Source organism: Lepus europaeus, chromosome 1 (assembly GCF_033115175.1).
Source record: "Lepus europaeus isolate LE1 chromosome 1, mLepTim1.pri, whole genome shotgun sequence".
Classification (NCBI taxonomy): Eukaryota; Metazoa; Chordata; class Mammalia; order Lagomorpha; family Leporidae; genus Lepus; species Lepus europaeus.
Genome location: NC_084827.1, coordinates 126,484,184 through 126,556,272, shown reverse-complemented (window position 1 = coordinate 126,556,272; position 72,089 = coordinate 126,484,184). Strand labels below are relative to the sequence as shown.

At 39.7% G+C, this 72,089-nt stretch overlaps 1 protein-coding gene across 1 annotated transcript; it reads right to left on the bottom strand.

Moving 5' to 3' along the window:
- Positions 1 to 12,014: 12,014 nt before the first annotated feature.
- NUP35 (nucleoporin 35) lies at positions 12,015 to 58,122 on the bottom strand. Its single transcript, XM_062201014.1, has 9 exons — positions 58,017 to 58,122; positions 53,754 to 53,924; positions 50,723 to 50,850; positions 47,768 to 47,825; positions 21,088 to 21,229; positions 17,241 to 17,310; positions 15,674 to 15,802; positions 14,532 to 14,696; positions 12,015 to 12,665 (listed from the first exon to the last, which is right to left on the bottom strand). The coding sequence occupies exons 1-9, from the start codon at positions 58,054 to 58,056 to the stop codon at positions 12,588 to 12,590; spliced, it is 981 nt and encodes a 326-aa protein (XP_062056998.1). The 5' UTR covers positions 58,057 to 58,122; the 3' UTR covers positions 12,015 to 12,587.
- Positions 58,123 to 72,089: the final 13,967 nt, after the last annotated feature.

The following is a 72,089-nucleotide window of genomic DNA, read 5'->3' as shown; positions in this document are numbered from 1 at the left end:
CACTATTTTATAATGATGAAAATGAGGCACAAAAAAAGGCTACGTAACTTGCCCAAGGTTAACAGCAGGCAGAGACAGGATTTGAAAATAGTCTGAGTCCAAAACTCATGCTTCCAACATTGAGTTTTCATAAAATTTCTAGTCTACTAACTTTAACCAGCACTTTTTAATTAACCAGTTACTAGTACAGTATGTACTATGTAATATGAACTGTATACATTATTGGACTGTTTATTGAACATTGACTTAACAGTATGAGTTTTATAGTTAGATAACCACTTTGGAAACCCATTCAAAACTATGTCACAGGGATCACATTCATTTCAAATTATTATCTTTTAATGAACTAGCTAAAAAATAGAAGTAGAAATAATTTTTATTCAATTTATTTACATACCTGTAATTAATTTCCAAAACCAGATCTGTTATAGTATCCACATCTTTCCTTCTTTAGCATTCAGAAGTCTTACAAACTCGTTAAGAACTTTAACTACAATTAGTTTTCTACATCAAGTAGAAATTCTGACCTCTCTAGAAGCCTGTCTAGCCTGAAGTGTCTGCAAAACATTTACCTAGTCTACTCTACTTCACCGGTTGCTGTACAGATGGGAAATGTATTGCCAATTACTTGAGGTTTAAAGGGTAATTCAGATTTAAAACTTTCTAATTTATGAGAATGTCTTCACACCCTAAGTCACAGAGCTATTGCCAATCATCTAATAGGAAATGAGAGAAACAGAGACTCACCATTCCCATACTACCAGAACATGAAAGTATCCTGCAGTATTATGAACAGAAGAGAGGAAGAAGTATTCTAAGTGCCTGTCACTTAATTTCCGCTGGATGTTTGAGATACAGATGAGCTAGAAAACACAAAGCTGAAAAACAAAACATGAAAACACAATGTCATCTAGCTCAAGATTTATTCATAACCATGAACTTTCCCTTTAGTTTGAATTAGATTAATGAAGTTATATTTCAAAACATAATAGGTCAGGGGCCAGAGTTGTAGAGCAGTGGGTAAAGCCACAGCTAACGAAGCCAGTATCCCACATCAGAGTACCTGTTCAAATCCCCATTGCACAGCTTCTTATCCAGGTTCCTGCTAATGTGCCTAGGAAGGCAACAGAAGATGGCCCAAGCACTTGAGCCCCGTCACTCATATGGGAGACTACGATACAATTACTGGTTCCTGGCTTCAGAAAGGCCCAGACCTGGCTGATGTGACCATTTGAGGAATGAACCAGTGGCAGAAAGATCTCTTGTGTCTCTTCCTCTCTCTGTTGCTCTTTCAAATAAATAAATCTTTAAAAAAAGTTAAAATGTATCTCTACAAATCACAATGTAATGGAATCTATTCAGCTATTTTTCTTCTTTCCATTGCTCTTTCTTCACAGTATAGAAAACAATGGGAATGAATACTCAAAAGGGTTATGTGACTAAAGGAAGAATATGGTAAACTCTGAGTAAACAGAAGTAAAAACAGTGGGAGAAGATAATAAGTAAATCAATCATCTTGAATCTCAGATAAAAAAATAAAAGCCCCATGTCTATTTCTGCCCATTCTCCAGAACCTAGCATAATGAGCAGGACATAATAAACAAACATTAGGCAAATGAATGATCAAGAATTCTAATCAAGATCAAGCAACAAAGGAAGGCAAGAAGGGTAAGGGCGCTCTAAATAAATTGATAACACATAAACACTTGATTTACCTTTTGGAGGAAAGGCAAAAAACATTTCTGTTTTTTAACTGTATATTTTCAAGTTACAAATTACTATATTTTTAGTCAATAGTGGGTTCTTTGTGGAACCTTAGTTCCTAAATATACTCCTACATTTCTACACACCAATACTAAAAAATACCATTAGGAAGAAACATTATGGTTCCCATATGCAAAAATATATCTGTTCTTGTGTGGCTGCCCACATACACACTCCTATATCTTCTCATGCTGGGCAAGGTCAGTGAATAGGAGGCCCTAAAACCATAGCTTCACTAAATACCTTCCCATTAGGAATCCATTTCGACTTTGTAACATTCCCATATGAATAATTTTCAAATTTCAATGAAAGTCTCGAAAAATAATTTATCATAAGGATGATTGGGTAAAATGGATAAATTTGGCCTACTATCAAACACATATCTGAGTACAAGCTGATGTTACCATTTATATTTGAGTTGAAACTATCTCACATGAATTCAGGTCTGATTAGTGTTGGAAGTGGAAGTGTGTGTGTCTTTATAAAATGAAAGACTAGTTCAAGGCAACAGAATAAAAACGCACTTGTGCTTCACCCACTTCCTGTTAGCCAACCTAATTAATGGCAGGAAAGGAATAAAAGATGAAAGGAGTAACTGGTATCAACAAATTTCAACAAATTGCAAGCTCACAAGCAGATGCAAGTACAGACAGATATTAATAGCAGAACATAACAAACACATGGACCTCAAAGAAACTGGAAGTCATTTTTCAAAGCAGAAATTTGGTGTACACATTACTTATTTCCTCTCAGTTCCAAATCCACTCTTCTTTACCCTACTTTGTGATGATACTGGAACTGGCTTCTGCAAACTGTATTTCTTTTTCATTTAGTTTGGTAACCGAACTCTACCAACAGAGGGCGCAGGTGGAGCAACATAAGGGAAGAAGAAAAAGAACTGTTTGCAATGCAGTTGGACTGAAATCAAAACTGAACAGGATAATGACAATGGATATAAACAAATGAGAAGGTTCATTTAAAAATGGAAGAGTGTAATTAGAGCCAGACAACAGCAAAAAGCAAGCTGCCAAATTAAGAAAATATCAGAAAAGAAACAACTGTAAAGTTTTAAAAACTTCACTGAAACTTGCCGTTCCTAAAAGTTTAGGAAAATTAATTTCACATAAAAATGAGCAAAAGCAAAGTATTGAGGTCAAATACCCTCGAAAAGATGAAAACTGTAACCTTTTACTGGAGCTCAAAGATACCAAGAAAATGACACTAGCATGGAAGAGTAACATAAAACAGAATTATGAAACTAAGAAATGAGAAACAATTAAAAAAAAACAAACACTGATGAAGAAAATCAGTTCAAAATAAAGACTAAAAGGACACAGGATGAACAAATACAAGAAACAAAGCCTTAAAGGGAGTAAAAAGGAATATTGAAAAATTTAGTATGAAAAAGATAAAAATTCTTAGTTTTTCCTACTTTCCATTAATTTTTCTCTTTCCTACTGAAGTGGACAAGATTATATACTCCAAAAATGTCCAGGACATATGGTTTGGATGCGGCTTGTTCTCTAATTCATGTATTAGAAACTTGGTCTCCTGTGTGGTGGTATTATGTAGTGGAAGGACCTTAAAGAGATAATTGGGTAAGAGTGGGCACTGCCCTTGGAAAAAAACTGATGTAGTTCCTGTGGAATCATGGTTAGTTTAAGAAAGCACTGTCATAAAAGAGCAACACACCAGCCCTACCCTGCTGATCCTGCTGATGACATCCACCATGGTGTAATGGAGCCAGAAAGGCATTCTCTAGTGCCAATGCATGTTATTTGCACTTTCAGCCTCCAAAACTGCAAGTTAAATAAATAAAGCTCTTTTCTTTATACATTACCTAGTCTCAGGTATTTCATACACCAATGGAAAACAGGCTAATACAGTGCTTTACGTTTTAAAATTTAAATAATAAAATGCATTTCTTGGATTACCATTCTTTTCTATGCTCCCAAGCACTCCTGTATTGTCCAAACATTAGCAACCAACTAATCAACTTCAAATACTACCTTTTTTTAAAACTTCAAAACACAGGTATTTACCTAGACTTTATTTATTCTTTTGTCAAGAGAACAAATTTATGTAACAAAAATAATTTTTCCTAAAATCAACCCACTACTCTTTATTGTAGTAGAAAATTAATTATATCCCTATGGAAATTAATAACACTAACGAATTATAAAACAATGTGAAGATAAATGTATGCAGCAGTGGTGCAGAGATATATTGGAGTGAATGTGTAGACCATCTTTTTTAAGCATGTATTTAAGAGAAAATGATGGAAGCAATTATTTGCTACAGCAGTTAAGCCAGTGCTTAGGATGTTCACACCCCACATCAAAGTCCCTAGGTTTGAGTTCTAGTTCTGCTTCCAATCTGGTCAATCTAGTTCCTGCTAATGTGTACTTTGGAAGACAAATGCCTCAGGTTCTTGTGTCCCTGCCACCCATAAAGGAGATACCAGGCTCCTGACTTCAGCTTGGTACAGCTCTGTCACACACACTTAGGGGAGTGAACCAGAGGATGGAAGATCTCTCTGTTTCAATGCCTTTCAAATATATATTTAAAAAAATAAGAGAGGGGTCGGCTCCATGGCGCAATAGGTAAATCCTCCACGTGCAGTGCCGGCATCACATATAGGCACTGGTTCTAGTCCCAGCTGCTCCTCTTCCAATCCAGCTCTCTGCTGTGGCCTGGAAAGCAGTAGAAGATGGCCCAAGTCCTTGGGCCCCTGCACCCACGTGGGAGACCAGAAAAAAACTCCTAGCTTCGGATCGGCGCAGTTCCAGCCGTTGCGGCCATTTGGAGAGTGAACCAAAGGAAGGAAGACCTTTCTCTCTGTCTCTTCCTCTCACTGTCTGTAACCCTATCTCTCAAATAAATAAATAAAAATTTTAAAAAATAAAATAAAATGGAGAAAATGATGAATATCAAAGACAGTAAAAAAAAATCCTACATATGAATATGGGTTTCTGAAAAAGAAAATGAAGGCTATAGAACAAGCATAAAAAAAGAAAACAATTTTTTGAAGCTGTATATAAAATCTTCTGGATCAGTATTCTTAGAAACAGTATTAAAGATTCTGGGTCAAAATTCTTATCAACTGCACCGTGTATCTGAGAATACTGACCCAGAATAACAAATACCAAGACACATTCTAGTAAAATTTTTTTAAAATACCTTATGCATAACAAACACCAAGATATATTCCAGTAAAACTACTAAATTTTAAGTTTAAAAATATTTTTTGCATCTAAGGAAAAAAAGACTGACTTATAAGGAAAACTAGATCATCAGATGTTTCGACAGTAAAATTACATGCTACAAGAAAATGAAGCAATGTATTTAACACACTCAAGCATACACAGATCAGAACCTTACATCAAACAACACGATTTTCCAGTATAAAGAACAAAAAATTAAGTCACATGTAATAATTCAGAAAATTCAGATTTCAAGCTTTTGCTAACTCCCTGAAGAATGTAAGACAGATTTCAACCAAAGTGAATGAGGAGCTTACATAAGTAAGCACATTAAATAGTTATTTGCATAATTGACAGAAAAAGTTAAAAGAAAGAATACAGTACTGTAACAGCAAAATGCCCAGATAACATAGATAAACTACAACAATAAAAAAAATGGGTTGGGGGAAACAGGAATGGGAAGAATAGAAGCAAAAAAAAAAAAAAAAGCTTACAACCATTCTCAAAAATCCTATCAATAGATGCAGTTGTTATTCTTATTATAGGGAGAACCTACAGACCTTTGTGAATGAAAAATGAGAATGTGAATTACTAATAATCAAATTCTGTAATTAAGTATGTCATAAAATAGTTAGACTTTCATAAGATAACAAATGCATATACATAAGAACTTCAGTTTGCAAAAAACAACTGGAGTCCCCTGATTTTGATTTCTATCGGTAAAACCAATTTAATCAGAAAGAGCGATTCCAAGCACTCAGATACTGATACTGAGGAATGCTTTTCCCTAAAAGAAGAGGCAGGGCTAAGTGGAGAAATGCTTCATTCTAGGCAGGGACCAGAAAATGTAAATAAGATGTCCATACAGTATGTTGTAATAAAGAAACTGATCAAAAATTACTAAGGTCAAAGCTAAAAGGATAAGGAATTAACTTGTGCCAACAAAGAAGCTCCGAAAGTTGGGATGATTGGACCTTTCATATGTTTGTTTATTATAATGGACTGGAACCATCAAATCTGTTTTATCTCAAGAGTTCATAGGAAACAAAATTATTAGTCACTTGGGAATGAAAAAGCATGAAAGGGAACTCTTAAGCTTAAAAATCAAGTATTCTTTTTCCCCTAGGAATTATATCATTTGATCACAAAATATCAGAGCACTAGTGTCATTTTATAAAAACACTGTAAAATAGAGTATTAACTTTCTGTAAAAATTAAATTATCAAATTAACAGTATCAAATTAACAGTTCATGAAATAACACAATACTACTAAAGACTCCAATAGATCAAATCAGAACTGGATCAAGCCTCTGGATCCAGCTGCCAATGTGTACAATACAGGGGCAGAATAACATGCAGAATTGTGCCAACAGTACACAATCAGCAAATCCTCAGTGTGGGAAACTCTACACTTCAGCTGACATTGCTTTCTCAACAAAATAAGGAAACAAAAAGAATACAGGGAGAACCTATAGAATTAAGAGAAAAGACATGAATTTTTTTTAAGAGAGAAACTATACAGTCTATGAATTTACATTTGGAAAACATAATAAATTCATATTGTTTGTGGGGCAGAACTCTGAGTTTGGAATGGGACACATGGAAAGAACTATTAAAATACTATTTCTTGATTACGTAGTAGATATAAGGTTCATCACCTATAATTTATTAAGCTATGTTTAATTTTGTGTAAGTTTTATCTATTCTGTAATTTGAATGCTTTTCTTAAAATAGAAAGGGGAGAGCAACCAGCAGGTATTGCTTGATTTTGAAAGATCAAGAGTGAATACATAGAAGATTGTCATCACCTGCTACACAGAAAAATCACAATCATTTGCTCAATAAAATGTGTCAATTCTAAGACTAAAATGGGAGCCTTATTTTCAAAGGAAGGAAATTTAAATACAACAACAAGTATACATGGTACAATTCTCTCAAGTCTTCCTCATTTTTTAGATTAACTACACTAAAGAAGACAGGTATTTCAACATCCATGTATTAGATGAGTCTTGGTTGACATTGATAAACCAAAATGTTCATTGTTCTTCTAAGAGTGGGGCCATAAGAAAACCAGGTGATAAATGGAGTCCTGCCCATATCTGTCTCAGAGTAGGCAAATCACAATAAAAGTCAAAGAAATCTTGATTATCTAGATATTCCATAGGATATCATGCTGGTTCACTCCATCATATTCACTGAACCAGTAAGAAATAAGCAGCAAGAAGATTCTGGGAAGACTGTGGAGTAAGAAGTACCAAAAATCTGTCTCTCCACATAAGAAACAACTGTGCTACATGAATTTGACATAGTAATCCCCCTTTAACATGGGAAATACAGATCCCCAGTAGATGCCTAAAACCACAGATAGTACCAAACTCTTTATACACAGTTTTTTTCTATAACATACATATTTATGATAGTTCAATTTATAAGTTTGGCAGAGTAAGAGATTAATAAATTAAATAATATACAATAAAAATTAGTTAAAATTTATGAATATTTCTGGGATTTCCCATTAAGTATTTTTGGACTGTGGCTCACTGCAAGTAAACTGAAATCACAGAGAGTAAAATCACAGATAAGTGGGACTGCTGAACATAAACTATTTTAAAATTCTGCCATCTATTGAAGGCTTAGAAGCTAATTTTGGTCAATTTCAGTCTGAGTCACTAAAATTGCAGGAAATACATTGATGGATTAGTAGGGGTACTATAGTACAAATAACTATTTTGAAACACTGGAGTCTATTGAAAGCTTGCAACTTTTAGGAGAAGGCATGGAAGGCAATTTTGGTCAATTTTAGTTCCTTAGTACAGTAAGAGTTACGCATTCCTCACTACCAGCCTCATGGCAGGCAGCTGTGCCCGTATTTCTCAAACAAATTACATACTCTCTGTAAGAACAAGTGTGCACAAAAAAGAGGCCTTGTCCTCTAATATCAAGGACCTGCATTCGGATCACTAACAACTACTTCTGATCACAGAATTTCAAAGAGGGAGTGGCTACTATTATTGCACCTCCTCCTCTTGCACACAAGCCCCTCCTTTTCCAGATGATGTGACTTCCAGAAGGGGGAATTAAGGGTGAGTACTCCTTCCCCTCAATTTGTTTCTTCTTATCCTTTAGGAAGCCAAACATTAAAGACAGGGACATTCAACTGCAACTGAAAACCCAAGGAAAATTATAAAGTGAACATGTATGCCCAGGAAAGGTACAAACTCAAAAAAGTCCTGAGAAGAACTTTTGGCACTGAGAAAAAAGCAACCAACTTTGGGGAAAGAGAAAAAACTGATTGCCAGAGTGTATACATTATTAGATTCAAATGTCCATGTCTCAACAACAACAAAAAAAAAAATCACAAAGCATACAAAGACTGGAAAGCATGACCCACTAAAAGGAAACATAAATCAACAGAAGCTGTTACTGAAAAACATTAGATGGCAGATCTGCTAGACAAATATTTTAAAACAACTGTCCTAAATATACTCAAAAAAATAATGATGTGGAAGAAATTTTCTAAAAATGAAAGTTTCAGTAAATAGAGATCCTAAAAAGAAACCAAACAGAAACTCAAGATGGAAAGTACAAGTGAAGTGAAAAACCTGCTAGAAAGATCTGAGCAGACAGAGTAATAAATAAGCATGAAGACACAACAATGGGAATGATCAAGTTTGAGAAAGAGAGAAAGATTCAAGCAAATTGAACAGAGCTTAAGAGACCTGTGGCGCATCATCAAGTGAACCAACATACACATTGTTCAAGTCCCATAAAAAGAGAAAGGGGCAGAGAGGATACTAAAGGAATAATGGTTGAAAATTTCCAAAATTTGATAAAAGTAAAAAACAGATGGTCTCTAATGTACAATGATTGGACATATGATTTTTCAACTTTCAAGTTTTTTGATTTGTATTTATTTGAAAGGCAGAGAGAGAGAGAAAAGAGACAGAGACAGAAGATATCTTCCATCTACTGGTTCACTTCTCAAATGCCTAAAAATATCAGAGCTGAACCAGGCCAAAGCCAGGAGTTCAGAACTCAACCCAGTTCACCCATGTGGGTGGCAAGGACTTAAGTTTTTGAGCTATGATCTGCTGTCTTGCAGGGTGCACATTATCAGGAAGCAGGAACTGGATATGGAGTACCTACAACCAGGTACTTCAAAATCAGATACACTCATTCCAAATGCTATGCCAAACAGCTGATCCTGAGTTTTCAACTTTATGATGATGCTAAAGCAATATACATTCAACAGAAATCATATTCCAAATTTTAAAGTTTGATATCTTCCCAAGCTTGTGATATAAACTATGATACTCTCTTGCAATGTTGGGCAATGGCAGAAACTGCAGCTCCCAGTCAGTCACACAATCTCCAAAGTAAATAATTGATATTCAAGTATACCGTGTTGCTAGGTTATGATGTTCAGTTAGATATTTTAAATAAATTTTCAACTTATGATGAGTTTACTAGGACATACATCATTTGTAAGCTGAAGAGAATCTGTATAAACACCAAGAGCCCAACAAATTTCACAAAAGAGAAACTCAAACCCACATCCAGTCACAATAGCATCAACTTTTCAAAGACAAAGAAAAGATCTTGAAAGCAGCAACAGATAACCATTTAATTGTATAGAAGAGATTCTCTATAAAATTATCAGCAGATAGCTCATTAGAAACTGGAGGCAAGAAAGAAACAGACTGATACAGTCAAAGGGCTAAAAAGAAAAAAAAAAACATCAAACGAAAATTCTGTATCTGGCAATATCATCCTTTACAAGTAGGAGGGTAGGACAGGCCTTGGCACAGAGGTTAAGATGCCATTCAGGATGCCCACATACCAAATCAGAATGCCTGGTTCGAGTCCTAGCTCCACCACTTCCAAACCAGCTTGTTCCTGATGCCCTGGGAAGCAAAAGATGATGGCTCAAGTACTTGCGTCCCTCCAATTCATATGGTAGAACTGGGTTGAGTTCTAGGTTCTTGGAGTCAGACTGGCCCAACTGAGCTTTTGTGGGCATTTGAGGAGTAAACTAGGAGATGGGAAATAAATTTCTCTCTCTTTTTCAAGTAAAAGTGAAAATAAATTAAAGAAAAAAAATGAAAGAAAAGTTAAGATGTCTGCAGATAAACAAAAACTGAGTAGTCTGTTACCACTAGAGCTGCCTAGCAAGAAATGTTCAAGAAAGCCACGCAGAATAGAATCAAAGAAACCAAGACAGTAACTCAAAGCAACAAGAATTAAAGATCTTAATAAGGGTTAAATACACAGGCAACTGTAAAAACGGGCATTGTAACAATCATATGTAACTCCACCTTTTCTTTTCCACATGCCTTAAGACACTATGAATACATTTTTTAAATTATGCATCTAAAACCTAGTATTATTTTAATTTTGATTTATAAGCCTATATATTTTGTTTTCTTTATAATTTAAGGCTAATGTATTTAGAAGAATTTAACAAAATCATTATGTTTAGGGCACACAAAGTACAATGACGAATTTAGTAACTCCACAACTGAAACAGGTGGGGATAGTATTAAATGTAATAATCCCAATGATAAACAGAAAGAGCTATATATAGAATAGACACAAATGGAAATGAAAAAGGAATTTAAACATTTCACTATAAAACTCACAAAATACAAGAGTAACGCATGAAATGAACAAAAAAAATTATAAAACAAACAGCAAAATGACAGAAGCAAGTTTTAGGATATGGAATAAATGTTAAACAAGAAGGCCGGCGCCATGGCTCAATAGGTTAATCCTCCACCTTGCGGCGCCGGCACTCTGGGTTCTAGTCCCGGTCGGGGCACCGATTCTGTCCCGGTTGCCCCTCTTCCAGGCCAGCTCTCTGCTATGGCCCGGGAAGGCAGTGGAGGATGGCCCAAGTGCTTGGGTCCTGCACCCCATGGGAGACCATGATAAGCACCTGGCTCCTGCCATCGGATCAGCGTGGTGCACCGGCCGCAGCGCGCCAGCCGCGGCGGCCATTGGAGGGTGAACCAACGGCAAAAAGGAAGACCTTTCTCTCTGTCTCTCTCTCTCACTGTCCACTCTGCCTGTCAATAAATAAATAAATAAATAAATAAATAAATGTTAAACAAGAAAATAACTGTGGTGGCCAGTACTGTGGCATAGTGGGTAAAGCCGCTACCTGCAGTGTGGACATCCCAGACACTGGTTCAAATCCTGGCTGCGCCACTTTCAATCAGACACTCTACTATGGCCTGGGAAAGCAGTAGCTGTTGGCCCAAGTCCTTGGATCCCTGCACCCAAGTGAAAGACTGGGAGGAAGCTGCTCCACTTTCAATCAGGCACTCTACTATGGCCTGCAGTAGCTGATGGCCCAAGTCCTTGGACCCCTGCACCCAAGTGGAAGACTCGGAGGAAGCTCCTGGCTTCTCATCAGCACAGCTCCAGCTGTTGCAGCTATCAGGGAGTGAACCAGCGGATAAAAGACTTCCTCCCTCCTTCCCTCCTTCTCTCTCTCTCTCTCCACCTCTGACTCTCTGCAACTCTTGCCTTTCAAATAAATAAATAAATCTTAAAAAAAAAAAAAAAGAGAGAAAGAAAAAAAGACAACAGCTGTGGACATAAGACATGGACACTCACAGGGTTCCTTCAACAAGTCATGGTGTTTAGATCATGGAGTGGAGCAGAGAGGAAATTAATATAGATTTCAAAACATTTAAGCAACAAAACAACAAAATATATTGTGGAGTCCTAGTTCAGACTAAGATTTGACCAAGTAAATTGGATACTAGATATTAATACATTATTAAATCTGCTAGATGAGATACATTATAATTACATATAGAAATACTTTGATATATTGTCAACTATCTAAAGTAAAATGGTATCACATCTGTGATGTGCCTTAAAATAAAAGAGACAAGCATCAAGTACTACAAAGCTTAACAGAAACAGAAACTAGATTACAAATATATGGAGGTTCATGATGTATTTTCTCTATTTCAACTAACATTTAAAACTTTTTTTAAATAACAAATCACTCCTTCAAAAAAAATGTTCAAAACACATCATTGACAAAGTTTATTATCAAGAAATTTTAGTAGTAGAGTTTTTAAAAGAATGTTACAGCTTCAGAATACTGAAAAATGACAATCCATGACAGGACATATACAAAGATAATTAAAATATTAAATACGATCTAAATTAAAAGACCATAATTCAAATCTCTATTTGTAATCTTTGTGTCTTGGGAGAAGCAGCTGCAGTTTCCCTTCATGAAATTCACTCCACCTTCTCAGAAGACTAAGAGACCTCATGACAAGTTTAATTATTTAATTTTCAGTGATCAATGCAGAGTTTCTTTGCTTAAGCATGCACTATCACAGAAAGCACAAAATCCTATTTATACGGATTTTTAGTTTTCTTCAAAATGTCTCAAGCAGCTTTTAGAGTGTAAGCTACAAATAGCCTTATCCTTTTAAAAAAAAAAAAAAAAAGCTTCTAAAAGAAGTATGAGATAGATATCCAATACTGCCAAGAGTGGTTATATAACTAACCGAAGAAAACTGGCAGTACTCTGCTAACTCTGTTTTAATGTAGCAGCCTCCTCTTCGGTAGCTGATTTCTTAGATCTTATTATACTACCAGCCGAACATGTACTCCATTGCTTTGGATACAAGACTTTCATCTTTTTTTGGCGTCTGTCTGTCAGAAATAACCTATCAAAAAAACACATACACACAAAAAAACTGTTAGTTGATGATTTCTTCAGTGTCTTAGTCAATTCTAGAGTTAATGGCTAAATAAAAAGAGAAATATTAAAATGTATTTATAGCATTCAATTGTCTATTCTTAAAAACAATGTTATACTTTCAAGAATGGCAAAATTAGGGGGTCGACACAGTGGCACAGCTGGTTGGTACCAGTTCAAGTCCCACCTGCTCAACTTCCAATCCAGCTTCTTGCTGATGCATTGGGAAGGCAACAGAAGAGGGCCCAGATACTTGGGTCCATACTACCTATGTGGGAGGACAGGATGGAGCTCCTAACTCCTGACTTTGACCTGGACCAGATCTAGCTGTTGAAGCCATTCAGGGAGCAGAGCAGTAGATGGAATACCTCTCTTCTCTGACTTTCCCTCACTCTCTCTGACACTCTTTCAAACAAATAAATGTTTAAAAAAAAAAAAAAAAGAGAGAGAGAAAGAGCAGTACAAATCATAAATCGTATTCCTTTGACAAAGCATCTGCTACTTAAGTTAGATATCTAACCAATATAACAAAAGCTGTAAGCAAATGGGGACTTTAAAATATCAGTAAAAAATAAGAAAAAAAAAATTTCCAGAACAGTCTCCAAATCACAAGGGAAATAAAAAACTGAACTAATACTACCAGTCATACTTAAAGTACCAGGTGCTTTATGTGCTGTGTTTCAGGATCTGCGTCAGAAACTGGTTAAGTTCTAAACCCTGGGCTAATAATCAGTAAGAGACAATAAATACTGAGTCACATAGTTCTACCATTCTTCAAGGAATATAATAAGCTTCTTTACATTTTTTTAAATTAAAAATTTTTTCTCTCTGAATAACAGGAGCTGATCACTTTCAATAACGAAAGCTACCTTGGCCGGCGCCGTGGCTTAACAGGCTAATCCTCCGCCTTGCGACGACAGCACACTGGGTTCTAGTCCCAGTCGGGGCGCCAGATTCTATCCCGGTTGCCCCTCTTCCAGGCCAGCTCTTTGCTATGGCCCGGGAAGGCAGTGGAGGATGGCCCAAGTCCTTGGGCCCTGCACCCACATGGGAGACCAGGAGAAGCACCTGGCTCCTGGCTTCCGATCAGCAAGATGCGCCGGCCGCAGCAGCCATTGGAGGGTGAACCAACGGCAAAAGGAAGACCTTTCTCTCTGTATCTCTCTCTCTCTCTCTCACTATCCACTCTGCCTGTTAAAAAAAAAAAAAAAAAGCTACCACCACCTATGATGATACCATTAGATTTACCCATCAATTTAATAGTTTTAATGCCTGAGATGTAAACCACAAACATTCTATATATATGAATATACAACTAAGAAAAAACTATAACTTTCAAAATACTTTAAAAAATGATTTTATCACTTCTCGGCCTTTTGGCTAAGATCAAGTGTGTGAAGAAATGATGATTATTTTTAATTCAAGATATCTCTCCAATGGCCAAGATTCTAACTTTAAAATAAGAAATTTGAGAAGTTTAAAGGTTTCATCTAGGCAGCCACTTCCACTGTTAATAGCATACAGACCAATCCACTGAAAAAGTTAAAAATGCTGTATACTCCACATTTAAGATACAACTTTTTCCTTTTTCTTAACTTTTATTTAATAACTATAAATTTCAAAAGTCTAACTTTTGGATTACAGCAGTTTTTCCCCCCCATAACCACCCTCCCATCTGCACACCATCCCATCTCCTACTCCCTCTCCCATCTCATTCCTCATTAAGATTCATTTTTAATTATCTTTATATACAAAAAATCAACTTAGTATATACTAAGTAAAGATTTTAACAGTTTGCATAAGGTACAACTTTTTCACACAATGCTTAAAATACCTGATAGTCACTAGTAGAAGCTTTGTATGCTGTAGCAAGAGGTCTCATGGTAGAAATTCTGGGAGTACTCCCAGGCTGTGTTGGTGTACCTAAGGTTTTGATTGGTGGTGTAAAGGCTAAAGATGGGGATGACAAGGCGTATCTGTCACTGTTTTCCATAACGCTCTGTGGAAACAAACAATTCCTTGCTTATAAGTGTAATACATAATATACAATAATACATCCAACTTAGCAAGAAAATTTTATCCCCTAGCATCTGCAAACATCTGATGTACCATGGATAATAATACAACCAACAGTGACAACAAATTTTAAGTACAGCAACCATCTCTGCTATGTTCATTGGGTATACACCAGTTATCAACATAGAACCAATTCCCATTATTTACATAAAGAATGTTCACAATGATTTTTTACAAGCCACAAAGAAAAGATTAAATTGTACTCATTATGGGGCCGGCGCTGTGACATAGCAGGTAAAGCCGCCACCTGCAGTGCTGGCATCCCATGTGGGAGCCAGGTCCCAGCTGCTCCACTTCTGATCCAGCTCTCTGCTATGGCCTGGGAAAGCAGTAAAAGACGGCCCAAGTCCTTCGGCCCCTGCACTCACGTGGGAGACCTGGAAGAAGTTCCTGGCTCCTGGCTTCAGATCAGCACAGCTCCGGCCATTGCGGCCATCTGAGGAGTGAACCAGTGGATGGAAGACCTCTCTCTCTCTCTCTCTCTGCCTCTCCTTCTCTCTCTGTATAACTCTTTCAAGTAAATAAATAAATCCTTAAAAAAAATTGTACTCATTGTTTATTAAGTATATCTAATTTTCAAACATTTTAAATAAAAATGAATAACTAACAAAAACCCATCTGGGGAGTGAACCAATGGATAGAAGATTCTCTCTCTCTCTCTCTCTCTCTCTCTCTTCTCTTCTCTTCTCTTCTCTTCTCTGTCTCCCTGCCTTTCCAAAAATAAATAAATGTTACATAAATATCTGGCTATCAGAAAGATTACTTTAAATGTCATCACCAACTACAAAGAAAAAAGAAAAGGCACAATGAAGCCAAGTGATATAAACCATCAATGTCAATACTTAGTCTTGTGTTCTTCACATAAATAAAGCTATTTGGCTTACATCACCAGTAACTTACTTTGTCTATACATGGCTTCACACCAATCATGATGGATTCTCCAAAAATTCTCCCATCTTTGCTTAAGGCTTTCCGGGCCTGCAGTTTAGATTGATAATGAATATGCATCCAATTTCCTGTGTTAGACATCTGCAAGAAATGAGGTGGTCTCTTAAAATACAAACATATAAAATGCATACCTACTGAACTCGACTGGAAAATAGAAATGTGAAAATAAAATTACATTTCCATTTTTTATTTGCTGCCCTGTACAAAGTTGTACACTAGGGTTCAGCAAAAATCCTATGGAATAGTTTCAATAATTTCTACGTAGCTCTTAATGCTCTAAAATAAAAAACATATGGCAATATTCTCTGATACCAAAATAACTCTCCAAAGATAATTGTTTCTAATTAAAAGGGTATATCAATACTTCCTATAAATTTTTTAAAATTATATTCACTAATCTGATTTTGTATAGCAGTTAACTAAGTCAATTCCTAGTACTCAAAAAAAATTACTTATAACTTGTACTAAGTAATCTAATTAAGTAATCTAATTTTTTTGAATATAACACGGTCCTAAAAACTCAAACTCAGGCACTTCTTCCTGTTCCTTTATCCCCAATAACATAAGATCAGGGTTGGCAGTTGGTCTAGTGGTCAAGACACCAATTAGGATGTTCACATCCCACATTGGATGCCTGGTTTTGATGTCCATCTCAGGATCCTGACTCAAGCTTCTTGCTAATGCAGACCCCAGAAGGCAGTGGTGATGACTCAAGTGGGTTCCAGTCATCCATGTGGAAACTGTAGGTTGAGTTCTGGCTCCTCGCTTTAGCCTTGGCACAGCCCTGTTGCAGACATCTAGGGAATGAATCATCAAATGGGAGATTTATTTTCCTCCTTCCCTCTCTCCCTCACTCAAGTGATTAATTTTAAAAAACGAGTTCAGATTAAAAACAGTAATATTTGACATAATTCATCATTTTAAAGAATCTATAGGGTCAGGCGCTGTGGCACGGTAGATTAATCCTCTGGCCTCCAATGCCAGTATTCCATATGGGCTCCAGTTCGAGTACTGGCTGTTCGTCTTTCAATCCATGTCTCTGCTGTGGCCTGGAAAAGCAACAGAAGATGGCCCAAGTCCTTGGGCCCCTGCACCCACGTGGGAAACCAGAAGAAGCTTCTGGCTCTGGCTTCAGATCAGCTCAGCTCCAGTTGTTCCAGCCATCTGGGGAGTGAACCAGGGGATGGAAGACCTTTCTCTCTGCCTCTCCTCTCACTATCTGTAACTCTAACTCTCAAATAAATTAGCAAAATCTTAAAAAAAAAAAAAAAAATTAAGAATCCATGAACTATTTAGAAGTGGAGAGTGAATCCCAAAACTCTCAATCTTCTTCCTTATCTTGTCATTATCCCTTATTAATAACCATGATGCAATTTTCAGCCTTCCAGACCAGAAGGACCTATTGTATCAAATCTCTAAAACAAATTTTTTTAAGTTTAGAAAAAACAGACAAAATTCAGAAGCAGTTTCCTTCAATTCATATTGAATTCATCTTGAATTGAAAAAGTGTAAGCCTTACCACATGTTTTAAGATATTTCCATATTGAGCAAACTGTAATAATATATAGGAAGCAGATGCTTGAGGAAATCTGAAAAAGAAAAAAAAGAATTGTCTAAACAAACCAGTCAACTGCCACTGTGAACAGGAATGCAAATTAACATACTAATATGTGTTTAGATAAATTCATCCAACTGTCTAGAAAATTAATGGGAGATTCCTGATTGATTAACCAATTTTCTCCTTGATAGCCAAATGCTACCAATCACTCAAAAGCAATTGTGTTAGTCTTGACTCAAGATGTTCTCCAGGCCCACGCCGCGACTCAATAGGCTAATCCTCCGCCTTGCGGTGCCGGCACACCGGGTTCTAGTCCCAGTTGGGGCACCGGATTCTGTCCCGGTTGCCCCTCTTCCAGGCCAGCTCTCTGCTATGGCCCAGGAGTGCAGTGGAGGATGGCCCAAGTGCTTGGGCCCTGCACCCCATGGGAGACCAGGAGAAGCACCTGGCTCCTGCCTTTGGATCAGCGCGGTGCGCCGGCCGCAGCGCACCAGCTGCGGTGGCCATTGGAGGGTGAACCAACGGCAAAAGGAAGACCTTTCTGTCTGTCTCTCTCTCTCTCACTGTCCACTCTGCCTGTCAAAAAAAAAAAAAAAGATGTTCTCCAGCTCCAGGTTCTACTTTTGAGACCTCTAAAAACTCTCCTCACTACTATTATCATAGTTCTTTCAAAAACAATTTGAAAACGTTCTTCAAATAGTTCTGTACATATTTTACAGCATGTTTACATTTAGGTATTCTATGGTTATTAAAAAGGAATTATAGGTTATAGAGTCATAACATTCTGCATTAAGCAGTATCTAAAAATTCTGAACTTTATCAGAAATTAAATTCAGCACCAATATCAACGGTACAGAATCATTTGAAGGGATGGTTATCAAAATTTTAATAGCCATATATTTGTATGAGAAAATTCTAAGATTTTTTACTTTCTTCCTTATGTTTTCATGACTTGAATATTTCAGAAAATATGATTACTTTTATAGTACAAACAATAAAGTCTGAACAATTTACAAACATTAATAGCTGTCAACAGTCCAGAAAGATGTACCTAGAGGTTCTTTGGCCACTAACTTCAGTTAATCTGGGGCTCAGATTAGAAAACTAAACAAAAAAATCAGTCATAAAAATAAATAACTGGGGCTGGCAATGGTAGCACAGCACATTAAACCACCTCCTGTGATGCCCACATCCAGTATGGGTGTCAGTTTTTTAGTCCTGGCTGCTCCATTTCTGATACAGCTCCTGCTAATGAAACTGGGAACGCAGCAGAGGATGGCCCACAGAGGATAGTCTCGCTTGCACTCACATGGGAGACCCAGATGAAGCTCCTGACTCCTGGCTTTGGCCTGGTCCTGCCCTGGCCATTGCAGCCAATTAGGGGAATGAACTAGTGGATGGAAGGATGGAAGATCAAGTTTTGTCTCCCCTCTCTCTGTAACTCTTTCAAATAAAAAAAATTTTTTTAAAAAAAGCAAACACACTAAACACTAAATACAATCTATATGGATAAGATATTTGTTGCATTCAGAACAAGAATTTAATTATGCTTATGTAACTACAAATATGTTATTTTTCTGAATAATAATGTAAATGAGGCAAAATGCCTAGAAAGCAGAGGTTTTAAAAAAAAAAAAAAACAACGGAGGTGCCGGTGCTGTGGCATAACAGGTAGAACCGCAGATTCAGTGCAGGAATCCCATGTGGGCGCCAGTTTGAGTTCTGGCTGCTCCACTTCCAGTCCAGCTCTCTGCTATGGCCCGGGAAAGCAGAAGATGGCCCAAGTCCTTGGGCCCCTGCACCCACGTGAGAAGACCCCAAGGAAGTTCCTGACTCCTGGCTTCAGATCAGCGCAGCTCCAGCCGTTGCAGCCAATTAGGGACTGAACTAGCAAATAGAAGACCTCTCTCTCTCTCTGTAACTCTGACTTTAAAATAAATAAATAAATAAAAAAAAAAAAGGAGAAATGACGGTTTCAAGCAAAAGCAAAAGAGGTACTAAGGAAATAAAACAAATTCTAGGAATCAAGGGATTACTTTGATAAAAAATAATATTTTCATCTCTATAAGAATCACCAAAATGATATTTCATGATGTTGAGTCACCAGGAAAATCTTGAACTGTTTAAAAGCAATGTATATAATGTATTTATATAAGTATTTCCCTACAAATAAAATGAAATGTTTCATTCTTAAAGAATGCTTCAGTTCTCAAAATTAAGCTCACATAAAGGTTTACTAAAACATGAAAATAGCCAAAAAAAGAAAAAAAAAAAAAAAGGAAGTGGCAGAATGTATGTATTACATATTAAAACAGGGGCTGGCATTCTGGTACAGCAGATTAGACTTCTGCCTGAAACATCAGTATCCCATACGGGCTCCAAGACAAAAAATACACAAAAAACAAGTGGCAATCATGCCCTAAAGAAAAAAAATATAGCTGAGGACTAAAGTAGAGTAGAATATTTTTTTCCACAGTTTTTACGTATACATTTGAATTTTTACATTTTGAATACATAAAATGCACAAAATATTAACTGTATTATTCTTCCTTCAATGACTCTAAGTGTTCTTTTTATATTTTTATTCCAAAAATAAATATACCACACCAGTATTAGTTTGAAAAATCAGAAGACCTGAGTTTTTAACTGAAGTTTTGTTATTAACTAAATATAAACTTCTGAACAAATAACTTGTTTATACCTCAGTTTCCTCATCTGTAAAATAAAAAGATTACATAATATTGTCTCCATAGTGTTTTAAAATACTTTTTTGGCCACAAAAAGCTATTCAAAATGCATCTGGAACTATAATCCTTTGTTTCTAATAATACATGATATCTGGTTAGAAAGTTTCTTTCCCGAGGCCGGCGCTGTGGCGCAGGGAGTTAAAGCCTGAGGCACTGGCATCCCATAGGGGCGCCGGTTCTAGTCCCAGCTGCTCCTCTTCTGATCCAGCTTTCTGCTGTGGCCTGGGATAGCAGTAGAAGATGGCCCAAATCCTTGGGCCCCTGGGTGACTCTGAAGAAGCTCCTGGCTCCTGGTTTCAGAACAGCGCAGCTCCAGCCGTTGCAGCCAATTGGGCAGTTGCTGTTGTTATTTTTTATTTTTTTTTTTGACAAATAGAGTTAGACAATGAGAGAGAGACAGAGAGAAAGGTCTTCCTTCCATTGGTTCACCCGCCAAGTGGCCGCTACAGCTGGCACTACGCCAATCTGAAGCCAGGAGCCAGGTGCTTCCTCCTGGTCTCCCACGCGGGTGCAGGGGCCCAAGCACTTGGGCCATCCTCCACTGCCTTCCCGGGCCACAGCAGGGAGCTGGACTGGAAGAGGAGCAACCGGGACTAGAACCCATATGGGATGCCGACGCCACAGGCAGAGGATTAACCAAGTGAGCCACGGCGCCAGACCCACCAACTGGGGAGTGAACCATCAGATGGAAGACCTCTCTCTCTGTTTCTATGTCTCTTTGTAACTCTGTCTTTCAAATAAATAAAATAAATCTTTAAAAAAAATAAAATAAAATAAATACTACACACAAATAGCAAACCCTGGGTAATAATACACATGTTGAAGTATCAGGGTGTTATGTACTCATACCTACAACATACTATGAAATCCATTAACAGAAAGTTGGATTGATGGACAGATAACACAAAAAGCAAATGCACCAAACTATTCACATCTGTACAATATAAATGGTAGGTTTTTGCTGTGTAAATTCCTTGAATTTTTCTAAATGATAATATTTATTCTCAAATATTGGGGTGGAGGTATGTTTTGAAAAAAGGTAAATGATTCAAGAACCTTACCCAAACACAGTCACCCAAGTGTCATCGAGGTGATCTTCTGAAGTCAGAGAATCTCCTTGAGTATAAAAAGGATCCAACTGGGCAGGAGACAATGTTGTCTTTCGTGGCTGACCAATATTTGCTGGACTAAACATACTCTGTCCTATATTAGTATATTTAGTAAGTTAATTACCAATATAAATACTTGGTTTAAGTCAAAGATCTTAGTTTTAAATTAAAAAGTGTATTAAAAGTTGACAATTAAATAGCTCAAAATATACAACTGTGATTAAATGGTAATTTCATAACCAAATAATGAGTCATAAAAATTGGGAAGAGTTTATGATTTTATAAATGTTGATTTTATTTTACATTATAAATTTGTTAAATACTTTGTTAATTTCTGACTAACTGTATCAGAAGGACTCTCCCAATTAACCTCCAGAATTTGTTGGTTTCAACTTCCAAACCCACCACTTTCATCACAGCACCTCTGCCTTAAAAATATTCAGAAACTCCTCATTATATACAGACCAAAACTCAAATGCCTTAGCTACCTTAATATGGTTCCAACCTCATTGTTCCAGTACACCCTAAGCAACACATACTGCTTCCTGAAATGTGAATGCAGCTTTCTTTTATTCAAATCATTCTATCTAAAATGTCTTATACTATTGCTTTTTATCCTTCAGTGGCACTACCAAGTCGTGAGTATTCTTTGTGTAAAATGTGCTATGCTAAACAGTTTACATGTTTGTGTTTTTCTCACAGGTGCTATTCAATTAAGACCATTTATTTCTGAGGAATAGAGACTATTTTTCTTTCTTTTTTTGTGGCAGTAATGATTCATTTGTTCAATTATTCATTTATTCAGCACTAGTATGTACCAACCACCATTCTAGGTATTGAAGACTTAATAGGATATTATAAAAAAAAAGGATATAATAGTAAAAAAAGTCAGTCAAAATGAAACACGCATGCTTAATAAGCCTAATTTCTGGAGCAGGAGAGATAAATAAGTAAATAACTAGTGTAGAGGAAAGCAAAGTCCTATTGAGAAAATAATAATAATAATAATAATAATAATAATGTAGAAGGGTTAATAAAAATTCACAAAAAGTGCCTTTATTGGGAAAGACTGAAAGAGATGGGGAACAAAACATGTTGGTGACTCCAAAACTAAATATGAGATGGAGATAACAAAGTGCCAAGGTCTTAAAAAGGAAATGACCGGTGCTGGATGAATACCAAGAAGGCCACTCTTCACACAGTGAGAGAGATCTCAAGTAAGAGCAAACATGAGAGTAAAGATCAGGAGGACTAATCTTGTAAGCCACTGTAAAGGATTTGGCTTCTCCTCAAGTGAGGTTCCCAACCAACAGAAAATTCTGAGCAACAGTGACCTAACAGCACTAAAATTCTGAAATGATAAGAGGTAGTAGCATTTTACTATGTGCTGATTATTATACTATTCTTTACATTTGTATTTTTATTTCTAACAAAGCTATAAGGTAGGTTCCATTTAACAAATTAGGAAGCAGGAATATATTAAAAATCAACCAGAATGGAAGCTGGAATTCCAGCCCAGATCATAAGAATCCAAAGCCTGAGCTCTTCTTAAACAGCAACCTAGTTAACATTTATATTTACTTTAGCACAAGTACTTAAGTATGGTCCACAAACCTGATTCCCAACACCCACTGATGAACTCAGCCAAATCAAAATTATTTTTATGTGGCCAGTACTGTGGCATAGAAGGTTAAGCCGCCATCACCATGCTAGCATCCTATATGGGCACTGGTTTGAGTCCTGGCTATCCTACTCCCAATCAAGCTCCCTGCTAATGCACCTGAGAAAGCATTACTTGAGCCTCAGACACCAATGTGAGAAACCCAAATGAGATTCCTGGCTCCTGGTTGGCTTAAGTCTGGCCCAGCCCCAGACATTGCAGCCATTTGGCAAGTGAGTCAGCTGATGGAAGATCTCCCTCCCTCCCTCCCTCCCTCCCTCCCTCCCTCTCTCTCTCTGTCTCTCTCTCTCTAACTCTACCTTTCAAGTAAAATTAATAAATCTTAAAAAAATTTCATACTTATGTATAGTCCATTTGTCCTTTTTTAAAGATTTATTTATTGGGGCCGGCAATGTGGTGTAGCTGGTGAACCCGTCACCTGCAATGCCAGCATCCCATATGGGCGCTGGTTTGAATCCCAGCTGCTCTACTTCCCATTCAGCTCTATGCTATGGCCTGGGAAAGCAGTGGAAGATGGCCCAAGTCCTTGGGCCCCCACACCCATGTGGGTGACTCAGAAGAAGCTCCTGGCTCTTGGCTCCTGGCTCCTGGCTCCTGGCTTTAGGTCGGCGCAGTTCTGGCCGTTGTGGCCAATTGAGAAACAAACCAGCGGATAGAAGACCTCACCCTCTCTCTTTCTCTCTGCCTCTCCTTCTCTAATTTTGTGTTTTGTTTTGTTTTGTTTTTTAGGCAGAGTTAGAGAGAGAGACAGAAAGGTCTTCCTTCCATTGGTTCACCCCACAAATGGTCGCCACAGCCGGCGCGCTGCACCGATCCAAAGCCAGGAGCCAGGTGCTTCCTCCTGGTCTCCCACACGGGTGCAGGGGCCCAAGCACTTGGGCCATCCTCCACTGCCTTCCCAGGCCACAGCAGAGAGCTGGACTGGAAGAGGAGCAACCAGGACAGAATCCGGTGCCCATATGGGATGCCGGCGCTGCAGGCGGAAGATTAGCCAAGTGAGCCATGGCACCAGCCCCTAACTCTTTCAAGCAAATAAATAAATAAATCTTAAAAAAAAAATTTATTTATTTGAAAGGCAGAGTTGGCTCACTTGGCTAATCCTCCACCTGCGGCACCAGCACCCCGAGTTCTAGTCCCGGTAGGGGCGCCAGGTACTAGTCCCGGTTGCTCCTCTTCCACATGGGAGACTGGGAGGAAGTACCCAGCTCCCGACTTCAGATCAGCGCAGCAACCGGCCATAACGGCCATCAGAGGAGTAAACCAACGGAAGGAAGACCTTTCTTCTCTGTCCCTCTCTCACTGTCTATAACTCTCTCTCTCTCTCTGTCTCTGTCTCTGTCTCTCTCTCACTGTCTAACTCTGCCTGGCAAAAAAAGAAAAAGAAAAAAAAGAAAGAAAGGCAGAGTTACAGAGAGGGAGGGAGAGAGAGATCTTCCATTCGTTGGTTCACGCCCCAAATGGCCACAACGGCGGGAGCTGGACCAGTCCAAAGCCAGGAGCAAAGAGCTTCATCCAGGTCTCCCATGTGGGTGCAAGGGCCAAGCACTTGAGCCATCTTCCACTGCTTTCCCAGGCCACAGCAAAGAACTGGAAGTGGAGCAGCCAATACTCAAGCTGGCACCCATATGGGAAGCCAGCGCTGCTTTACCTGCTATGCCACAGCATCGGCCCCTCATTTTTCACTCTTGCTCTCTAATGAATGTACAGTGGACTCTTCCTCTGACATGACTAAAAGACTCAGATTGAATGCAGAAGCAGATTCATGAGAACTCAGCTGCTATTTCATCAAGCAGATATTAAACAGATGTGAAAAGCATAAAACATCATTTAGAAAAACCCCTTTTTTACAAATAGTTTTCACTTTATAAAAGTTTTTTTAAATGAATTAAACATTAAAATGAAATGAAATGAAACAAGTTTTTTTAAATGAATTAACACAGACTTTTAGATTTCATTTTAATTTTTCTTTTTGAGGTGATAATATGAGGATCTACCATTATCTTTAAAAAGTTATAGTATGTGCCTGTGTAACAACATACATCTATCTATCTTACCCAATGGTTCAATAACCTCTGGTACCTGGCCATTTCAGCCCACTACCAAACAGTTACATATTCCTCATGCTTAATACTGAAGACGACAAATCTACTGTGAGATACTGACTACACTACAGGCCCAGGAGCAGTCACAGATAGATCCCAAGTTCAAAGCTGAATCCTAATAAATACTAGTCTGAAAAAAACCATCACCACACAACCATGAGTGTGCATACAGCACTTTCACCATAAGAAACCTGTATGTCAGGCCAGTCCACTGCAGTGGCTTTCAAAGTGGTAAGCCTGGGCTTCAGCAGAAGTCAGCTTGTGAAGAGCCCTGGCAGCTCTGCCAAGAGTTGGATCACTGGAAATGGACCTGCCCTGGAGTCGAAGGATGCCCAGGTCAGAGCCACAGATCTTATTGGCTCTAAGCTGAAAAGCCCTTCACTCAGCCCAACTTTCAAAGTGATCACTGCTGCTGAGGGGACGGCCAAGTAGGGCCAGCAACATTGCAGGCAGAACTGTAAATTTCTCGTTAGAGATGCCACCTGCCTTTACCTGGCCAGCTCTCCTCCCAGGCCAGCCAAGTAATGAAAGTCAACAGAGTGCCTTCCCCCAGGAGGTTCACACCTCCCTTAGGATGTACCCCATGTGAAGAGATAGATAGGTCTGGGCCTCTTAACTTACAAGGCCTAAAGCCCAGCAGATTATTATCAAGCCCCTTCTATCAGGTTCTATTTGCCTCTCAATCAGAAAACTTAATTGTAGCTTAGACAGCACCTTTCTTAGCTCCTCTAATAATGACTCTGTGCTTTGTTCTAGACCCTGTCTAGCGCACTTGGCCTCATTTCTTTGTAATCATAACCTCTACTCTACCACCAATGGCTCTACTCCCAACCTGTGTGTACTGATGGTCCTCTTCCCCACTTAATGCTGTATAATTGTTCAAAATTTCTCTACAGACAAACCCCTCTACCTACAAAAGATGAGTGACTTTTCTCCCAGTCTTGGCTGGAATCAGCTTTCCGGTCTGTTGGGTGTTCCCCAATAAATCCTTTCCCTTTTAAAAAAAAAAAAAAAAAAAAAAAAGAGGGAGGTGCCCTTCTCTGAAGGGAGGAGAGAACTTCCACTCTGATTATGACCTTGTCTAAATATGATCAGAGTCGGTAAACTTGGAAGGCTTCCATAGCCTTGGCAACTCATGACGAGAGCCTAGGGTGGTTACTGGCGCCATAAACTAGAGTATCATTTTGTTGGGTCAACAACAGGAGTCACTGTGCACTTGCTCCTCATGTGGGATCTCTGTCCTTAATGTGCTATACATTGTGATTTAATGCTATAACTAGTACTCCAACAGTATGTTTCACTTTGTGTTTCTGTGTGGGTGCAAACTGTTGAAATCTTTACTTAATATATACTAAATTGATCTTCTGTATATAAAGAGAATTGAAAATGAATCTTGATGTGAATGGAAGGGGAGAGGGAGCGGGAAAGAGGAGGGTTGCGGGTGGGAGGGAAGTTATGGGGGGTGGGGAGCCATTGTAATCCATAAGCTGTACTTTGGAAATTTATATTCATTAAATAAAAGTTAAAAAAAAACAAAACCTGTATGTCAAACCAAAAGAAAACAAAATTTCAGTGGTTTCCCTTCTTCAAGGGAGCAAGATGTTCTTGCATACCTGGGAAGAGCTAGTTCAAGGATAAATTCATCAAATTCACAGAAAAAATTTCATAATTTTTTTTGCCAGAATTTTGAGATGGATGATCTTGAAATCCAGTTTCTTTTTTAAGTATCTTTAGTTAAAAAAAAAAAAAAAAAAAAAAAAACTATTTCTCATTTAGTAGCATGGCAATAGTATTATCTTCATTGACATTCATTTACATGTTAGTGAAGAGTGTGAATTCTATAACTGTCAAAATGGCTCAATCAGACGCCAGTGGTGTTACTGGGGACTGAAGCTAGATTCCTCAGAGACTAGCAACTGTCACGGGGACTTTCACAACCTGTGTGCAAGGTGGCCTTGAGTCCCCAGCTTTCATGTGTAATGCAATAAATATTAATAGCTAAAATACACGTAAACAAAAGTTCTTCGGTTTTCAAACTTCAAAGACTGTAAAGAGGGTCATAAAACCCAAGTAGAGAACCACTATTCTCCAGGGTCATGCAGAAGATTCACATTCCACTTTTACTGATTTTCTGCTATCTACTTTCTCAACACATTCTAAATACAGTATACATGTACTGCCTTGTCATTTTTCCTGAATTCCCAACAGACTTGAAAATCACACTAAATCATTCCAAAGTGTTTATGTTAAAATGGATTTCTGAAAGTATGTTCTTAAGAAATAAAAATGATTCTCTACAGATAAAAGGAAAAAGCTACTATGGGAAAGTTTTTATAAAAAGCTGTATACTATATTATCCTAATGGGAGATTTATAATGCATGGAACCATGGCAAAAACTATCATAGATCATCTATCAAGGAAATCTTTATAACCTCATCCAACTCAAAATTTCCCATTTACTACTTAACCACATTTTACCCTCATAAAACACATATGTTGCTAATACTGATCTTATGTCAAAAACCTCCTTTTAAGTGCAGAAGAATTCACAGGAACAAAACCTATTAGGAAATGAATAAAAAAGCCACTATTCAAATCCAAAGCTGAGGTGCAAAAAAGGCTGCCAACTGAGTTTTAATTTCCTATTTATGAATAGAGAATGATTTCCTCGAGCCATAAAGAGGTTTAACAAACAAGTTATACTAAATGGCCAGACACAATGACACATTATTAATCAATCACAAAGAAGAACCAGAAAGTCAAATTACCCAACATGTTCATAATACATAAAAGGTCAAAGTAAATTTTAAAACAAACAGCCAAACAAAACTGTCTCAATGGTCCCCAAAAATCTATTTGGGGAGATTATTTTATTCTATTTCCTTACATTCCAACTGCTACTGAATCACATCTTTAACATAAAACAGGGGGAAATGCAGCATCATATGTTGCTTTTTTGGAAGGTAACAAGTAATTGTGTTAGGAGGCACCCAGAACTGGGTTGATCTGGATGACAGAAGGGTAATATTGCTAGCCCTGAACCATTTACCACCACAGACAGCATCATATAGTAGAAAGAGAATAATCATTTTCTAAGATTTATTTACTGGGGCCAGTGTGATCTGGTGTAGTAGGCTAGGCCTCCACCTGAGGCGCCAGCATCTGATATGAGCACCTGTTAGTGTCCCAGCTGCTGCTCTTCCAAACCAGCTCTCTTGCTTGTGCCCTGGGAAAATAAGTGGAGGATGGCCCAACTGCTTGAGTCCCTGCACCCTCAGGGGAAGCCCAGAGGAAGCTGCTGACTCCTGGCTTCCAATCGGCCCAGCTCCAGGCTGTGATGGCCATTTGGGGAGTGAACCAGCAGATGGAAGGCCTTTCTATCTCTCCATCTGTCTATAACACTACCTCTCAAATACATAAATAATTTTTAAAAGAAAAGACTAATGCTATACACAAATTTTTTTAAAAAAGAATTTAAAATGTTTAAAAAATTTTATTTATTTGAAAGTCAGAATTATAGAGAGAGAGGGAAAGAGAGAGATCATGCATCCACTGGTTCACTCCCCAAATGGTTGCAATGGCCAGGGCTGGGCCAGGCTGAAGCTAGGAGCCAGGAGCTTCATCCAGGTCTCCCATTTGGGTGCAGGGGACATTTGGGCATACTCTGCTGTGTTCCCAGGCACAATAGCAGGAAGCTAGATGGAAGTGGATGGAAAGTGGAACAGCACCATATGGGATCCCGGCACTGCAGACAGCACCTTAACCCACCGTGCCACAGTGCTGCCCCAATAATTTTGTAATTTGTTAATGTTGTAATTCTATTAACTGCTGTCAAAATTAGAGCACATTATTGAGCCTCACTTCCCAAATACAACAACAGAACAATAAAAACAATGATAATATTAATGATGATGACTGCTGGCATGTGTTGAAAACTTATGGTATTACACAAGATGCTAATTTAGGTACTTTACATGTATTTATGTTTAACAGAGCTGTAAATTCTGTAAAATTCAGTAAAACAGACACTACCATTTTCATTTCACGTATGAAGAACGCAAGGCATAATAGTTGGAGATGAAGTGAGAGAGAATGTTTAGAGGATTCAGTGTTACTTCTCCTTAGTTATTATATCTAATTATATCTAATAAATCTTTAACATAAAAACTTACCTGTTACTCTAAGAATCAAATATGAGAGTAGATAAGATAAAAATTCACAAAGGTTGACTGTGTTAACAGTATATAACTTCACAATGATATAAATGAGGACTCCTGATACAATTATATTTGACATCAACAGCACAAATGCAAGCATAGAGGCAAGCCTACAAGATTTCCAGAAATGATGTTCATCTCTTTCCTCCCAACAACATCAAAACAAAGCTAAACAGGATCAAAAGTTAAAATTGCCAAGTAAAAATTACAAAACAACAATGTGATCCTGACTGAAGAGAAAAATATGGTCACCTAAGGATTTCAAAAACTCTTCTTCAAAAAAACTTTTATATATATAAATATATATGTATTTATATTATATAATATAATATATATTATATATTTATTATTTATATTAGATATGAATATATAAATATATATTTATCTTCAGTCATTAGACTTCTCTGTACTCAAAATTAGAAACCAGAGCTAATCTAAATTAACCTACTAACCTAACTGTTCCCTCAGGAAAGATATGTTTTGGATCACCTCAGGTCCACTAGGGTTATTGAAAAACCTAGAGCAGCCCCTCCTTTATCTGTGAAGGATACATTCCAGGACTCCTACTGATTGCCTAAAACCACAGATAGTACGGCACCACAAATTTAGCACTTAAAAACCCACTGTTGAGGGGCTGGGGCTGTGGCAGGTAAAGCCACACCAACAGTGCCGGCATCCCACATGGGCACCAGTTCGAGACCCAGCTGCTCCAACTCTGATCCACCTCCCTTTTAATGTGCCTGGGAAAGCAGCAAAAGATGGCGCAAGTCCTTGGGGCCCTTGGACTCATATGGGAAACTCAGATGAACCTCCTGGCTCCTGCCTTCAGCCTGGCCCACACCAGCCACTGCAGCCATTTGGGGAGTGAACTAGTGGATGGAAGACATCTCTCTTTCTCTCTCTCTCTCTCTCTCTCTCCCTCCCTCTCTCTTTCTTCTTCTGCTTCTCCTTCTCTGTAACTCTGATTCTCAAATAAACAAATAAATCTTTAAAAACAAATGCACTGTGACTGTAACATTTTTTGTGGTTTGAGGTGTGACAACAAAACTAACACAAATTTCTTTTCCCTTCTTCACAATTTAACAGAAGATTCATTCTTGCCCTAGTGTGAATATAGGCAAGCTCAGCATACATTTTATTCTCCCCTTATTAAGTTGAAAAGTTTCATTTTTTCATGTAATGGAAGTACTTTTTCTCCACATCCTTTTAGCATATCCATATTGCCAACAACACTACTCTTGTGCTTTAGGGCCATTGTTAACTATAATAAAGATTACTTGAACACAAGCTACATGAAACCACAACAGTAGACCTATGGCCAAAATGGCTTCTAAGTGCCTAATGGATGGGTAGCACATACAGAGTGAATACAATGGACAAGCAGATAATTGTTGGGAGAGATTCGAGCAGGGACAGTGGGAGACTTCATCACACCGTTCAGAGCAACACAATTTAGAATTTCCAAATTATTTATCTCTGGAATTTTCCATTTAATAATGTTGCACTTTGGTTGACTATGGGTAACTGAAACTGTGGAAAAGTGAAGCCACAGGGAAGGAGAGACAGAAAGTGGTCTACTGTTTTTAAACTAGAACACTGTATGAAAGACCCTGGTGAACAAGACCCCAGCAGAAGGAACAGGCCATCAAGGAGAGAGGCGCCTTTCTCTGAAGGGAGGAAGGAACCTCCACTGTGACAGGGCCTTGACTAAGTTCAGAGTCGGTGAACTCAAGGGACTTCCATAGCCTAGAGAGCTCATAGCAAGAGTCTCGGGTGATTGCTGACGTCATAAATAAGAGTGCCAATTGTTAAACCAACAACGGGAGTCACTGGGTACATGCTCCCCACGTAGGATCTCTGTCCTTAATGTGTTTTACTATGAAACTTAAAAACACTACTAGTCGAACAATACCCTATACCTTGTGCGGTTGTGTGAATGCAGCCTGTTGAAATCCTTGCTTAGTATATAGTAAGTTGATCTTCAGTATATGAAGGTAATTGAAAATGAAACTCGATAAAGGGTGGGATGGGAGAGGGAGAGGGGAGGGCTATAAGAGGGAGGGAGGTTGGGGGGTGGGGGGAAGCCACAACAATACAAAAGTTGCACTTTGTAAATTCACATTTATGAAATAAAAAATAAAAAAATTAAAAAATAAAAATAAAAAAAAGAACACTGTTTAATCTAGAACCCTACTAGAAAACTAATTCTGTTTACATTCAGATAGGAATCAAATAACCAACCTAAAATACAATTTACCAGACAGAAAGCTTGAGAAGCCAATCTTCAAATGTTCCTTACAAAAGCAATCAAGCAAATGAAGATACGCAACAATTACTAACTCTAGAGAAAACAAAAAGGTATACAAAAGAATGGAATCCCAACATATTAAATGACTGTCTTATAGAGTTATCAGACTTTCAAAACTGAGCTTCAGGTTATCACTGATGTCACACAAAAGAGTGTTAGTTGTTAAATTAACAAGAGTCACTGTGCCCTTACTTTCCATGCAGGACCTCTGTCCTCAATGAGTTGTATTATGTGAATTAACTATAAAACTTGTTCTCGGGGGCCGGTGCCATGGCTCACTTGGTTAATCCTCCACCTGCGGCGCCAGCATCCCATATGGGTGCTGGGTTCTAGTCCCCGATGCTCCTCTTCCAGTCCAGCTCTCTGCCGTGGCCCAGGAGGGCAGTGGAGGATGGCCCAAGTGCTTGGGCCACTGCACCCACATGGAAGAGCGGAAAGAAGCACCTGGCTCCTGGCTTCTGATCAGCGCAGCTCCAGCCATAGCGGCCATTTGGGGAGTGAACCAACGGAAGGAAGACCTTTCTCTCTCTCTCACTGTCTATAACTCTACCTGTCAAATAAATAAAACTTGTTCTCAAACAGTTTATGTGTGTGTCTATGCAAATTATTGAAATCTTTACTTAGTATAGAGTTGATCTTCTGTGTATAAAGTTAATTGAAAAGGAATCTTAATGGAGAATGGGACTGGAAATGGGAGAGGGAGGAGTGAGGGAGGAGGAGACAGGGTGGGAGTAGGGTTGGGAGGGAAGGTATGGTGGGAAGAATCACTATATTCCTAAAGTTTTCTTATGAAATTTATACTCCTTAAATAAAAGGTTTCTTTTGGGGAACAAAAAAACTGAGTTCAAGTTTAATTAAAAAAAAAGACAATATAAAGTAATGCTAAACTAAATATACACCAGGAAACAGTTATTCTCTTTGCTCATCAGCACAAATATATTTAATAGGCATAGCATATTTCCAAAATAAAGACAATTTAAAATGAAACACCTATATTGACAAGTGTCATAAGCATGTTTTAAAAATATCTGCCTACTTTTCCACTATCACTTTAGGAAATAAACAAAAATACACACTTACCAAAAAAAAAAGATATCCTTGGGGCCAGCACAATGGCACAGCAGGTAATGCTGCTGCCTGTAATGCTGGCACTCTATATGAGCACTGGTTCAAGTCACAGTTGCTCCATTTCCAATCCAGCTCCCTGCTAATGTGCTTGGGAAAACAATAGAAGGTGGCCCAAGTAGACCTATGTGAGAGACTAGGAAAAATCTCCTGGCTTCGGCCTGGCCCAGCCCTGGCAACTGCAGTCATTTGGGAAGTGAACCAGCAAATGGAAGATCTCTGTCTCCCCCTTTCTGTATCTCTTCCTTTCAAATAAATAAAATAAATTCAAAATAAAGCCCTTAAATAAAGTTTGTTCTTGCTATAAAGACAAGCCAAAGATAGTAAATGGAATCTGAAACCAATTCAAATTTTGGTGTTCCGTGTTATGATTATGAAGGTACAATTTATTTATGCTACATCAAGTAATAACCTTCAAGCAAGAAATTAAATGAAGGTTCAAACTGGGACAACCACTATATAACCTTTAAAAATAAAACGAATCAAAATTAAATCTGGAACGAATAAGCAATTCAACTTTTACCCTGTCAACTACTCTGAAAAACATAATTACTTACACATAATATAAGACTATTTACATAACTTCAGCATAATTGCCCCCTACCTAGTTAATCTTTAATTGCTCTACTGATTTTACTTCCTTTCAATCAGACTTTGGGTACCCACACACTATGCTTTATAAGATGAAAATAAAATGTGCCTATCAAACCACATCAAATTGAACTGTAACGTGTCTCCCTTGGTAAATCACTATTCAAACATTCTTTGTTAGATTAAAGCGGAGGGCAAAGACCTAATTCTCTTTATGAAAATGTCTTCAACTAAAGCACAGATTTAATCAAAACAGACCACTAACTTATATAAAAACAAAAGGAGGTAAAAAAGGGAATAGCACATCTGAAACATATATATGGCAAATGAAACTTGGCAAAAAGAGGTTCTTAACAGTGTTATGTTACCTTCTTACCATAAAATAAAATAGCACACCTAATGATCAAGAATATGGCCTCAGTCCAATATTAGGTATTGGTCTTTGGTTTCTGGAAAGTAACCTCTAAACCCTGGCAATTTCCCCAGCAGTAAGTTATCTTTCATATTCAGGACAGCCCCTCAGAGTAGACTGCACATTTTATGCTAATCAAGTGAGTGATGGTGGAGGTTGAGAATTCCAGAAAAATCAACTTAGTGATAAAAAAGCTGGAGTTTCTGAACGATCATCCAGCCTCTAGGGAAAAGAAGAGGACTACAGATGGAATCCAGTCACACAATCAATAATCCAATCAGATCTGCACAATGAAATTCCAGACACAGAAAAAAACTCCGGACACAGAAGCCCCAGTGAACCTCTCTACCTGGTAATATTCTACATCATCAGGGCCAGCAGTAAAAGCTGCCGCCTGCAATGCCGGCATCCCATATGGGCGCCGGTTCAAGACCCAGCTGCTCCACTTCCGATCTTGCTCTCTGCTGTGGTTTAGGAAAGCAGAAGATGGACCAAGTCCTCTGGCCCCTGCACCCACATGGAAGACCCAGAAGAAGCCCCCGGCTTTGGATCAGCCCAGCTCTAGCTGTTGCAGCCATCTGCAGAGTGAACCAGCAGATAGAAGACCTTTTTCTCTCTTTCTGCCTCTCCTTCTCTCTCTGTGTAACTCTGACTTTCAAATAAATAAATAAATATTTTAAAAACAAAAAAATTGGCGGACGCACGGCTCACTAGGCTAATCCTCTGCCTGCGGCACCGACTCCCCAAGTTCTAGTCCCGGTTGGGACGCCAGATTCTGTCCCGGTTGCTCCTCTTCCAGTCCAGCTCTCAGCTGTGGCCCGGGAATGCAGTGGAGGATGGCCCAAGTGCTTGGGCCCTGCACCCACATGGGAGACCAGGAGGAAGCACCTGGCTCCTGGCTTCACACCGGCTGTGGCGGCCATTTTGGGGGGTGGTGAACCAATGGAAAAAGGAAGACCTTTCTCTCTGTCTCTCTCCCGCTCTCACTGTTTAAATCTGCCTATCCAAAAAAAAAAAAAAAAATCTACATCATCAATACTGGAAACATTTCCTTCAATAATAGAAGAATGAAAGCTTTGTATGTGGACCCCTCTCATACTTTGTCCCATTTGTCTTTTCCTTTGGCCAGTTCTAATATGTATCCTTTTGTTGTTAAAATTGTAATAACTGGGATTGTACTTTCAGTGGGTTCTGTAAGTCTTTCTAGAAAATTATCAAGCCTTATAGTAGTCTTAGAAATCCCCAAATTTACAGTCGGCTAGTCTAAACTGAAGGGTGGGGAACAGCACCATGGAGCAGTAGGTTAATCCTTCACCTGCAGCACTGGCATCCCATATGGGTACCAGTTCTAGTCCCAGCTGCTCCTCTTCCAACCCAGCTCTCTGCTGTGGCCTGGGAAAGCAGTAGAAGATGGCCCAAGTGCCTGGGCCCCTGCACCCGCATGGGAGACCGGGAAGAGACACCTGGCTTTTGGCTTCTGGCTTCAGATAGACGCAGCTCCAGCCGTTGCTGCCATTTGGGGAGTAAACCAACGGAAGGAAGACCTTTCTCTCTGTCTTCCCTCTCACTGTCTGTAACTCTACCTATCAAATAAATAAATTAAAATCTTTAATAAATAAATAAATAAATAAATAAACTGAAGGGTAGCACGGGGGACCCTAAACTTGCAGCTAGTATCCAAAGTTGAGGACAATTTTATGGGAGGTCTTTCTTCAGACTTTGCAACTTGACACACTTAAACAATAAGGAACAATGAATACAACATCCAATAAAGCATAGAAAACTGACTGAAATAAAGAAAAACTAGGGGCCGGCACGGTGGCACAGTGAGCTAAGACTGCCCGTGGCACTGGTATCCCATATGGGCACCGATTCATGTCCCGAATGCTCCTCTTCCAATCTAGCTCTCTATTAATGTGTCTGGGAAAGCAGAAGAAGATGGCCCAAGTCCTTGGGCCCCAACACCCATGTGGGAGACAAGAAGCAGCTCCTGGCTCCTGGCTTTGGATCAGCACAGCTCTGGCCAGTGCAGCTAAATGGGGAGTGAACCAGCTGATGGAAGACTTTTCTGTCTCTCTCTCTAACTCTCTAAAATAAGTAAACAAAAATCTTAAGAATAGAAGAAAAGAAAAGGAAAGGGAAAGGGAAAAGGAAGAGGAAAAGGAAAAGGAAAAGGAAAAGAAAAAAGAAAAGGAAAAGAAAAAGAAAGAGAAAAAGAAAAAGAACAGCTAGTTTTAGGGCCAGCATTGTGGTATGGTGGATAAGCCACCACTTGCAACTCTGGCATCCAATATCAGAGTGCTGACTGGACTCCTAGCTCCTCCACTTCTGATTCAGTTCCTTGCTAATGTACCTCAGAAGGCAGTGGAAGAAGGCCCAAGTTCTTGCATCCCTATCACCCATGTGGGAGACCAAACAGTTTGTGGCTTCTAGCTTCTGCACAGACAAGCCTTGGTTGTTGTGGCCATTTGGAGAATGAAGCAGCAGATGGAAGATCGCTTTCTGTCTCTCCCTCTCTCTCTCTCTGATGCTCTACTTTTCAAATAAATCAATCCTTTAAAAAATAAATAGAAAAAAATTGTTTTTATAAAAGGAAAATAGTTTACAGAGTATATAGTAAGGGATTAGATAGTAGCCCCCTCCTGATTCTCAGGATACAAGTAACTGTCACTCTCCCTTGTCACCTCTAAGGGATCAGGAACTTTGTCTCTTAAGAAAAGGAGAGAACGGCACTGTGGCACAGTGGGTGAGGCCACCGCCTACAGTGCCAGCATCCCATATAGGCGCTGGTTCGAGTCCCAGCTGCACCACTTCCAATCCAGCTTTCTGCTATGGCCTGGGAAGGCAGTGGAGGATGGCCCAAGTGCTTGAGCCCCTGCACACATGTGGGGGACCCAGAAGATAGTGGCTCCTGGCTTCAGATTGGCTCAGCTCCGGACGTTGTGGCCAGTGGGGAAATGAACCGGCAGATGGAGGACCTCCCTCTCTCTCTCTCTCTCTGCCTCTCCTTCTCTCTCTGTATGACACAGACTTCCAAATAATAAATAAATCTTAAAAAAAAAAAGGAAAGGAACCTGGGGCAGGCACTGTGGTGCAGTGGGTTAATCCTCACCTGTGCCGCCAGCATCCTATATGGGCACCAGTTCTAGTCCTGGCTACTCCTCTTCCAATCCAGCTCTCTGCTTGTGGCCCGGGAAAGCAGTAGAAGATGGCCCAAGTGCTTGGGCCCCTGCACCCATGTGGGAGACCTGGAAGAAGCTCCTGGCTTCAGATTGGTCCAGCTCCGGCCATTGTGGTCTTTTGAGGAGTGAACCAGTGGATGAAAGACCTTTCTGTCTCTCCTTCTTTCTGCAACTCTACATCTCACATGAATAAATAAATTTAAAAACCAAAAAAAAAAAAAAAAAAAAAAAAAGGAATCTGAATGGCTCAAGAGTCAATGAATCCAAAAACAGTAGAGAACAAGTATAAGGAAGAAATGAAAATCTGCACACTGAGGAGGCTTCTCCTCGTCTACACTTGAACACCAGCACTTAGTTAAGGCTGAATACTAAAAGATTCTTCCTTGGAAAAACTTAAAAAGAGAGGGCTAGCGCTGTGGCACAGCGGGTTAACGCCCTGGCCTGAAGCGCCAGCATCCCATATGGCCACCAGTTCGAGACCTGGCTGCTCCACTTCCAATCCAGCTCTCTGCTATGGCCTGGGAAAGCAGGAGGATGGCCCAAGTCCTGGGCCCCTGCACCTGTGTAGGAGTCCCGGAAGAAGCTCCTGGCTGCTGGCTTCGGATCGATGCAGCTCATTTTGTTACAGCTAATTCGGGAGTGAACCATCAGATGGAAGACCTCTCTCTCTCTGCCTCTCCTCTCTCTGTGTAACTCTGACTTTCAAATGAATAAATAAATCTTTTATAAAAAAAGCTTAAAAAGGAAAAAGTTACATGTGCTGAAATTAGATTCTCCTGACCAAAAAAAAAAAAAAAAAACTTACTGTCCAATCACCTTACAATGAAGTCCAGTAAAAGATAAAACAGCAGGCCAGTGCCGCGGCTCACTAAGCTAATCCTCCGCCTACAGCACCGGCACCCCGGGTTCTAGTCCCAGTTGGGGCGCCAGATTCTGTCCCGATTGCTCCTCTTCCAGGCCAGCTCTCTGCTGTGGCCCGGGAATGCAGTGCAGGATGGCCCAAGTGCTTGGGCCCTGCACCCCATGGGAGACCAGGAAGAAGCACCTGGCTCCTGGCTTTGGATCGGTGCAGCACCGGCTGTAGCGGCCATTTGAGGAGTGAACCTTTGGAAGGAAGACCTTTCTCTTTGTCTCTCTCTCACTGTCTAACTCTGCCTATCAAAAAAAAAAATTTAACTTCCCATGCAAGTTTTCTAAGAAAGATATTCAAATATTTTTTTCACTAAAATGAAGACATATAAAACTAGGGAGGAAAAAGCACAATATTAGACACTAGCTGAGGCAAATCCTAGGATGACAGTTGTGATAACTGAACAGAAAACAGCCAAGATAGAGTAATTCTCAGCTTAAAACAAAGAAAAACGTGTTTGAAACTGTTTGAGAATTCTAAAATAGATATGTATCATAGCAACAGAATGTTTGCTTGGAATAAAAGCAGCAAATGGCACACAAAAAATTATACTAATAAGAAAAAAATGACAATTATTAACTACTGGAAAATCAAGAGTTTTACAAGGATAAAACACAAAATACTAACTGGTTCGGCATTAAACAGTTTTCACAATCTCATCATACAAATCCTGACAAAAGAATAAAGTTTATATATTATATTATATTTAGATTATGGGTGGAAGAAGGTGATATAGTATCTTTAATTACTTTAAGAGAATATAGAAAAATTGAAAACTTAAAGAATTTACAATATGATCATATATGGTTGGCTAACTTAACAGTCCTCTAAAATGACTACATCCTAATCCCTAAAACCTGTGAACACCACCTTAAATGACAGGTGTGACTACCCAACCTTGAGATGTAGAGATGGTCTAAGTGTGCCCTGAAAATAGCAAATATCTTAGTGAGAGAGAGGCAAAAGTAGTTTTACTACAGAAAGAAGAGAATGTGATGATGGAAACAGAGACTAGAATGACAACATCTTGAAAATAGAGGCATAGTAGAGTCACAAACTAATGGATGAATACAGCTGAAAAAAAATAAGGAACTGATTTCTCCCTCGAGCCTAAAGAAGGAACCAATCCTATCAACACTTTAACTTTAGTCCAGTGAAACTGATTTTAGACTTTTGACTTCTAAAAAAGAGAAGAAATTTGTTTTAAGCCACTAAATGGTAATTTCTCACAATGACAGCAGGGAAATAATACAGCATTATATATATGGAAGCAAATTCCAAAAGGAATAAGGAATATCTTTAACATTTGGATTACTTAGTTCTTGTGAAATAATAAGTATTTAAGTACTGTTTTAAATGATATTAAATATCTACACCATAACTGGCAACCCCTTATGTCCCATGACTAGTCTGGTCACTGATTAAAAATAAAAATATCCCAGATTAACTGAATGAGCCCAAAATATATCATAAGGGTCCTTAAATGAGTGAAATAAAAAGACTGACTGGACATTGCTTGCTCTGAGACAAGGAATGCAGGCAGCCTCTAAAAGTTAGAAAAGGCCATGCACGTGGACACACACATAAAGTAAAAAAGATTCTCCCCTAGAGACTGCAAAATGAATGGGGCCCTGCCAATGCCTACAGTTAAGTCTACTGAGACTCTATAGACTTCTGACCTACAGAAATGTAACAGAAAATTTAAGTTTTAAGTCATTAATTTGTGATAATATAGCTCAGCAGCAATAAGAAATTAATATAACCTAGAAAAAAAAGTGTTTCCCTAATATTATTAAAAAAAAAACGTGCCTTGCCAACTTGGAAACAAATACTCCAATCCTTTTATTCAGTAACAGATATCAGTGTTACGAAGTCATTCTCTCAAAACACTATATATACAAATATTAGTTTCAAACTACCACAATCTGGTTGGCTTAAGAAAGAAAATTTACCCAGGGGCCTACAAGGCAGCACACCAAGTTAAGCCACTGCCTATGACACCTGCATCCCATATGAGCACCAGTTCAAGTCCCAGCTGCTCCACTTCTAATTTAGCTCCCTGCTAATGCACCTGGGAAAACAGCAGAAGATGCACCAAGTTCTTGGACCCCCATGTCCCACATGGGAGTACTGCATGATATTCCAGGGTCCTGACTTCGGCCTGGCCCAGCCCCAGCTTTTGTGGCCACCTAAGGGGTGAACCAGCAGATGCAAGCTCTCTCTACATTCCCCACTTCATCACTCTGCCTTTCAAACAAATAAATAAATCTTTTAAAAAATTTTTCTTGGACAAGAACGTTAATTCTCTTTAATGAGTATTTAATGAAGAACTACCCAGAAGAACTCTGTGGATGGTAAAGTCTCTGATGTTAAAGGTGGGTGACGAAATTGTTAGGGCAGCAATGCCAGCAGGACACCCAGTGACTAATGCCAAGCCCTCGATGATGTTAAGTGGTAATATCCAAGACATACTGGTAGAGGCAGCCATGTCTCAACCAGTAGAGTTTGCCAGTTCTATGACATGATTTCAGGAGCTATTACTAAGATGCATGCATCTGAGCCTGACTCCTCCTTTCCTTTTATATAAACTCCTTTTCTCCTTCAAATGGTCATATCTGTTGCTTGTAGTTAAGTAGCCTGACTGCCACAGATACTAGAATAAAGAGGCACAGGGGCCAGCACTGAGGCTTCAGCCATTGCAGCCATTTGGGGAGTGAACCAGCAGATAGAAGACCTTTCTCTCTCTATTTCTGCCTCTAACTGCCTTTCAGATAAATAAATAAATCTTTAAAAAAAAAAAAAAAAAAAAAAACCTCCTTAGTGGGCACAAAAAACTTAACTATAAAACAGTACTAGGACCTTTATATCCCATAGCATATCTTTATAAAAAGCTGAAACTTACAAATTAACCAAAATTTTAATCTATATAACATGGAATTTAGGAACTAGAAAAGTAGCTCTAACTAAAATCTAAATTTCCTCCTTCAATTTCCCCAATTTCCATGTAGGACAAATCCCCACAACTCTCACATCTTTTCAAAAATATTCTTTTTCATTCATGACCCATTAAAGAATGTCTATATATAAACGCCTTTAGCTCAAACTAGAAGCAGCAGTGACTCCCAGTGGCCAATTTATGATAGATATTTTCCCTACCACAGCTCTTACATTTTCATACATGATTTTTACAAGAACCTCACAGAAGTTACGTCAGAAAAAAACAAATTAGCAAAATTATAATTTACTTAATTTTTTTTTTTTTTTTTTTTTTTTGACAGGCAGAGTGGACAGTGAGAGAGAGACAGAGAGAAAGGTCTTCCTTTTGCCGTTGGTTCACCCTCCAATGGCCGCCGCGGTAGGCGCGCTGCGGCCGGCGCACCGCGCTGATCCGATGGCAGGAGCCAGGTGCTTATCCTGGTCTCCCATGGGGTGCAGGGCCCAAGCACTTGGGCCATCCTCCACTGCACTCCCTGGCCACAGCAGAGAGCTGGCCTGGAAGAGGGGCAACCGGGACAGGATCGGTGCCCCGACCGGGACTAGAACCCGGTGTGCCGGCGCCACAAGGCGGAGGATTAGCCTACTGAGCCGCAGGCGCCGGCTAATTTACTTAATCTTAATCCTGTGATCTTCCACTTGACAACAATAAGAAGTATAATGTATGCTTTTCAGTCAACTAAGACAGTCTTTAAACCGAAATACTTCATTGTGTGTTTCTGCATTTTCCATGTCCCTGTGATCAATTATTGACACAATGCATTGTCATCCACCTGTTTGTTATGGAAGACTGATCAGGTGTGATTGCAAGGCCAGAACTAATTCCACTAGGAATCCTCAATTATTCAGCTGAAAAAAACTGACACTTTTTTTTGAGATAATGTTTTAATTTACATTATAGTCAATGGCTTATTTGCTTGTCTTTGAGGTTTTCCAGTTTTACTATAACACTCTATCTTTGAGCATGGTACAAAGCTTCCCCTCAGTAACCTTGAGAGATTGATTCCAGGATCCCTGGAGGATATCAAAATATGCAGATGCTCAGGGCCGGCACTGTGGCATAGTAGGTTAAGCCTCTGCCTCCAACACAAGCACCCCATCTGGGAACCAGTTTGTGACTGGCTGCTCCACTTTTGATTCTAGCTCCCTGCTAATGTGCCTGGGAAAGCAGCAGAAGACAGTCCACATGCTTGGGCATCTGTCACCCACATAAGAGACCCAAAAGAAGTTCCATTCTCCTGGCTTCAGCCTGGCCCAGCCCTGGCCATTGCAGCCATTTGGGGAAACAGTGGATGGATGATCTTTCCCTTTGTCTCTACCTCTCTAATTCTGTCTTTCAAATAAATAAATATTTTTTTAAAAATAAAAAATAAACTATAATACTTAATAAAATATAAATGTTATGTAAACATTTGCTTTTTGACAGGAAGAGTGGACAGTGAGAGAGAGAGAGAGACAGAGAAAGGTCCTCCAATTTCCATTGGTTCATCCCCCAAATGGCCACTACAGCTGGCGCACTGCGCTGATCCAAAGCCAGGAGCCAGGCGCTTTTCCTGGTCTCCCATGGGGTGCAGGGCCCAAGTACTTGGGCCATCCTCCACTGCCTTCCCGGGTCATAGCAGAGAGCTGGCCTGGAAGAGGAGCAACCAGGACAGAATCCGGTGCCCCAACTGGGATTAGAACCTGGTGTGCCGGTGCTGTAGGCGGAGGATTAGCCTATTGAGCCGCGGCGCCGGCTTAAACATTTATTAAACTGTATCATTTAGGGATTAAGAAAAGGAAAAAGTCTGTACAGGTTCAATATAGGCACAATTCTTTTTTGATCTACAGATGGCTGAATCAGCAGATGCAGAACCAGTGGTTGAGAAGGGCCAACTATATATGGTAGACATACTTTTAAAGATGTCTCCAACACAGAAAGACGAATATATGTGGGAGCTAAAATTAAAATATAGGTGAGAGACTAAAGTTATAAAAGAGAGAAATAGCTGTGTGTTAGTTTTGTTGCAAATACAGTGCTTTGTCAAATTTGTTTTAAATATTTGTCAAACTAACAGTAATTACACACTATTATAATATTAACAAAAAAGATATCACTAAGATTTCCATACCCTGGTTTGATAATTCAAATACTGATCTAGGAATTTCTGTGAAGGGACTTAGCAAACATTATTAAGGTTACTAATCAGCTGACCTTAAAGAATTATCCTAGATTATCCCATGAGCCCAGTGTAATCAAATGAGCCCTGTTAATAGCAGCAGAAGGGACCAGCACTGTGGCATAGCAGGTAAAGCAGTCACCTGCAGTGCCAGCATCCCATACAGGTGCCGGTTTGAGTCCCGGCTGCTCCACTTCCAATCCAGCTCTCTGCTGGTGGCCTGGGAAAGCAGAAGAGGATGGGCCAAGTCCTTGGGCCCCTGAACCCTTGTGGGAGACCTGGAGGAGGCTCCTGGCTCCTGGCTTCCGGCTTCCGATCAACACAGCTCTGGCCATTGAAGCAAATTGGGGAGTGAACCAGTGGATGAAAGACCTCTTCCTCTCTGCTTCTCCTTCTATGTGTAACTCTTACTTTCAAATAAATAAATGAATCTTAAAAAAAAAAAAAACCATCAGCAGAAGGTAGAAAAGACAAGTCAGACAGTATGAAGTACAAGAGGATGTGAATGGCCACTGCTGACGTTGAAGGTGAAGAAAGGGGAACCAGAAAGGCAACCTCTAGAAGTTAAGAACAACCCTGAGGTGATAGCCAACAAAAAAACAGGGACCTCATTCCTGCAACCACATAGAACCAAATTCTGCCATCATCCTGAATTAGTATGGGTAGATTTATCCCCAAACCCACAGAAAAGAACACGGCCCTGTGAGATAATAAATCTGTGTTACTTTAAGTCCCTATGCTTGTGATTTATTACAGCAGTAATAGGAAACTACAACACAGATTTTAGCATGAGTCAGGTGATGCTATGAACAAACACCTAAAAATATGAAAGTAGTTTGGAATTAGGTAGTAGATGGAGGCTAAAAGAAATTTTGAAGAGCATGACAGAAAAAGTCTAAATTGCCTTGAACAAACTATTAGCAGAAATCTAGATTTCAAATACATGTCAATCAGTTCACTGTAAGATCAGAGATTATAAGATCAGAGGATCTAACTCACAGTTGTATGTTGCTTCTGTTATCAGTTCCAACAATCTTTGCTTTACCTGGAGTGTTTGGCATATTTCATGTCGTGAAATTGTTGATTTGGGTAGTTTTAAATGTAAAGTCTTGAATTGTTCCTTACATTCTATCTCCTTTTTGCTCCCTTCCTGCCTTCTTCTCATGTCACTACCACTCTTAACTGGATTACTTACTATAGTAGCCTCTTTTTTTTTTTTTTTTTTTTTTTTGACAGGCAGATTTAGACAGTGAGAGAGAGAAAGGTCTTCCTTCTGTTGGTTCACCCCCGAAATGGCCACTGCGGCCGGTGTGCTGCGCCAATCCGAAGCCAGGAGCCAGGTGCTTCCTCCTGGTCTCCCATGTGGGTGCAGGGCCCAAACACTTGGGCCATCCTCCACTGCCTTCCCGAGCCACAGCAGAGAGCTGGACTGAAAGAGGAGCAACCGGGACAGAATCCAGCACCCCTACCGGGACTAGAACCTGGGGTGCTGGCGCCACAGGTGGAAGATTAGCCTAGTGAGCCACGGCACTGGCCCTACAGTAGCCTCATAATTTGTCTTTTACTCACCTTAGCCCCTGACACTCAAACTATTCTCACTTTAGCATCAGTCTCATCCTATGTTTTTTCTACTTTTTCTGGGTAAAGACAAGTTGTTACAATGGCTTACAATGCTCCATCAGACATCTGCCCCCGTTACCTCTCAGAAATCATTTTTCTACTAATCTCTGTTCACTCCTTCCATTCTAAAAAAGATTAATTTGAAAGGCAGTATGAGGGCCAGCGCTGTGGCTCAATAGGCTAATCCTCTGCCTTGCAGCGCCAGCACACCGGGTTCTAGTCCTGGTCAAGGCACCAGATTCTGTCCCGGTTGCCCCTCTTCCAGGCCAGCTCTCTGCTGTGGCCCGGGAGTGCAGTGGAGGATGGCCCAAGTGTTTGGGCCCTGCACCCACATGGGAGACCAGGAGAAGCACCTGGCTCCAGCCTTCAGATCAGCGTGGTGCACCAGTGGCGGCGGCCATTGGAGGGTGAACCACCAACGGCAAAAGGAAAACCTTTCTCTCTGTCTCTCTCACTGTCCACTCTGCCTGTCAAAAAAAAAAAAAAAAAAAGAAAGAAAGAAAGAAAGAAAAAACGCAGTGTGACAGAAAAAGACAGGGAAACACATAGAGAAATCTATTCACTGACTCACTCCCCAAATGAGCCAGCCCAAAGAGAGGAATCAGGAACTCCATCTGGGTCTCCCACACAAGTGGTAAAGGGGCTAAGTTCTTGGGCCATCTTCCACTGCTTTCCAAAGAACATTAGCGAGGACTGGCAGAAGCAGAGCAGCTAGGTCTCAAAGTCTCAAACTGGTGCTCCAATATGGGATAGTAGTGTTGCAAATAGTGGCTTAATCTACTGCACCACAACACAGACCCCTAGTCATATAGACCTCTTATTCTTCTTTAAAATTCCAAATATCCTCTTACCAACCAATAAGTCTTTAACCTTCTGTTCCCTCTCTTCATACACTTTTTTTTTTAATTTGTTTATTGTGATTTGAATGGCAGGGCAACAGAGAGCGAGCCAGGGAAAGATCTTCTATCTGCTGACTCATTCCCTTAATGACTGCAATAGCTACTGCTAAAGCCAGAAGGCAGGAACTCTATCCTGTCTCCCACATGAGACAAAAGGGTCCAAGTACTTGAGACATGATCCATTGTCTCCTAGGGTAAGTACTGCAGGAACTCAGATTAGAAGCAAAGGCAGGGGCCTGCGCTGTGGAACAGCAGGTTAAAGCAGTGGCCTGCAGGGCCAGCATCCCATGTAGACACTGGTTTGCGTCCTGGCTGCTCCACTTCCGATCCAGCTCTCTGCTATGGCCTGAGAAAGCAGTAGAAGACGGCCCAAGTCCTTGGGCACCTGCACCAGCATGAGAGACCTGGAAGAAGCTCCTGGCTCCTGGCTTTGGATCAGCTCAGCTCTGGGCATTGCAACCATTTGGGGAGTGAACCAGCAGATGGAAGACCCCCCCACCCCTCTCCCTCTCTCTCTCTCAGAATGAACCAGCAGATGGAAGCAGGCTTGCTCACGCGCGTGCTATTTCTCTCTCTCTGGCTCTACCTCGCTCTGTAACTCTGTCTTTCAAATAAATAAAAAAATAAATCTTTTAAAAAAACAAAGAAACAAAGGCAGGGCTGAATCCCAGGCACTCTGATATGAATGTAGAAGTCCCAAGGGAAGGCTTAATCCAGCGCACCACAATGCCTACCCTTCTCAAACACTTTTTCCTACTTCTCTTAGTGTTTCAACAAAATATTACTTCTTCCCTAACAACCCATGGCAGACAGAATATTGGCTCACAGAATATGTTCCTAAATTAATTCCAGAACTTGTGAATTTGATGTATTACATGGCAAAGGGAAATTAAGAGTGAAGGTGAAATTAAGGCTATGTCCAGGGATGGGGAACATACATCCAGCAGGCAATATAAGGCTTGTGAAATCATTTGGTCTGGCCCTGCCAAGGCAACTAAAGGAAAAAAAAAAATTCAATAAATACAGCAGGCTAATTTTTAAATTGATAATTTTGTATGGCCCACAAATGATGTTATAAATATTCACTGGCCCTTGGCACAAAAAACATTCCCCACCTCTACAGTCTATATTGGTGATCTTAATATAGAGATTACCCTGAATGATCCAGAAGGGCACAATGTATTAACAAGAGCCCTTAAAAGACACAGAGATGTGACTACAAAAGAATGGTTGAAGAGGTACAAAATTGCTGACTTTGAAAATGGAAGCAGATTCGCCGGCGCCATGGCTTAACAGGCTAATCCTCCGCCTTGCGGCGCCGGCACACCGGGTTCTAGTCCCGGTTGGGGTTCCGGATTCTATCCCGGTTGCCCCTCTTCCAGGCCAGCTCTCTGCTATGGCCCGGGAAGGCAGTAGAGGATGGCCCAAGTGCTTGGGCCCTGCACCCACATGGGAGACCAGGAAAAGCGCCTGGCTCCTGGCTTTGGATCAGCAAGATGCGCCTGCCGCAGCAGCCATTGGAGGGTGAACCAATGGCAAAAAGGAAGACCTTTCTCTCTGTCTCTCTCTCTCTCACTATCCACTTTGCCTGTCAAAAAAAAAAAGAAAATGGAAGTAGGGTGACACAAACCAAGAAATGTGAGCAACTTCTAGAGATAAAAGGAAAAGCAATAACCAAAACAAAACAAAACAGGGAGAGAGATGATTATCCCCTAGAACCTCCATAAAAGAACACAACCTGACCAAACACTTGATTTTAGCCCACTGAGGCTCACTTCAAACTTTTGACATCCAGAACTTTAAGGTAGTACACGTGAGTCATTTAAAGCATGTTTAAGTTTGTAGCAATCTGTTATGGCCTACAGTATAGTATAAATATAAAATTTTTATGTGCTAGGAAACCAAAACATTTGTGTGACTCACTTTATTGTGATATTTGCTTTACTGTGGTGCTCTAGAACCAAACTCACATCTCCAAAATACACCTGTATATCGCCCTAATTCAAATCATAAGCCTCTGTGCCCTACTACTCCCCAATCCTGCCCAATTTTTTCCTCCATAAAATCGTTACCTTCTAACAAACTTTACAACGTACTTATTTTGTTATAAATGTAAACCCTGTGAATAAATACAAGCTTCATACAGGCAGGGATCATCTGCTGTGCTGTTTCCCAGACTCTGGTACATAGCTGGGTACTCAAACATCTGCTTTTCAAATAAACATAATCTTTTAAAAAAATAAATATTTTAAAAAAATAAATATAATCTTTAAAAAAATTTCCCATGAATTCAGAAAGAATCAAAACACTAAGTATTTCTTTCCTGAATGACGTTTGAGAAAATCTCCAAGTCTGAAATAAAGAAAAATTTTTTTAAATTATATTATTTTCACTCACAGTCTTTGAATAGTCTTTGAAGTTAAAAGCTTACCTGTTCCTGGAGTAGCTGTGGTAACTCCAACAGGACTCTGCATTACCGAAATGTTCAGCTACAGGAAAACAGAAGACAATGTTAAATAAAAACAAAAAGTTCTAATCCTAACAAACACATATAGTGGGTGCTGAAAGGCTTTGTTCAATAGTTAACTGGGCCGGCGCCGTGGCTCAACAGGCTAATCCTCCGCCTTGCGGTGCTGGCACACGGGGTTCTAGCCCGGGTCGGGGCGCCGGATTCTGTCCCGGTTGCCCCTCTTCCAGGCCAGCTTTCTGCTGTGGCCAGGGAGTGCAGTGGAGGATGGCCCAAGTGCTTAGGTCCTGCACCCCATGGGAGAACAGGATAAGCAACTGGCTCCTGCCTTTGAAACAGCACGGTGTGCCAGCCACAGCGAGCCAGCCGTGGCGGCCATTGGAGGGTGAACCAACAGCAAAAGGAAGACCTTTCTCTCTGTCTCTCTCACTGTCCACTCTGCCTGTCAAAAAGTAAAAAAAAAAAAAAAGTTAACTGAATTTCTAGCAGGTGCTAAAGATGTCTCTAATTAACACCCAAAGGTATTCTCTAACGTTTTTCAGGTTGAGCAATATTAACCCAAAATAAGTTAGATTCTTTAGCATATTATACTTGTCACACCAGGTTAAAAAAAAAAAATTATTTTATAGACAGTAACATAGTGGCTATTTGTTTTCAGTTCCTAAGAAAGATAATGGTAATTCTTCAAATCACCAAGTTCACACAGAAAAACAGAAAAGTAACAATTTTATTTTTAAATAAACATTCGGGGCAAGCGCTGTGGCATAGCAGGTAAAGCTGCCGCCTGCAATGCCAGCATATGGGCGCTGGTTTGGGTCTTGGCTACTCCACTTTCCAGTGCAGCTCCCTGCTATGGCCAGGGAAAGCAGTAGAAGATGGCCCAGTCCTTGGGTCCCTGCACTGGCAAGGGAAACCAGAAAGAAACTCCTGGCTCCTGGCTTCAGATCCATCCAGCTTCAGCCACTGCAGCCCTTTGGAGAGTGAACCAGCAGATGGAAGACCAACCAACCAACCTATCTCTGTCTCTTCCTTTCTCTCTGTAACTCTGCATTTCAAATAAATAAAATAAAATTTTTTAAAAAGCTATTAAACTTCCTACTTAAAAAATCCATTCTACCTTTCAACTGACAATCAAGAATTATCACACTATTAACCCAGCATGGCCCTTAAAATCACTAGCACTAAATTCAAGACTGCCTGGGATGGGGCAGGAGTTTGACCAAGCAGGTTTCTGTTTTTTTCTTAAAGATTTATTTATTTATTTAAAAGAGTTTATTTATTTATTTGAAAGACAGAGAAAGAGACAGAGAGAGAATCAATCTTTCATCTGCTGGTTCACTCCCCAAATGGCCACACAGCTGGCCAAGGCTGGGCCAGGCCAAAGCCAGGAGCCTGGAACTCCATCTGTGTCTCCCATGTGGGTCACAGGAGCCCAGATCCTTAGGCCATCTTCCACTGCTTTCCCAGGAGCATCAGCAGGGAGTTGGATCAGAAGTGGAACAGACAGGACTTGAACTGGTGTCTAAACGGGACATCAGCATTGCAGGCGGCATCCTAACCCACTCTGCCACAAAGCTGGCCTAGACTAAGCAGTTAAGGTGACAAGCTGAGATGCCCCCATATGGGAGTGCCTGGGTTCCAAATACACCTCTGGATCCTGAATCCAATTTCCTTCTAATGCAAACCCTGGGAAGCAGCAGGCGATGGCTCAATTAACTGAGTCCCTGCAACCCACAAGGGAGACCTGAATTAAATTCTCCGCTCGTGACTTCAGAAGTCGTGGGCACCTGGACACTGAGCCAGAAGAGGAGAACCAGCACATGTGCACTCACTCTCTTTCACTGTCTCTCAAATAAAAAGTGTCTATGTCTGAAGCCTGGCTCTGCTATAAACTGACTACCCAACCCTTGACAAATTAAACTTCCACTGCTCTAGTTTCATCAGTGATAAAATGAAGGCCGTGTAAGTTAACTCACAGGATTCATTCTGAAGACTAAATGAAATAATACATTAGAAGTTATAAGCTCGGGGCCTGCACATAGCAAGCACATACAATTTCATGAGTATTAGATATGTTCATATTGCTGTCAGTGCCATCAAAATAGATACTCTCTACCTAGAATATAACCCATAATTGAAAAAAACCCTATCAGACCACCTACACAAAATAAAACTTAGTACCACCATCAGAACACCTACATCAGTTAACACACTAAACAATCAGCTCATAAACAATTAGAGTAATAAACCATAATCATATTCCACATGTATATTAAGCAGACTGAGCCCAGGCAGGTATAAAGACATACAGGTGGGGCCAGCGCTGTGGCTTAGTGGGTTAATGCCCTGGCCTGAAGCACTGGCATCCCATATGGGCACCAGTTTGAGTTCTGGCTGCTCCACTTCCCATCCAGCTCTCTGCTATGGCCCGGGCAAGCAGTAGATGACCCAACTCCTTGGGCCCCTGCACCCTCGTGGGAGACCCGGAGGAAGCTCCTGGTTCCTGGCTTCAGATCAGCACAGCTCCAGCCATTGTGGCCAATTGGGGAATGAACCAGTGGATGGAAAACCTCTCCTCCTCTCTCTGCCTCTCCTCTCTCTTCTCTGTGTAACTCTTTCAAATATATAAATAAATATTAAAAAAAAAAAAGACATACAGGTAAAAAGATAAAGCATACCTATAAAAGAGATCACAGAATTACCTATATGGAATACAATGTAGAGACCCATTATATTTCTAAGCACATTTCATAACAAACGCAATGTGAGCAGATTCTATGATAAATGCACTTAATGCTTATTCCGTGTAACACTATTACACTAAAATAAGTCTCAGGAAATTTTTAAATTTTTAATCCTAACTGTTTAAGCCACAAAGAAACTTGAAATTAAAGTGAACTATAAGGACATGTCTATCACCTGTCTTCTTGAAGTTAAAGGTGTTGATCCAAGTCCTGGGCTGGAAATGTCATCATATATACTTCTAACTGGTGGAGCTCCACTTTTATCTTTATGAGCAGGCACAACTGGTTGTGGTGGTGACCCACCTACAATGTACAAAAATACAGTCAGGTAATAAAGTAAAGGAATCTTCCATCTCCTGCCAAGATTCTTAATTATATAGTTCTGGAATACTAACTTGAACTATCTCCTAGTGCTTTTCAAACTTGAATAAACATAATAGTCACCTGGGGATCTTTTTAAAATTTGTACTAATTCACAAGGTACGAGGTGGAGCCCAAGATTATGCAGGTCTAACTAGCCCCCAAATGATGCCAATACAGCTGATGTATTTACCATACTTTGTATAAAAGGCTTCAGAACAAGTACTTAATATAAATTGTAGCTTTTATAAAACACATGTAACTCTTACCTTCTCTACAAAATACTTAACATTTCAATACAAAATTTGACCCCATTTCTCAGAGTAACTATCTACCATATAGATATATAGTTCTAATCTATATCTAATCATATAATCCCCTAATGTAAAAACTGTCAATAGACCCCATTCATGTTTCTCACAGGAGAAATATATTTAAGTATATAATAAAGATATAGAAAATGGACTTTTATGACATAAAGATGTTTTTTAAGTCAGAGAACCTGCAATGCAAACAGTGATGCAGCCCAGGGCCTCAGTAAGAATAGTGTCTAAGCCTGGAGAGTAAAACCTAAGTAGAACACACACTATGGAACAAGACCACCTGGACCTTGAAGTCCTACTCTGACACTAACAAATGAGCTCTAGCCAATTATTTAACCTCAGTAACCTCTTTTGAAAAATGGAAATCCTAACAATAAAATTATTAGCACACTACATGACTCAAAGGCATTTAATATATGGTGGCTACAATAATACATTTGAATTTTTTTTTAAGATTTATTTATGTATTTGAAAGACAGAGTTACAGAGAGGCAGAGGCAGAAAGAAAAGTCTTCCCACTGCTGGCTCACTCTCCAAATGGCCTCAAAGGCCAGAGCAGGTCCATCCACAGCCAGGAGCCAGGAAAGAGCTTCTTCCGGGTCTCCCACACGGGTGCAGGGGCCATCCTCTGCGACTTTCCCAGGCCATAGAAGAGAGCCAGATAGGAAGTGGGGCAGCCAGGACTCGAACCAGCACCCATACAGGTTGCCGGCACTGCAGGCAGCTGCTTTACCCACTACACCACAGCACTGGCCCCTGAAATTTTAAAAATCTATCCAAAAATGATGTTCTTAAATGAATAACTACAAATACAATTTACAGTAATTCTCTTTGATCAATTCAAAAAGATAATAAGCCAAGTCCAATGTTAGTGGATAAAGCTGCCACTCCCAATGCTGACACAGTGCCAGTTCATGGCCCAGCTGCACCACTTCCAATCCAACTCCCTGCTAGTGCACCTGGGAAAGCAGTGGATGATGACCCAAGTGAATGGGCCCCTGCCATCCACATGGGAGACCAAGATGGAGTTCAGGACTCCTGGCTTCAGCCTGGACAAGATCCAGCCATCGCAGCCATCTGGAGAGTGAACTAGCAGACCGATCTGTCTCTCTCCCTCCCCCCCCCCCTCTCTCTCTCTCTGTTGCTCTGCCTTTCAAATAATAAATCTTGAAAAACAATTAAAAAAAACCACTTTAAAACAAATCATACTTTACAGGGCAATTAGGGTAACAAGGGTCTCCATTTAAACATCTGTTAAAAGGATATTAGCTCACAACTGGAATTCCAACACTCTGTAGCTAATCCTCACTATTCAGTCAAAACCTCACAAAGTTATCTTTTAAAATAGTTCTTTCCTAAAGAAGACCCATAAGAATTGCAGGTTGCATTTAGGTTACAACACTTTGAAATGACAACTGTAAATTCTATGTAAAAAAAAGTTTTCCGCTAGTTTTCAAAGTATGTACTTTTTAGTGAAATACACTATACGTAAGAATCTTACTGTGACTGGAAGTAGAATTCATATCTATAAAACTTCAAATCAAACTCCTTTTGACTATTTTTCTTATATGTTAAGATGAATTATTTAAATTGAAATCAGTTGAAGTTAAAGGACCATATTTCATTCTAAGAATTTTAACACTGCCTCCCACTTTAATATCTCCAAAATAAGGGTTAAGCCATTGCTTTGCAACATTAGCATCCCAAACAAGTGTCAGTTCCAACTGTTCCAATCACACACACAGGAAAGCAGCAGATGATGGCCCAAGTACTTGGGCCCCTGCCACCCACGAGAGAGACTTGGATGGAGTTCTGGGGTTCTGGTTTCAGCCCCGGCCCAGCCACCAATCCAGCCACTACAGCATTTGGTGAGTGAACCAACAGATGGAAGATCTCGATATCGCTCTATTTTTGTCTCTCCCTAATTTTGCCTTTCAGATAAATAATTTTTTAAATATCTCCAAAATAAGGAAATATTTTACAAAGAGTGGCATTTTGGCATTGTATCATATTTAGTGTTCTTCCTTCCTTCTGGAACTTAACATAATGGTAATGTTTACAATCAATGGCATCTTAGAAAATTCAATTAAATATAGTACACATATTTATCAGTGGTTAATGAAATTATAACTTACACTGCTTACACCTGTATTCCAAGAGCATTAAAATCATGGCTCTGGAGCTGGCACTGTGGCGTAGTGGGTAAAGCCACCCCCTGAAGTGCCAGCATCCCAAATGGCTCCTGGCTTAGATTGGCCCAGCTCTAGCCATTGTGGCCATTTAGGGAGTGAACCAACAGATGCAAGACCTCTCTCCCTCTCTACCTCTGCCTCTCTGTAACTCCTTCAAATAAATAAATAAATGTTAAAAAAAAAAAAATCATGGCTCTGCTTTATTATATAGACACTTTAATTTTTTTAATTAATAATTGTACAGATGAGGATGAATATTGTACCAACAGTCTGCAAAATTCTACTATGCATATTAACATACTGCAAAACGTATTTAGAGCAATTCAAATACCTGCAAGTAAAGGAGATCTCATTTCCATTATTCCTACTGAAGGACCACTAATTGATCGAGGTTGTGGAGTCACAGGAGCTGGCAAATCCCCCATTAAAAATCCAGGTAAGAACTGGGCATTAACTCCTGGCTTTGGAGATGTAGGTGAACCCAGCATCATTGGTTCAGATCCTAAATGAATTAAAATAAATATATAAAACAAATTTAAAATATTTCTGTCATATAACAAAATGGTGTAAGAATTTAGCATAATTTTAAAAATGTACTCAAAACTCTTACATGTAACTACAGTTGAATTTATTTTAAAAGCCAATGAAAATTAATTCTAGAAAAATATAAAATTATCTTGTATTCACAGTACTTGACAGCTAATTTTGATTACATTAACAGGTTTGAAAATCAACACTTATTTTTAAATTAAGTAAATTTAGCTTAGTATTCAAAATTATCCCTAAAATAAACAGAATAATTTCTATTTCTAGATCAGTTTCTACCATACAACAACTAAAAACAAGGACAGAATGTACCAATTATTTACAAAGTCTTAGTAAATCAAACACAATGGTAGTTAGCTTCCTAAATGGTCCATTTCTTCTTTTCCATCCACAAGAAAAGAGAATCAGTTCTGTGATAAAAGTGTAATTATGCAACCATCAGTAATGGTGATAACTAGCATCCTAACTCAGAAACATTGAAAAATTGGAAAATTTATTTTTTGAGTCATTTTAAAAACCATTCAAAAGCAGCCAGCATGATGATGCAGCAGGTTAAGCCTCTACTTATCACACCAGCATCCCATATAGGCACACCAGACTCGGTCCTGGCTGCTCCACTTCCAATCCAGCTCCATGCCAATGTACCTGAGAAGGCAGAGGAAGGTGGCCCAACTACCAGGGTCCTTACCATGAATGTGGGAGACCAGGATGGAACTACTGGCTCCTGGCTTCAGCATGGCCAAGCCCTAACTATTACAGGCATTTGGGGAGTTAAGCAGCAGATGGAAGTTCTGTATCTCCCAGTGCGCACTCTCTCTCTCAATTTTTTTAAAAATCATTATTGGGGCCAATGCTGTGGTGAGGTAGCCATATGAGTGCCAGTTCGAGTCCTAGCTGTACCACTTCTGATCCACCTCCTTGCTAGTAATGGCCAGGGAAAGCAGAGGAAGATGGCCCAAGTGTTTGGACCCTTGCACCCAAGTAGGAGACCTGGAAGAGGGTCCCAGATTCAGATTGGCCCAGCTCCGGCTGTTACAGCCATTTGGGGAGTGAACCAGTGGATAGAAGACCTCTCTCATTCTCTCCCTGGGTCTGTAACTCTGCCTCATAAGTAAAAATAAATAAATCTTTTAAAAAAAAATCATTATTTAGGGGCCAGCATTGTGACATGGCAGGTAAACCACCACCTGCAACACCAGCATCCCATATGGGCACCAGTTCGAGTCCCAGCTACTCCACTTCCCACCCAGCTCCCTGCTAATCCACTTGGGAAAGCAGAAGAGAGCCCTAGTCCTTGGGGCCCTGCACCCACATGGGAAACTTGGATAAAGCTCCTGGTTCCTGGCTTTGGCCTGGCCCAGCCCTGGCTGTTGGAGCCATTTGGGAAGTGAACCAGCAGATGGGAGATCTTTCTCTCTTTCTCCCCTCTCTCTGTCTTTCAAATAAATAAATCTTTTTTAAAAAAATCATTATTTAGAAATACTGTAATCAATAAAAGTTTCCCTTATGTAACACCAACTTAAAGAGAGAATTGATAGATCACAATCATCTATTCAAAATTAATTTCACAATTTCCAGGGTAAACATTCCCACAATGAAGATGAAGATGCTATAATTCATTCTAATTTCAGAGCAAAATAGCACAGTAAGGGAAACAAGAGCTATGGACTCAGAGACATGGGTTCAAGTTGATTAAGCAAAATAGGCCTTAATGTGGCATCCACTCATAGAGCTTTTATTACAAGTATAGCAAGTACAGAACTCAACCCAGTACATAATAAACAGTAAGTATTCAATAAACAGTAGTTATTATGTTTCTACTAGTTTCTTATAACAGCAAAAATCAAGTATTTATTCTGCAAATGTAGAATTAAAAATTTCTGCTTATGAAAATTTATTTTTTCAAATAGATGACAAGCCTAAATATGATTCATGGCACTCAGATCCCATTTTGGCATGTAACTTATATGGATTGTATTAATTGCTACTTAACTTCTATCCTAAATAATCTCAAGTTTTTTATTTCTTGCTATCCAGAAACTGTCAATTATTCTTCATCTTAATTCCCATTAAGTTTCAAAAAAAAAAAAAAAAAGCCAAGTACTCAGGAAAAGTATAAAGCAAATACTGAAATAAGGTGTGAATAACTATAACTACTTTGTAATTATTTTACAAAATGCTAGTTACTATGTTACATGATACTACTATACACTTCTAAAGAACATACATTAAACTCTAATCAGAAGTCTAACAAAAGCATAATTCTGGTTTTTTTCCCCCAGAAACCTTTTATTTTGTGTTCCACAAACTTCATATATTTCATAATTACAACTTTAGGAACATGGTGATTCTTCCCACCATACTCTCCCTCCCACCCATACTCCCACGCCTCTCCCTCACCCCTCTCCTATTTCCATTATTATTTTTTACTAAGATCTATTTTCAATTAACTTTATACACATGATTATGATTAACTGAACAGCTATTTAAAAATTACAGTAATAAAATACAAATTTTTTGATAACAGTACAAACTACCTTCACTCTCCAATCCCACCCCAAAATTATGGCAAACACAGTAGGTTAAAAAAAGTTCTTAACATTTCCAGACATATAATACCGTAGAACGTGCCAGAGAGTGAAGAGAACACAAGAGGCTCTTAATAGGAACTCGAGGAATTCTGTCACTAATCACTGCTGAGGGCAAAATTTCACTTAAAGACCAAGCTTAATCAATGGATCCCCTAAGTCTAAAGTTCCATTTCACCATCTGTTCTCCTAAATGGTTAAAAATTATACTGTATCTTACCCAGGCACAGTGTATTGAAGTAAACCCTTATTCTTCATATCCCAATAGGTGCTGGAAAAATCTTACACTGGTAGGTACCGGGAGTATCTGCCATATGTGGACTTAGTATCAGCTAGTGTCAGATTTCCGGCAAGGCAGTAAATAAGGATGAGTTTACTACTGACATTTATAACCCCAACAAATATGCACTCGACAATGTCTTTGCTGAACAGAAAACTTTGGAACTGGAAATGAAGCTTTCCTATCTCCTAAATATATTAAAAATAAACACACAGATCAACAGCTGTACATAAATTCTAATGTAGCAGAATATCTGCAACACTGATGTCCCGCATTTAGATTTTTATGACACACTGAAACAAGTCACTCCAGTCTCAAAAGAAATTTGCAATTATTTTACCAAAACATAGCAGACATTACATTCTCTTAAAATCTAAAAAAAAAAAAAAAAACTAACCCTACAGCAAAACTCAGCAGTTAACTTGGTTAACAGGCAGTTAACTTGGTACATTTTTTCAAAAACTGTGTGTTTCAGCAAGGCTTCCTATTAAGTAGAATGAATTTTTTAAAATCATAACGGGACTAATAAGAAGAAAAGTCCTCCTACAATACAGTCATTTTCCCAAGATAATGGCGGGGGACATCCTGAGAACTTAATAGCTTGTTTACTATTAAGGCCATTGTCTCAAAAGGCTAACGTCACTTGGCTAATTATATATCGCACGACGCAAGCTTTCATTAACAGGTTCCTTGTGCAAAGCCTGGCAAAGGCAAGGAATCGCAACAGCGCAAGCACAGGTGACAGGGAGCAGCCGGCTCCACTCCTGGGCACGCCCACCCACGTGCACGCCGGCCAGCTCGCTCCCAAGGACGCGCTGCAGGGGTGAGTGAACGCCACGACCCCGCTCGGCGTCTGAGAAGTTAGGGGAGGGGCTTAACCTCGGGCAGGGGCCGCTACCGCGCGGCCGGCGTGTGGCCGCCCGAAACTCAGCTAGTGCCGAACCTGACACCCGGTTTCTCACCCTCCCAGCGCTCGCAGCTTCCGGAGCGGCACAGGTAGCAGCAAGGTTACGACGGCCGGCCAAGGACTGACTAGGAATCTGGGGAGACCTAGCAGCTCCCTCTTACGCAAACGAAACCCGCAGACGAGAAGCTGACGACTGCCTTCCAGTCTTGCCCGCTTCCAGCCCTCCAGCGCGGATGGCAGCGCTAGCAAAGGAGAAGCAGTTTTTCTACTCACCCAGCGTGGGCGCCTGGGGTTCCACAGCGAAGGCTGCCATCGCCGCGGCGGCAACTACACTTATTCCGGAACCCTCCCAATTTTCAAAAATGGCGGAAACTGTCCCTACGGACAGGGGCACGTTACCCTATGGCGTTACGTAACTTCCGGACACGCGCCCTTCTCCAACTGTGGGTGCCGGAGCCATTTTGGAATAGGGCAAAAGTCTTTGGCTGTCCGGAAGTTTGCGATGGAAGCCTTGCCCGGGGACGGTGAATTCTGGAACCGAATTGTGGTAGTAGCAATGTTTTTGGTCACAATGTGAGCCTTCTCGTTGGTGTGTGGTTGAGTTTCAGAAGAGCACTGAGCCTTTTTCACAATATGTGTTTCCCAGTATTATGTCATCTGTCAGTTTTTCAGAGCAACGCCTGGAGAAAATGGCTTAGTGACAGAATTGGTGCCTCTCTCCAGTATCGATTTCTGGGCTTAGTACGTGACTCAGCGCGTTTTCTAACTTTCTGTCTACCATTTCTTTTCATGTGTATGCTAGGTGGCCACAATTTTACTCTAAAGGTCAAATTATGGTACGCTCTTTTATTACATGTTAATACATAGGAGAATAAAAATAGGAAATTCCTATGTAAATGTATAAATAAGAGGATAGCAACAAAAATAGTAATAAACACTCGTGTATCCTCCACACCGAGGAATCCTGCGTACTCCTGCCAGTGCCATCCACAACCCCTCACTTTGCTGCTTTTCATAAAAACAAGTACAAATTCCAGACATACATTCTATACAGGTATATGTGTATGTAAAAATGCTTGTTTACCTTTGCTTGTTTACTAATTATAAAAATGTGCTATGATGTGTATTCTGAGATGCTTTCTAGTCTGCATCAAGTTCATTATCCTCAAAAATCCACTCATCTTTTATTTGCTCTAGCACTCCCTAAATCCCTAATCCACCAAGAGTCTTGTTATTGGAGTGAGGCACTAATTACATCAAGCTATGGTGTAGTGGATTAGGCCTCTGCCTGAGTTGCCAGCATCCCATATGGGTGCCAATTCAAAGCCCAGCTGCTCCTCTTCCTAATCAGCTCTCTGCTATGGCCTGGTAAAACAGTACAAAATGGCCCTAGTGCTTGGGCCCCTGTACTGGTGTGGGAGACCCAGAAGAAGCTCTTGGCTCCTGGCTTCAGATGGGCCCAGCTCTGGCCTTTTTGGCAATTTGGGAAGTGAACCAGTGAATGGAAGGTCTTTCTCTCTGTGGCTCTACCTCTCAAATAATAAAATCTAAAAAAAAAAGCAAGTTCCCAGAAATCAACCTTTAAAACCACTTGTCTATCAAATTAAAATCTTTTAAATGTACATGAATTGAATTGTGTCCACAAAAAACTCATGTTATATTCAAGTCCTAACCTCCCTACCAGTGAATGTGACCTTGTTTAGAAATAGGATCATTGCAGATGTAATCAAGATCAGATAAGATCATACTGAATTACCACAACCTTGGTGACCTAAAACAAAATAAATTTAACTCTTATACTTCTGGAGGCCAAAAACCCAAAATGAGTTTTGTTGGGGGCTGAAATTAATATGTCAGCAAGACTGATTTCTTCATTAGACTCAAGGAAAGAATCTCAATTTCCTTACCTATTCTGGATTCTTAATGCTACCCATATCCCTGCACTTACTGTACCTTCCTCTGTCTTCAAAGCCAGTGGCATCTATCTGACGTTGCATCCCTAAGCATCTGTCATCATATGGTCTTCTGTAGTTAAAATATCCCTCTATTTCCTCTTGTAGGATATAAACTACATTTAGGGCTTACCCAGATAATCCAAGGCAATTTTCCTATTTCAATACCCAGTTGATATGATTGAATTAATAATCACCTCTGCAAATTGCTTTTTATCATATAAGGTGGCACTCAGTTTCCAGAGTTCAGAGTATGGATATCTTTGGGGACCATTATTCAGCACTGCAACACACAGTGATTCATTTTTTTTTTAAATTAAACTACCAAGAAGGGTTCACCAATGAAATAATTTGCATACAAAGTACAATCTAACCAAACAAAATAACATTATGTGCTTGTTAAAAAGAGTAATATGGATTTGATTTGTGAGGGTGTATATTGACCTAGAAAGATCTCTGAGATCAATATAATGAAACTAATTTGAAAACAAATACTTATGGCATTATTTCATTTTTATTTAACAAAAAGATTCATTTGGGGCAGATAGTAAGGCAGAGGGGGACGATTTGTTTAAATAAAGGGGCAAAGTTGGAAAACTTTTTACCAAACTGTTAACAAGAAAGATGGAGTAGCAAAGAAGTGTGCTGGAGGATTTAGGAAGAGACTTTATATAGTTGTTTGTGAATGATGAGAAGTGCTGTTGATTATCCTCAGTATTTTTCTTTTTTTTTTTTTTTTTTTTGACAGGCAGAGTGAACAGTGAGAGAAAGAGACAGAGAGAAAGGTCTTCCTTTTCCATTGGTTCCTCCCCACAATGGCCACTGCGGCCGGCATGCTGTGGCCGGCGCACCACACTGATCTGAAGCCCGGAGCCAGGTGCTTCTCCTGTGGGTGCAGGACCCAAGGACTTGGGCCATCCTCCACTGCCTTCCCGTGCCATAGCAGAGAGCTGGACTGGAAGAGGAGCAACCAGGACAGAATCCGGCGCCCCGACCGGGACTAGAACCTGGTGTGCTGGCGCCGCAAGGTGGAGGATTAGCCTGTTGAGCCGCGGCGCCGGCCAGTATTTTTCATCTTAAAAATATTTTTCCTTGGCCGGCGCCGCGGCTCAACAGGCTAATCCTCCACCTTGCGGCGCCAGCACACCAGGTTCTAGTCCCGGTCGGGGCGCCGGATTCTGTCCTGGTTGCTCCTCTTCCAGTCCAGCTCTCTGCTATGGCACCGGAAGGCAGTGGAGGATGGCCCAAGTGCTTGGGCCCTGCACCCCATGGGAGACCAGGAGAAGCACCTGGCTCCTGCCATCGGATCGGCGCGGTGCGCCGGCCGCAGCACACTGGCCGCGGCAGCCATTGGAGGGTGAACCAATGGCAAAAAGGAAGACCTTTCTCTCTGTCTCTCTCTCTCTCTCACTGTCCACTCTGCCTGTCAAAAAGTATATATATATATTTTTTTCCTTAAAATCACTTATCTTTCTTCACCTGCATTTAAATGTTTTACCCTTTTATTTGGCATTTTCCTTACAAAGCTTAAAGATGCCCAGTTCACCCTATCTTGAGACCTTCGCTAGACGTTGAGCCTCTTCCTAATTTCTAATTTCTCTTGTATTTCTTTTTTCCAAGATCCCAAAAGAAAGATCTACAGACTTTTGATGATCTGTTTCCCTGTCTTTACATCTCACTTTAATTTTAATTACTGACTTTCTGTGTCAATTCTGTCCCAAAATGAGGTTACTGACAACTATTTCCTAATTGACAGATTAGGCTTGTTTTCTCTATACCTGCAGTATTCAACAGCATTGACAGAAATAAATTCTCTTTACTTCCCCACCCTTGTAATCCAGTCAGTTCTCCCTTTATTCTTTACAAACCCTTAACCTCTAGTGAACAAATCTTCACATTGTATTCCTTGCTCACTACAGTTGCCCCGCCTAGCATCCCTTCACTTTCCGTTCCAGTTTACAAAGTCCTGTTTTTCAAGAAGCAGTTCAAGCCTGTCTGCCATGAAACCTGCCCTAGCCATGCCAGTTCTCAGTGATCATTCCAGAACACATGACACATTAATCTCTGCCCTCCTTTTGCTGTGCATTTTCAGGCCCACAGAATGGATTTTCTTTTTTTTTGAGAGTCAGAAATGTGTAAAATTTCCAAACTAATTTATTTTCAATAAATGTGATATATTCACAATAAAACTGCTCATGCTATCACATATACTGAATATTCATAAACATATTTATACATTATTAATATACAACTTGTTACTCTTAACATCCCACCTTCAGTCTATGAAACAAAAACAAAATTTTAAAAAATTCAAGTGAAGAAAAAAATCCACCTTTAGTAGGACTTTAGAAAAAAGATGGAATCTGTTGTCTTCAGAAAGAGAATAAGCAGAGGGAGCATCTTTTCATTCATGTTCTAGTCATCTCAGCCTTTGGCAGCTGGTACACCATGAGCTGTCATTCACTTAGACTGTGATGTCACATAAAAGCACAAAGGGGAACCACGACTTCACCAGACCCAAAGTGATCTCCAAGAGAGCTTTATGATGTTTAAGATATGGAGATCATCTCCAGAAAAATACAAATTCATTAGCTATTTTTCAATTATCTGACCTCTATAGACAATAATGACTAAAGCCATATTGGTATAAAATTTTTTTTATTTTTTTAACTTTTATTTAATGAATATAAATTTCCAGTATACAGCTTATGGATTACAATGGATTCCCCCTCCCATAATTTCCCTCCCACCCACAACCCTCCCCTCTCCCGCTCCCTCTCCCCTTCCGTTCACATCAAGATTCGTTTTCAATTCTCTTTATATACAGAAGATCAATTTAGTATAAAGATTTCAACAGTTTGCACCCACATAGAAACACAAAGTGAAACATACTGTTTGAGTACTAGTTATAGCATTAAATCAAAATGTACAGTACATTAAGGACAGAGATCCCACATCAGGAGCAAGTGCACAGTGGCTCCTGTTGTTGACCCAACAAATTGACACTCTACTTTATGGTGCCAGTAACCATCCTAGGCTGTCGTCATGAGTTGCCAAGGCTATGGAAGCCTTCCAAGTTTGCCGACTCTGATCATATTTAGACAAGGTCATAAAAGACAGGGTGAGGATAGTAACCAATGATCCTAAGAGTGGCATTTACCAGGTTTGAACAATTATACAGCATTAAGTGGGGAAGAGGACCATCAGTACACACAGGTTGGGAGTAGAGCCATTGGTGGTAGAGTAGAGGTTATGATTACAAAGGAATGAGGCCCAAGTGTGCTAGACAGGGTCTAGAACAAAGCACAGAGTCATTATTAGAGGAGCTAAGAAAGGTGCGGTCTAAGCTACAATTAAGTTTTCTGATTGAGAGGCAAATAGAACCTGATAGAAGGGGCTTGATAATAATCTGCTGGGCTTTAGGCCTTGTAAGTTAAGAGGCCCAGACCTATCTATCTCTTCACATGGGATACATCCTAAGGGAGGTGTGAACCTCCTAGGGGAAGTCACTCTGTTGACTTTCATTACTTGGCTGGCCTGGGAGGAGAGCTGGTCAGGTAAAGGCAGGTGGCATCTCTAACAAGAAATTTACAGTTCTGCCTGCAATGTTGCTGACCCTACTTGACCATCCCCTCAGCTGCAGTGGTCACTTTGGAAGTTGGGCTGAGTGAAGGGCTTTTCAGCTTAGAGCCAATAAGATCTGTGGCTCTGACCTGGGCATCCTTCGACTCCAGGGCAGGTCCATTTCCAGTGATCCAACTCTTGGCAGAGCTGCCAGGGCTCTTCACAAGCTGACTTCTGCTGAAGCCCAGGCTTACCACTTTGAAAGCCACTGCAGTGGACTGGCCTGTTGGGTCTCCTTAAGGGCAGATCACTGTACAGATCAGCCATTAATAGGCCTGCCACCCATTGCTTCTGATGCCTAGCTTTCTTTTCCTCCTGGTTTGTGTTCAAGCAGACCAGAGGATGCAAGTCAAGGGAGTGCCCGTGTCCCATCTCTAATCTTCGGTGGCCTGAACTACAAGTCTATAGTCACAGGCATGTTCTGTAGTAGTTTTTCTAAGGTAGACAATGCCCATGAGGAAAATTATATTCTCACTTAAAAACTTTCTTTCCCTTTGGTCTGAAAGGGAGGTTTTTTCTACTTACTGTTTACTTCGCTGATGGCGAAGTGAATCTAGCTATGAGATTATTATTTAAGTTCTTATTTTGGCTATGCTATTGCAGAAAAATGTTAGCCATCTCTTTTATAAGGTCTAAAGATTAGATTGTGCATCCTACAGATTCCTTCATAATAGAATTAGTTTCCTACCTTGAAGAGAATAGAGAAATGAAAGAACAAGTTGGGCTTAGAATAGAGAAATGAGGGAGCAAGTCCTAGATCGCTTGCTGACAAAATTTATACCAATTTATATTGGTATAAATTTTAAAATAAACTATTAAATATGGAAATTTAAGTTTTCCTGATAATTTTATTACAGCACACAACGTACAGAAAGGCAGCCAAATTGCAGGCATTGCTGGCTCACTGTTAATGCACATGAGAGGCAACAAACGGTGGCCCAAGTACTGGAGTCCCTGCATTCCACATAGGAGACCAGGATGGAATTCCTGGCAACCTGGTTTTTGCCTAATCCAGCCTCAGTTATTGCAGGCATCTTTATCTCTCTCTCCTTTGGCACCCTCTGGCACTTTGCTTTTTAAATAAAATAAGTGTTTTTAAAAAAGAAAGAAAGGCAGCCAAACATCAAAAGAAATATTGATTGACCTTTAGTCTCTTAATCAATAATGGTTCCTTTCAGTGGAAGTGAAAAAAATTCCAAACTTTCACAACTTTAGATATAGTTTTATTTCCTGTTCTTCCATTTGAACTATGAGATAGGTTTAATCAGATACTTGAAATGCTTGTGGAAGTTTATAACATACAAAATGAACAACTTTAAAAAAATATGGGATTTTGGGAAGTGCTATGTCTGGGATTTCCCTTGAAATAATCTGGGATAAGGAAAGCAGAAGTAGAAGATGAGGGATGATGACTTAGATACACAGTAAACAAGAAAAGCCATGAGTTAATAAATGTTAATGGTGATGAATTAAGCTGTTCTTTATTATTTTATGTATGTTTGATATTTCCTCTAAATAAATTATTTTTTAAATCAATAAACCTAAGTTCTATCTCACTTTGTGTGAAAAATCAATTGGGGCAGGCATTATGGTGAAATTGCTACAGCTACTGCCTGTGACACAGGCATCCCATTTGGGTGCCAGCATTCCTGCTGCTCCACTTCTGATCCAGCTCGCTAATGCTCCTGGGAAAACAGCTGAGAAGGGCCCAAGTGCTTGAACCCCTGACTCCCATGTGAGAGACCCAGAAGAGGCTCATGGCTTCTGACTTCAAGTTCAGCCCAGCTCTAGCTATTTGGGAAGTAAACCAGCAGATGAAACAATCTCTCCTTGTGTCTCTCCCTGTTTTTGTTGATAATTCTGCCTTTCAAATAAATAAATAAATCTTTAAAAAGCAAGATAACTCAATGAAAAAAAAAATGAAACTTTTCTTGCTTAAAAATTATCGGGGCTGGCGCTGTGGCGCAGCGGGTTAACGCCCTGGCCTGAGGCACTGGCATCCCACATGGATGCCGTTTCAAGACCCAGCTGCTCCACTTCTGATCCAGCTCTCTGCTGTGGCCTGCCTGAGAAAGCAGCACAAGATGGCCCAAGTCCTTAGGCCCCCGCACCCACGTGGGAGCCCCAGAAGAAGCTCCTGGCTCCTGGCTTCAGATGGACACAGTTCCGGCCGTGGCGGCCAACTGGGGAGTGAACCATCGGATGGAACTCTCTCTCTTCTTCTCTCTGCCTCTCCTCTCTGTGTAACTCTGACTTTCAAATAAATAAATAAATCTTTAAAAAAATTATCTTCAGTTAGGGAAGTGTTATTACGCTACAGACATGATCGAATCTTGACTTTAAATACTGAATGTTTATGTGACTAATATCTATAGGATTTAGCTTCTTTTATGTTAGAGAATAATAATACCTACCTCATATATAATACATTGGTTTATATATATTATATATTATATCTATCCAACATATTATGTATTCAATCATTGAATTTTACATTAAATCATTAAGTTTACGTTTAGCATATTATATAGCCTTTAATAAACCTATTAGGCTTTTTCTCCCATTAGCCTTCCAAATGGATCTTCTCCAGGTCACCAATGACCTCCAAAAGGTCAAATCTAAGACATTTCCAGTCCTCATCTTATGTAATTTCTTAGCAACATTATTTCTCTCTTTACAGCCTCATCGAAGCTTTCCTTGGTTTCTTTGACACTATTTAATTTCTTGCCTGTGTCTCTGACCACATGACTGTCAATTTTATTGATTCATCCTTCTGTACCCAAACTTTAAGCACTGTTGCTCTCCAGGGCTGAATCTTACAGTCTGGTTTTACTGTAAACTCTATTCCTTATATCTGTTCTAATATGAATTGATTCTCAATTCATACCACCAACCCAGATCATACTCTAAGGTACAAATTTATCTGTTTGACTTGGATATCTCAAAGAAAACACACCACACACACACACACACTCACATATCATTTATAGAAACCCAGACTTGGGGCCAGTACTATGGTATAGTGAGTAAAGCTGCTACCTGCAGTGCTGGCATCCCATATGGGCAGTGGTTTGCGTCTCAGCTGTTCCACTTCCCATCCAGCTCTCTGCTATGGCCTGGGACAGCAGTAGAAGATGGCCCAAGTGCTTGGGTCCCTGCACTTGTGACACACACACTTGTGTCAAAGACCCAGAAGAGACTCCTGGCTCCTGACTTCAGAGAACTAGCAGACAGAAGAACACACACTCTCTCTCTCTCTCTCTCCCCCCATCTCTGCCTCTGCCTCTCTGTAACTCTGCCTTTCAAATAAATAAATAAATAAACCTTTAAAAAAATGAAACCTAGACTTAAGATCTTTCCTTTAAAGAAGGAATATCTCAGGGAATGACACCATCAACTATCTGAAAATGGATTGGTTTGAAACTTCTCTTTTTTTTTTTTTTTTTTTTTGACAGGCAGAGTGGACAGTGAGAGAGAGAGATAGAGAGAAAGGTCTTCCTTCCATTGGTTCACCCCTCCGATGAGGGTGCAGGGCCCAAGCACTTGGGCCATCCTCCACTGCACTCCCTGGCCACAGCAGAGAGCTGGCCTGGAAGAGGAGCAACCGGGACAGAACCGGTGCCCCAACCAGGACTAGAACCTGGGGTGCCAGCGTGGCAGGTGAAGGATTAGCCTAGTGAGCCACGGTGCCGGCCCAAACCCAGCAATTTTTAACTTAACCTTGGATCCTAAGGATTTTTGTCTTTTTTTTCTGGTGTTTTATAGTTTTATGTTAAGTCTGTGCTCTATTTCTTAGTAAATTTTTGCTGAAGGTATGAGGCTACATAGAAATTCTTTTTTTTTCCTCCTATGGAAGGTCAGATGTCCAATTACTGCAACATCATTTGTTCGAACAGTTATTTTTCCTCCATTGAATTGTTTTTGCTAAATAACTACTGAGCATATTTGTGTGGGTCTATTTCTGAATTCCCTGTTCTGTTTCATTGATCTCTGTTCCTAACTATCTAAGACTACACAGTATTTGGTTTTTTAGATTTATTTATTTGAAAGTCACACACACAGAGAGAGAAGTTGAGACAAAGAGAGAAGTCTTTCATCCACTGGTTCACTCCCTAAGTGACTGCAGTGGCAGACTCCAGGGTCCAGGAAGCAGGAGCTTCATCTGGATCTGCCACGTGAGTGGCAGGGGCCCGAAAACTTAGGCCATTTTCCACTGCTTTTCCCAGGCCATTAGCAGGGAGCTGGATCAGAAGTTGAACAGGCAGGACTTGAGATGCCTGTGTTGCAGGAGACAGCTGTATCACAACACTGGCCCCCCTAAAGATTTCTTGAGCTCCATGACTTCTGGCTTCCAGTTGACTTTGGCCAAAAGTCACAGGGAGGAGATGGGAGGGTGTGAGTACAAGCAATCCAGGTTTGTCTATCCTGGGCTCATTCCCTATAGAACCATCCTTTGCAATGCTGTGTGCCTTTATTTAAGGCCACAGTACCTCTACATGGTCTCTCTCCATGGCTACAGGCCTCTCTAGCTTCTGGTAACTGTTTCTCCCCACTACCCTTTGCATTTCGGAATTTTGATTGTTGGAACTGAGGTGTTTCTCCATCTGTTGAGTGTTATCTAACCCTGCCTATGTCTTTGTGAATAGACACTTCATTAATTCTCTTCAATTCCTCTTTTTAAAAGTGTGCCACCTTTCCCACTAAAATTAAATTTGATTTAGGCCTGGGTGGGTGGGGCAATACATAAAGACATAAGGCAGAAGTTATAGTTAATTACAATTGCAATAGGAGGTTAACAGTACAGTTATGAGGCTCCTAGGAAGGCATAACACTATGAATTGCTCTAATACAGCAATCAGTGGCCAGAACAAAAGAATCTATCACCACCTGTTTATAGGTCTATTCTGTATTACACTATATTCCTCTGATCTGTTTATTCTTAGAGCAATCTGGAAGGACTTTACTTCCATATCAGTCTTCATTTTACATGATTTGAGCTATAGTTCCTTTTATCCCTATTCCATGTTCTTTCTTCCAGAAACTGCTCCAAATTTCCATTCCACTGGTGACCTTGATTCTTACCTCCCTTTGGTTCTTAAGGAAGATGTATCTATGTATTTAAATATCTTTTCAGCCATTTGTAAGGGAGCAAGTTTATCAGATGAGGCTGAGTTTGATCTAAGCGCAGTAACTGCTGTACTAAACTGCTATAATAATAGTAACCAATACTTACTAAGAACTATGTGTGAGGCATGATGCTGGGAGATCAATTTATATTTTGTCATTTATTTTCAAAACAATTCTACAAAGAGTAAGCAGTGGAGTAAAAATTTAAATTAAGATACTGTAACATCAGTATCAGGCTCTAATTTCAGAAAAGATTGTATTTCCTTATATAAAAATATACTTGATTAATATACATATATGTATATACATGTAAACTCTGGTGATGAAACATTACCTATTTTTATTTACCCCTTACAGATCATAAAGTTGTACTGCTAGTAATTACAACTATTAGTAAGTAAATTCATAAATTTGATAAAGCAACTGAAATTTTAGAAAGAGAGAAGTGAGAACTTGAAGAATTCAAGCAACAGAACAGGTTTCTTCCACAGGAATGATATTCACATGGGAAGAGTGGGTAAAAGGCCTAACAGGAAAAGGAAATTGCATTATTTTTGTGCTTTCATTTTTTCCATTTTTAAAATTTTTAACTAATACATAAAAATTGTACATATTTATGGGGTACCATGTAATGTCTTGATACACATATACACTGGATAGCATTCAATTCAGGGTAAACATAACTATCTCTTCAAACATTTACCATATATTTTTGGTGAAAATATTCAAACTCCTATCTTGTTGCCTTTTAAAAATATATATTATTGTTATGTATAATCACCCCACTAAGCAACAGAATACCAAAACTTCTTCCTCCTCTGCAGCTACAATTAAGTACCCACTAATCAGCCTTCTCTCCTCCCTCCATGCCCCCTACTATCCCTAGACTCTGGTAACCAACATTCTACTCTCAACTTCTCTAGGGTTCTATATATGAGTTAGATCTATAGTATCTGTCTTTCCATTCCTGGCCCATTTCACCCAATACATGATCTCCATGTTGTCACAAATAACAGGACTTCATCTGTCTCTATAGTTGAATCATTTTCCACTATATATATATATATATATATATATATATATATATATATATATATGATTCTCTAGTCATTAGTCAGTGGATGGGAACTTCAGTTGTTTCCACTTCCTGGCCAATATTCCTAGTACCACAATAAATGTGGTAGTAAAAATGCTTCTCCATAGATTGATTTAATTTCATTTGGGAAGAGTAAGGTTATTGCTGAAACACATGGCAATTCTATTCCTAAATGTAAAAAAAAAAAAAAGGAGGGCTGCAGTACTGTGGCACAGTGGGTTAAGCTGCTGTCCACAGTGCCAGCATCCCATAAGCCAAAATCCCATATGCTGGCTTCTCCACTTCTGATACAGCTCCCTGCTAATGTGCAGGGGAGAGCAGTGGAAGATGGCCCAAGTCCTTGGGCTCCTGCACCCACATGGGAAACCTGGATGAACTCCTGGCTCCTGGCTTTGGCCTGAGCCAAACCCAGCAGTTGTGGCCATTTGGGAAGTGAACCTGCAGATGGAAGATTCTCTCTCTCTCTCTCTCTCTCTCTCTCTCTGTCTCTCCCTCTGTCTCTCTCTGTAATTTTGACTTTCAAATAAAATAAATAAATCTTTAAAAAATGTATTTTTTAAATTTACTTAATAGAGGCAGAAAAAGAAAGAGTACTCTTATCTGTTGGTTCATTCTCCAAATGCCCAGAAGAGCTTGGGCTAGGCCAGATTGAAGCCAGGAGCCAGAAACTCAATCCAGGTCTCCTAGGTGGGTGGCAGGAACCCAATTACTTGAGCTATCACCTGCAACCTCTCAATGTGTACATTAGCAGGAAGCAGGAATTGGAAATTGAGAAAGAAAAAACAAAACAATAAGCATTATTACTCAGAAATTGAATAAAGCCAGATTCAAGAGTTAAAAAAAAAAGTTGAGCCAGGACTTGAGTCTAAGCACTCTGTTATAGGATGAAGGAGTCTTGTGTGGTATCTTAATTGCTACACCAAACAACAACCCCCTCTTTGTTTTGAGTTAGATTTGATGAATAGTGATGTGGAGCATTTTTTTCCTGTACCTTTTGGCCATTTGCCTATCTTCCTTTGAAAAATGTCTACCCATGTCTATTGCCCATTTTTTAACTGGATTGTTTGTTTCTGTTATTGAGTTAAGTTGCTTATATTTTCTGGTTATCAATCCCTTGTCAGATGTATAGTTCATAAATATTTTCTCCCATTCTTTAGGTTTTCTCTTTACTCTGTTGATTATTTTCTGTGCAGGAGATTTTTAGTATGATAAAACCCAATGTGCCTATTTTGGCTTTTGTTTCCTGTGCTTTGGAGGTCTTATCCATAAAATCCTTGAGCATTCTAATGTCCTAAAACTTTTCCCCTATTTTTCCCCTAGTTTCCAATTTTCAGGCTTAACGTTTAGGACTTAAATGCATTTGGAGTTGATTTTTGTGTGTGGTAAATGTAATGGTCTGCTTACGTTCCTCTGCATGTGGCTATTCAGTGTTCCCACTGTGTACTGAAAACAACCGTCCTTTCTCCAGTGCTTATTCTTAGCACTTCTGTTGAGAACCAGTTGGTTGTGGATATGTGGTTTTTCTCTTAGGCTCTGTATTCAGTGAGTTTTCTATCTTCTGATTTTTTTGTTTTTACTTTTCAGCAACTTTTTTCAGTTTGAAGATCTCCCTTTAGCATATTCTTAAGACAGGTCTGGTGGTTATAAATTCTCTCAGCTTTTGTTTTCCTCTTCATAGCTAATAGATAGCTTCTCGGTTGGCAGTTTTTTCCTTTAATGTTGTAAAATTCTCAACCCACTTTCTCGTGGTCTACAGTTTCTGCTGAGAAGTCTGGTCAGGCAAATTGGGAAACATTTATGTGTTGTTTCTTTCAGCTTCCAGAATGCTCTTTTTATCTTCAACCGTGGAAAGCCTGAAATGTGTCCTGGGGCAGACTTGGTTGGGTTGAACTTGACCTCTGAACTTCCTGTACCTTTATTATTTTTCTCTAGGTTTGGGAATTTTTCTGTTATGATCTCTCTGAATATGCTCTCTACTCCTTTGGACTTTACAATTCTCTCCTGAACCCCAGTGTCTTGGACATTTGCTCTTTCAATGCTGTTCCCAAGTTCCAATAAGCGTTTTTTCATTTTTCTTCTTTCCTTCTCTCTTCTATGTATTTTCAAATAGTACCATCAAGCTCACATTCTTTCTTTCTTTGATCCATTTGCTATTTATACCTTTTATTGCAGTTTATGTTTCACTTAATATACTTTTCAACTCAAAGATTTGTTTGATTTTTTTAAATTATACCAAGCTCTTTTAAATTTTTCTGATATGGTAATGAATTGTTTCTGTATGTTTTCCCGAATCTCACTGAATTTCTTTGAAACAGCTATTTTAAATTCTGTACCCAAGAATTTGCATATATCAGTTGCTGCCTGTTTGATTTCTAACATCTTATTTTGTTCATTAGGTGAAATTATGAATCCTTGAAAGTTCTTAATGTTATTTGGCATATGACATAGTCTACACACTGAAGGACTAGGAATTTTTCCAGTCTTCATAATCTGGATTTGTTTCTTTTTTTTTCTTTTTTTGACAGGCAGAGTGGATAGTGAGAGAGA

Bases quoted from the DNA above. Each gene is read 5' to 3' on its own strand.
- NUP35 (XM_062201014.1), bottom strand. From the start codon at position 58,056: ATGGCAGCCTTCGCTGTGGAACCCCAGGCGCCCACGCTGG. The intron at 17,311-21,087 runs GTAAGGTTCTTG...TTTCTTTTTCAG, and splicing joins ACTTGGGTGACTGTGTTTGG to ATTTCCTCAAGCATCTGCTT. The intron at 14,697-15,673 runs GTAAGTTACTGG...TTGTTTCCACAG, and splicing joins TGAAGCCATGTATAGACAAA to AGCGTTATGGAAAACAGTGA.